Below are 71323 nucleotides of genomic sequence, written 5' to 3' on the forward strand. Positions count from 1 at the left end.
GGCACCTGGGTGGCTCAGTGGGTTAAAGCCTCTGCTTTCAGCTCAGGTTATGATCCCAGGGTCCTGGGATCAAGCCCCACATCAGGCTCTTTGCCCAGCGGGGAGCCTGCTTCCTCCTCTCTTTCTCTCTGCCTCTCTGCGTACTTGTGATCTCTGTCAAATAAATAAATAAAATCGTAAAAAAAAATTTAAAGATTTATTTATCAATTTTAGAGAGAGAGCGTACCTGTGAGCAGGGAGAGGGGCATAGGGAAAGAATCTCCAAGTAGACCCCCTACTTCGGGTAAAGCCCAGTGCAGGGCTCAGTGTCACAACCCATGATATCATGACCTCAGCCAAAACCAAGAGCCTACATTTAACTAACTAAGCCACCCAGGCACCCCCAAAGAAAAGAATTTTTAAATGGGATTTCACCAAAATTAAAAATGTTTGTGCTTCAAAAGACACTACTAAGGAAATGAAAAGATAAGTCATAGATTGGACAAAATGCTTTCAAATCATTTATCTGTGGAAATAAATAAAAAGAAATTTCATTTAGGATGGAGTCAGTAGGCCCGCAGGGGGAGGGCTTATGCCAACCACTCATTGTCAATTGCGTACCAAACCAGGAGATGTACCTTGCAAGTAGATACCACTTTACTACCCGAAAAGGCTTTCCTCCTCCCCCAGAAGGAGCCCAACCAAAGAGGCTGTCACAGCTCAATCAATGAAAAGTTACTATCCTTCAAAATGGCATTTCACCCCAATGGACTTTCTGTTAACAGCATCCCAGCTTCCCCTTTTCCTCTATAAAAAAAGCATTCCTATTCTTTGTTTGGTGCACTAGTCTATGGTTCTGTCCTAGCTTGCTTATCTGGGATTGCAATTCTCTGCTTTTCCTGAATAAACCCATTTTTGCTGGTAAAATAACTGGCAGTTTTATTTTGTAGGTTAACTTATCTATTAAAGAACTTGTATCCAGAATATGAAGTACTCCTACAACCCAACAATAAGAATATAAATAACCCAATTTAAAATGTGCAAAATATTTCAATAGATATTTCACCTAAAAGGTACAGGTACATCCAATAAACACATGAAAAGCATCACTAGTCATTAAGGAAATGCAAATCAAAAGCATGATGAAACACCACTTCTCACCCACTAGGACAGCTATAATTTTTAAAAAGGTGTGTAATGATTGGAAATGTCAAGAAACAATGTGGAAAAAAATTGAAACATTCACTCAATACTGGTGGGAAGTGTAGCCATTTTGAAAAAAGTTTGGCACCTTCTTAAGTTAAAGATAAATTTACCGTATGTCTCAGTGATTTCAATCCTACCTATCTACTTGGGAGAAATGAAAACATAGGTCTACACAAACACTTTACATGGGTATTCACAGCAGCTTTATCTGTAATCATCCAAAAAGGGGGAAATCCCAATTATCCACTAACTGGCGAACCAATAAACCAAATATGGTGTATCCATACAATGAAAGAGTATTCAGCCCCTAAATGGAATGAAATGCGGACACACACTACAACAGAGATGAAACTCGGAAGTAGAGTATGCTAAGCAAAATGAACCAGATACAAAAGACCAAATATAGTTTGACTTCAATCATATGATGTCCTGAAAAGGCAAATTCGCAGAGTCAGAAAGGCAGTTGGAAGTTGCCTAGAGCTGAGGAGTGGAAATGAGGAGTGGCCGCTAATGAGCACAAGAGATCTGGGGATGACAGAAATGTTCCAAAGCAAGATTGTGGTGATGGTTACACAAGCCCATAATTTTACTTAAAATGGTTGAATTACACACTTAAAACAAGTGGATTTTATGGCATGTAAATTATATCTCAATAAATTTATTTGGAAATAAAAGAAATGTGATTTTGTGGTCCCCATCTGCCTTGCCCTTCATTTTTTTCTCATTTTCTATAGAATTTATAGTTATTGGTTCCACTCAGAGACTCTAAACCCTTGTTCTATGGGCTCTTAGGCTGAAACCGATTCCCAGAGGGACACTGGCCGAATTCTATCAGCCTCCAACACTCCTGACAGCTAGGGTAGTGAGTACCCTAGTGCTAAACCGGATGGGGGTTGTGTGTGGTTCACTGACAGCATGACTCTAGCAGGCAAAGCTGTATGAAACACATTGGTGGCCCCAGGTAGGGCTCCACAGGTCTCAGCAAGACCGAGGGCCTTTAGCCAGTGCTGACAGCTTCAAAGAACACGCTCCTACAACTCAGGGACTACAGCCAAAGTTCCCTAGGCAAGTGTGTTGGTAGCACAAGGAGTCAAATTTCAAGTGGGAAGAGGAGAATGTCCACAACACAAGGAAAAGAGAAAGAAAGGCCCAGAGGAGGGTGTCAATCTTTGTAGGGCATTTCTCCCAACAACTGAAGAAAACATTCTTCTTGAGTGCATGTCGTGTTTTTGCCAGGACCATAGGCTAGACTTCAAAACAGGTCTCCATAATTATCTAAGAGTCAAAAGCATACAGAGTGTATGTTCTGACCCCAAGTATTAAGTTAGAAATCAATAACAATAGGATATTTAGAAAATTCCCTATTTTAGAAATTAAACAACATATTTTGGGATAACTCATGTATTAAAAAGGAAATCACAGGTAAATTAGAAAACATTTTTACCTGAATGATGATAAAATCCAATACATCAAAATTGTCTGATGTGGCCAACCCAATGCTGAGAGAGACATTTATAGCTTTACATGTCAATAGCCACAAAAGCAAAGGGATAAAATCAATAATCTAAGCTTTAACCCTAAGAACCTTGAAAAGCAAGACTAAATTGAAGCCAAAGGAAATAAAAGGAAGCAGATAAGTAAAAGAAGCTGATGAAAGAGAAAAGGGACAAACAATAGAGAAATACAACTGTTAACTTTTCTGTAATCCACACAGAAAATTTAATTTCATATGTGTTCTATATTTAAATGTATATCTGGAACCATAAAGACTTTAGGAGGAAAAAAAATCAAAGAGCATCTATTGGGACTAAAAATCAGAAAGTCATTGTTTTTGGGGTAGATTTGTGGGGGGAGGTGGGAATTGCCTGGAAAAGGGCAGGAAAGAGCTTTCTCAGGTGAAGGAAATGTTCCATATGTTGTCCTAGGTGGTAGTTACAATGATTATGTAATTGTAAAGGGTCATTGAACTAACACTTAAGATTTGGATGTCTTCATGCATGTAAATCACACCTCAATTTTTTTAAAGTAGGAAAAAAAGCTTATGAGGTTGGTATTTGGACAGCTCTGGAGCTCCCAAAGCATTCACAGCATCCTCTGAGACTCTGCTGAGAGTGGTTTTGTAACCAAGACGTCCATAAGATCCGCTGTGGCCACAACTCCTTATCCAAGCCATAGAGCTAAACGGTTATCACTAGAGAGCTTCCCTTCAGTGTTGTAATCTTCCTCCCCAGCTCCGGAGGTCTCCAAGGAGAAACGAAAATTGAGATTCTGGATATATGGTATTGGAAGGAAAGTCAATGCCCATAGAATTTCACAGGTGACTGAGGCTGCTGCCAGTGCAGATGTCCACACTTTGCAAGACAGTAATATTTCCAGTGACACTCTGAGAGAGGAGCTAATGGAGTACACAGTGGATTTTCTCCCCAAATGTGTTTACTTCACAAGGCAAACTTTCCCATTGTGCTGGCAGATTTCGTCTTTTCATTTAAATCCGCAGGTCTTGGCCTCCCAGACAGCTGGCACTGACTGCTGGATGTCTTGTTGCGAGGAGAACCAAATCTTTATCACACTGTGGCCCTGAAACTTGTTTCCTGTGCCTCAGAGGAATGAGAGATATATTAAAGGTCACTACTCATGGGGGGAGGAGGGAACCTGGAAAAGGCATGAGCAATGAGTATGTGGTAAGAGTTCAAGGTGAAGAGGCTGAGCCAGAAACAAGAGCGGATAAAACTCCAGGCCTGCCTTTGGGAAATAAGGAGACCAGAACCCAGGCTCTTCCAAGTGGCTTCCAACAGTCTAACAGGTTAGTACTTCTTCATTTTCTTTCAACTATTCCTGGGCATGGGAGTTTTGCAAAAATGGAGTGGAGGGAACAAAATAAGCCTATAACCACTTGACTTCTCTTTCTGGCCATCCCAGGGTCACCCTGTAATCTAATCTGCTCACCAGTTTTTCCATTCCTGGAGAGTGCTTCCATTTGACCATGGCTGGGTGGAGCTGTCTTGTGACAGGTGCAGGAGGGTTTCTGGGTCAGAGGATCGTTCGCTTGTTGGCGGAGGAAAAGGAGCTGCAGGAGATCCGGGCACTGGACAAAGTCTTCAGACCAGAACAGCGGGAGGAATTTTCTAGTAAGTGAACTTGAGTTCATGGGTGGGTTGCTCCATCTTAAGCTCTACACAGGGGGTTCTTGTCTAGCTGATCAAGGAAAGTTGTAGCCAAATCAAGGATGATTCCCTGTCCAAAGTCATCAGAAAGGAAATCAGAGGTGGTGTAACGTAAGACATACAGGGCTGTCAGGAGACGGAATCTGACCCTGATCCAGAACTCGAGATCTGGATTACTGCAGACCCGCCACTCTGGCCTCTCGGTCTCTTTTCTTCTCATTTATAAAATCATGTATCTCTCCCTTGTCAACAACCCTAATGTTCTGAAGATTGTGGACTTGGCAATGGCTGTGCAATACCTCCAAAGGACAGGCAAGCGCCATTACCTGGAGACCCTACAAGTAGGTCCCTGCCCCTCTTAATTGCCCTGGTCTTTCTGTGGCTTCATTTAGCATCTCCAGTGAAGGTGAAGCTGAGTGTGTGTGTGTGTGTGTGTGTGTGCGCGCACATGTGTGTGTGACAGGGTGTGGGGAGGAAGGTGGAGAGGACACACAGCGAACAGCATGGGAGAGAGCCAGAGACAAACTGTGAGGCTCCAGAGCGTGGGTTCCTCATGTGTATTCCCTATACATCTCTTCTTCCATTTGTCCCTGCTTATCACCACAAGAAAAGTGACAGCAGCGGGGCACCTGGGTGGCTCAGTGGGTTAAGCCTCTGCTTTCGGCTCAGGTCATGATCTCAGGGTCCTGGGATCGAGCCCCATATCGGGCTCTTTGCTCAGCAGGGAGCCTGCTTCCCTTCCTCTCTCTGCCTGTCTCTCTGCCTGCTTGTGATCTCTGCCTGTCAAATAAATAAATAAAATCTTTAAAAAAAAAAAAAAGTGACAGCAGACTCTGTTCACCGCTCTGCTGCTTTCCCCAGACTGCTGCCCCGGGTGCAAATGCAAACCTAGATTTCTAAAAACTGTTTCACACTGTTTCACCCCCACAAATCCTCAAAACAGCCCTTTGAGGAAGGTAGAAAGGCACTCTCACCCAACAGGATATTGAGGAAATCAAGGTACATGAAGGTAAAGCAACTTGCCCAGGCACTCTGATTAAGGGACTGCAGGGCTCAGAGTAGAGCCTCATCATGGACGTCCCGGTCATATGGCTGTAAGGCTGCCTCTTGGCAAAGGGAGTCTTCAGTCTCTCCCATTTCCCCACTGTGTGTCCCCCAAAGCAACCCCTCCCCTTCCCAGCCCCTGCAGACTGGGTGTCAACATGCAGGCCCAGGGTGCCCGGAAGACCCTACCTCCCCACACGGAACCTCCCACACCCGCAGCCGTCCTCCAGGACTGCACCCTTCACTCTTCTCTTCCTCATTCCTGTGCTCTGAACATCTCACACATCCTATTTCCTCTACCCTTTGCTTCAACGGGACCTCTGATGAACACACATGAACATAACACCATCAGCATCAATTGTTTGCGATCTTTTCGTCTCAGTAATACTCACAGTCCGACAGCCGATGCGGGGAAAGGCTAGGTTCAGCCCAAAAGACGGTTCCCCGGTGTGACCAGTCAGGCTGCGTCCGGGGCGGGCAGGGGCTCTGTACAGATCCCAGTGGAGAATCCTCACAGCGGTCTGTCTACACTAGGCACTGTGCTCCGTGTTCTACCCCTGTCGATTCATTTGCTCCTGGTACCATCCCTGGAGGATAGGTAATGTTATCCTCCTCTTTTTAAAGACAAGAAAGCAGGTACAGAAGGGTGTCTTAGTCTGCTAAGGCTGCTACAAAAAGATACCCCAGGCTGGGTGGCTCAAACCCATTAGATATTTTATTTCTCACAGCTCTGGGGGCAGAAATCCAAGAGCAAAGCAGAGTCATGTTCTGGTGAGAGCTCCCTTCGGGGTTCAGAGCCTGTGTCTTCTTGCTGTAGAGGGCTCTCTCTGGGATCTCTTCTCTATGACCCCCTCATGAGGTCAAACCCTCGAGACCCGGTCTCCTTCAGAGAAGGAGAGAAGGCCCCATCTCCTGACAGCATCACAGAGGCATTAGGATTTCGACACGTGAATTTGGCCGGACACAAACTCTCAGACCATAGCAAAGGCTAACTTGTTCAAGGTCCCCCCAGCTGAAAAATGGCAACGCTGGAACTGAACCCAGAAGGTCTAAGTGCAGTGGCTGTGCTCTTAGCCACTAATTCGTCTAGGAGCTTCTCTCAGGGCCTCCCTACAAGGCAGCCCAGACCGTGTAAGCAAGGGAGAGTTGGGGCTGCGCAGAATGCAGGAATCCTCAGAGCCTTGGGGAGGGCGGGAGCTGCGCCTCTAATACCGACACATCGGCAGCGCCCTCTTCTGGTCTCTCTGCACCCCTGCAAACTAATAGGTTGATCTGAGCCAGCCTGCGGATGTCAGCGGACTGACCAAGGGACGAACCAAGGGAGGAAGGGACGAAGGGAAGAAGGGAGCGGGGCAGGAGGCGGGGAGGCAGAGATGGGGACACAATCAGAGAAAATCCTACTGATTCCCAGAAGCTTTCCCCCTGCCTTTCTCCCCCTTCTGGGCCTTCTTGGAGCTGCCCAACAACGAGAACTTGCCCAGGACGGAGCAAACTTGGCAGAAGTGTAGGGAGAAGCAGATGGTTCTTCCAAGTGGTAACCCAGGAAGGAAATTTCCCTGCACTGGATTTTTCACTCTGAGTTTCTCTCTCACTGTTCTGGGGCTTCCATTGCCTATTTCAGTTAAACTGTCTTATCCTTTAAATACATACATACATAACATACACAGACTTATCCTTAATCTGCCTCAGGGAAAGGAAAAGAGTCCTGCCCTTGGGTGACAGGGGAAAGAGAACCAGGCTTGAAGGCAGGGGACAGGCCTGAGTCTTCCAGGGAACTGTGACTTAGACCTGCCCCTTAACCTGAATCCGCCTCAGTTTCCTTGTCTGTATAGTGGAAATCGGAATACCTTTGTCATGAGATAGCCGTGAAAGAAAAATCAGGACACTGTGGTGGTGTGGGCAAAGCAGAAAGCACAAAATAAGTGGAGGGTATTTATCCAAACTATCCATAGCGCCATGTTTAGTTCACTGGCCAGTGTGAAGTGAGGACGTTACCTGAAGTGCCCCTTCCTGTGGATTTCCAAGGAGCTGATGTCCCTGAGGTTGAATCCACTGCCCTTGGCTCAGTGGCCAGAATGTTAGTCCCTTGGTGGCTGACTTATTTTCGTCACTGATATCTGCTTTAGATGATATCTAACCAGGTTTTGGTTTTTTGTTTGTTTGTTTGTTTGTTTGTTTGTTTGTTTTTTCAGTTAAACCTCTCATTTGGGCCCATCCTAAATTCCCTGTTACTGGCTCCATTATCCTTCTGGTCACCTAAGCAGGAAATACTTGGGTTAACATGGATTCTACCTTTTTCTCTTGGCCTCCCTCCAGTAAGAACCAAGAGCTGGCTGGATAGGTTCTGAGAAGTCGAGCCTGTGTATCCATCCCCTTCCCTGCAGCTGCTGGGGGAGCCCTGGTTCTGTCCTCCTCCTCTGAACTCTGCTGCAGACATTCTCTCGATTTCTTTCTCAATTAATGTCTCCACTTCATGCCCCACACTGACCCATTTCACATACTGCAGCCCGGGTTGGCTGCACCGACCCCAAAACTGTGTTTATGTTTCTCTTCTTGTTTCAAATCCATGTGTGAGTCCTCATTCCCTACAGAATTAAATTCAATTTCTTTCCTCTTATATCCACCCTCCATAATCACCCTAACTCTCCTTTATGAATTTTATGAACTTCCCATGAATCTCTTAAAGAATTTTCATCCCAGCTGTACTTGACTCCTCACTGCATGAATTCCTTCCTTCCCTCCTTCCTTCCTTCCTTTAGAATAAAATGGGTTGGAAACGGATGTTCACTCTTTCCCAATAAATGCTACACATTGACTCATGTGCCTCTGTTTAACTTGTTCCTTCCATGGATTTGTCCCCCATCCCCACCCTTTCCCCCATGTACCTGTCCTTGAAGACCTGGGAAAATGCCACCTTTAACGGGAAACTTCCAGATCCAGAAAACCTTCCAGTGACCTGACTTGTGTTCACACAGAGCTCCAGAGCAAGACCAATTTGATGATGGTGGAAGGAGACATTCTGGATGAGCAGTGCCTGAAGAGAGCTTGCCAGGGCATCTCGGTTGTCATTCACACTGCCTCTGTCATTGACGTCATGAATGTCCTTCACCGAGAGACCATCATGAATGTCAATCTGAAGGGTATGGTATCCCAGGGAGGCTATGGAGTGAGGTGGGTGAATGAGGCTCAGAAAACAGAACAGGAAGGGAGGAGAGGCTCCCATCCCCAAACACCTGCTGAGTCTGCTCCAGCTGCTTTTTCTTATCACTCCTGAGAGATTCAAGGCTGCTATGCTCAGTTTTTTAGAGGAGGAAACTGGGGCTGAGCAAAGTTAAATAACTTGTTCAAGTAGGAAAGCTGGAATTTAAGCCCACACCTATGTGTCTCCAGAGGCCACAAAAGCTCTTTCTACTGAAGCTCCAATCAAGAGTCGACTCCAATCCAACCTTGAACTCTGGCTATCCAACTCTCTTCTGCTTCTCCTGGGCAAGGACCAGACCTCACGAGTGCCTCCCTGGTCATCATATTAGCCTTTCTGTGCCCCTCTGAGTTGGTAGTCACACAGTAAGGCTGAGAGCTAGGAACTCTGTGATAGGAAGGGTCCCCGTGTCCACTATGAGTGAAGGGCCATAGCTCCCGGCCAGTTTCCTTCCAGCAGGACGCCTGTGCGAGATCCCGCAGCCTAATGAGAACATCTAGCTCCTTCCTGCTCACCCCAAAGAAGGATTCATCTCAAGAGACCTGCAAAGCTAGTTCACAGACGTCTGGCAGGGCAGAATTATCCAGGCCTGGCCTTCCCATGGTATCTTCTTAACAATAATAGCTTCCCCATATCCATAAGAGTACTTCTTCAGTTCGCTGCTGGGTCTTTTGTAAAAGGGTCCTTTCTAGCTAGGTGCCCAAAGTACACCCCCCTAGATCCTCATCAGTAAATGGCTGGTGACTCTTTCTGGTTTGCGACTTTCCAATCTACTTTAAAACGAGACACAGTTGTTTAAGGGATTAGCTTAAATCCCTTACTAGTTTCACATGCAAAGTCATCCTTCTGAGCGCTGGAGGCCAGTCCCTCTAGGACCACAGCTCCCCAACCCCCAGTCCCATCTGGTTTTCATGCCCTGCTCTACAAAGTTGGGAGTTGCTTTAGGGTCTCCAGCCTAAAGTAATACAATCTCAAGAAAGACCCTTTCTAATTTCTACTTAGCCATACTTTCACCACTCCCACACTGCAAGGAGGGTGCTAGATTAACCAAGTTTTCCTTTTTAGCCCCTTCTGCTAATTCCTGCTCTCCAGGATTCCCAACAACAGGGGATTTGAAATCCCTGAGAAGTGGTAGAGGTATCAGTTAATTAAAACAAGGTCAGTTCCAGGTTTAAAAGATACTTCAAATAATGGTCATTTCCTTCTCTGCAGGTTGATTAGCCCCACATTTTCTCAGCCTCTAGATCTGATTTTTTTAATGAGTCTGTCTCTCTGGAAAATCAAATTGCACAAATAAAAGAGAGAGAGAGAGAGAGAAATTAAAACGAAACTTTGCAGGGGGGTATACTTAAGGGGAAGGTGCTCTGCTTGACCTCCCTCAGCTAAAGGGATTCTGCAAGATTATCCCATTATAGGTATCAACCACCAGAGGGCACACTCCCCTTCTGGTTCTCCAGCAAGCTCCGCCTAGAAGGCCAATGTCAGGCTCCAGAATGCTAAGTAAAAGGAAGGTTTCTCACCCCCACTTTTCAGACCTGAGTAAAAGGAGTCACAGTCAGAATTAGGAGTGGCCTTTGTATGGAACACTCAATCAGGACTAGATAAAATTCTAGTCCATATTCTGAGTATGGCCTCCTAATTATATTTTATTTAAAATAAACTGTTTTTAACAAGGTGGTAGGGATAAGTGAAAATTTTCTAATGCCTTCACTCAGCAAAACATAAAATGGCAATCCTCTGTCCTTTTCCAAAATTCAAAGTACACACACAGGTCCAGGAAATCCAAAAAAAAACCTAGAATTCATGCTCTCCAGAACCCAAAGTTCGGTTTCTTCTCACTTTTGCCTTTTTGCGTTTTTCCTATGGCTATAGCATGTTCAGATCTTAGCTGGAGATACAGAGGAATGCACTCCTCCTGATCTGCAGTAACCATCTCACTTGGGGGAGGGGGTGGACATGGTCTGCAGCCATGGTAGGCCCTTTGGGTTATTTGTTGACGCTGATGTTGTACTCCCCATGGGCAGGTACTCAGCTCCTGTTGGAAGCCTGTGCCCAGGCTAGCGTGCCGATCTTCATCTATACCAGCACCATTGAGGTGGCTGGCCCCAACTCCTACAGGGAAATCATCCAGAATGGCCACGAAGAAGAGCATCTCGAATCAAGATGGTCTGTTCCATACCCCTACAGCAAAAAGCTTGCAGAGAAGGCGGTGCTAGCTGCTAATGGGTGGGCCCTTAAAAATGGTGGCACCTTGCACACCTGTGCCTTAAGGCCCATGTATATATATGGGGAAGGAAGTGCATTCCTTTATGACTGTATATACAAGGCCCTGAGGAACGATGGGGTCCTGACACATCAGAGCAAGTTCTCCATCGCCAACCCTGTCTATGTTGGCAATGTGGCCTGGGCTCACATTCTGGCCTTGAGGGCCCTAAGGGACCCCAAGAAAGCCCCAAGCGTCCAAGGACAGTTCTATTACATCTCTGATGACACACCTCACCAAAGCTATGATGACTTCAACTACACTTTGAGCAAGGAATGGGGCTTCTCCCTTGATTCCAGAATGAGCCTTCCCCTATGTCTGAAGTACTGGCTTGCCTTCCTACTGGAAATAGTGAGCTTTCTGCTCCGTCCAATTTACAAATATCCACCCTCCTTCAACCGCCACACAGTGACATTGTTAAATAGTGTATTTACCTTCTCCTATAAGAAAGCTCAGCGGGATCTGGGGTATAAGCCGCTCTTCAGCTGGGAGGAAGCCAAGCAGAAAACCATGGAGTGGATTGGTTCCCTGGTGAAACAGCACAAAGAGACCCTAAAAACAAAGACTCACTGATCTGGGGGTGACAAGTAGATACAGAGATTGTTGGGAGACGTCTATCGAGCTCTCTCCCTCTGGCTTCATACAGGAAGAAACAAGTCCACAGGCCCAGGTCCTACTGTCTCCCTTTTACAAGATGGCTGCCTTACTGTTTTCCTCCTACCACCGGAAACCTTCCTAGTCCCTGGCCCAACAGGAAGCTTTCTGTCCTGCCCACACTGCAGAGGACAGACAGTGAGATTTGCTGTAGCTGCTCATACGAAAGCCTCCACTCCTGGCTCTGAGCTATTCGGGCCTCTTCCGTGTAGAATGTTGCCTATTAGTTCCATTTCCTTTGTTACATGCAAAGTATTTCTTATCTTTTACAAATTCCTAGTCCCACGCACAGCTCAGTGGAAAGAGTAATAAATGTTTTAATGCCTAATCTGGAAGACGCTGTGGTTGACGTGAATACATACCTTCCTCCTTCCCCCTCCATCTCTAGGGATCATTATCTCCTATTTAGAAAAGCAGCATGGAATGGAGGTGGGCAGAAGGGTTGCGGGGGGCGGGGATTAAGATCAACGAAGTATTTGCTGTGTTTCAGGCAAATATCACTTCATTTAACCCTCTCTAGAAACCTCTGAGAGGTTTAGAAACCTTACTAAGGTTTCTAGTAAGGTTTAGAAAGTAGTAAGTTCTTCCAGTAAGGTCTAGAAACCTTACTGCCTTTTATGGCTAAGGAAACTTGATCATCAGATACCACTCACTAACTGCTAAGTGACCAGGACATTTAGACTGACTAGAAAGCCCCTATCTGTCCACTGAATCTTGCAATCTGAACTGCCTAAATTTATAGCACAATGGGGGTGGGGTGGAGGGCTTGGTTAGCGGTGCAACAGAGCACAGACAGGTGGAGTGTGCCCATGCTGCTCCTTGGGAGAGGCCGGTTCCTTTGGGTCACCTCCTTCTTGCTCAGCCCTGCGTAGGAGACCCAGGAGAACCCCTGAGGGGTAGCTGGGAGGTCTTCAAGCCCTTGCCAGATGGCCTGGGCAGGGAAAGGAGAGGCAGAGATGCCACAAGCCTCTATCACCAATATCAATGTACTTGAAGACCCCTAGGACATAGGACGCACTGGGGCCACCTTGGCAGTTCACAACCTGTATCTAAACTTTCAAATCACATCATGAAACCACACCATGGAAACCACACCAGGAAAGTAAAGGGAACAGGTGTGAAGGCCCCTAAAACTTTGTCTCCTACCTGGTTCAAGAGGTAGAGAAGTCTACTACCCCCCACTTCCCCTGCAGAATCAACTCATCCCTACTCTTTTCTCCTCTCCCCATCTATCTCTCACACTCCCTGCTGGAATGAGGCTTTATCCCTCTACCTCCTTAGCCTCTGTCCTTTCCCTCCATCTTCCCCTTCATCACTGGCCTTTGCAACCAGCATCCTTCTCTGTTGCCTTGAGGAGAGGAGGCCAACCAAGGCAAGTTTGGGGACTTGAATGACAACACGGTCCTCAGTTGAGTAGAGGACCAACAGTTGAAAGAAACACAGTCAGGGCCAGCAGAAACTGAGTGGCCTGAAGCTGGTAAGGAGGTGGCTGTTGGGCTCAGAGTATGGGAGGTGAGAGCTGCCTATCTCCAGACTGGGCTGTTGCCTGTCTCTACGAACCAGAGCCACGGAAGGGTCACACCACGCATCCAGATGGCTTCTTTCTCACCCAGGGAATGTACGGATTATGAATTCAGTTGAGTTTGATTACCCTGAAGGAGATAGTTTATGCTTTCATTCTAAGGAGATAGTTTATGCTTTCATTCTAAGGAGAAAGGGAAAAAATATTCTGGTGGGGACAAGGGTTTCTATCACTTTTAAAACCCCAAGGGCCAGAGGACCAACAGTGGGCATCGGGTATCAGAGCAGGGTGGCCCCATCCTGTGGGGGTAGGGGAGAATGACACATTCCCTCCTGCCTCCCTCCAGGGCACAGAACACAAGGAGCAGCACCTGTCCCCTCCTGGGCTATGCACACACCTTGACACGTGCATGCCAGGAGCCAGGAAAGGGAAGAAGGGTGGCGAAATCTGGGACAAGGGCCCTTCAGCTGGGTTTTTAACCTGGTGAGATTCCTTATCTATGAACCTGCCAGGGATTCTCACAAGGAAGAGAAGGAGCTCTGTGGCCAGAGGGCAAGGGAGGGCAGTGGGAGCAGAGACAGAGGAGAGGGGAAGGGATGAACTGGTTGGTCTAGCTGAATAAGCCTAAAAGCCTTGGAATGTTTGGGCCCATGAAACTGGCCCTTCTTACTTACACTGGGCACAGAACTGAGGGCTCCTGACCTTTAGAGCTAATGCACAGAAGCCCTCTTCCCTCCTCTCCTCTCCTCCCTCCCTCTCTCCCCCTCCATTTTCTCCCCTTTCCTTCCATCTCCATCTCTGTCCCCTTCTCCCCCATTTCCTGGCCCCTCCCCTACCTGGAGCAGGGTGAATGAGTGAATGAAAATGCAGGTAAGGGCTCGGTCACCTGGTTAAGCCCTAAGGGTGAGTCCGGGGAACAGAGCTCACCGGATGTTGGGAGGGCAGTGAGGAAGCCCCACAGAGTAGTGGGGCCTCAGCGAGGCCTTTAGGGGGTGATGGGACTTGGGTAGAAGAGGGAGATATTCCAGACAGGTGAGGAGCCTGAGCAGCGGTGCCAAGGAGAGGGTGAAGTGTGGAGGTGGGAGGGAAGGAGGGTGAAGGGGAATGAGGAGGCTGGCCTGCCAGGTGGGAAGGGTTTAGCCCAGGGGAGATTAGATAGTTTAGGGTGTCAGAGGGGACAATGAGGCTGGCCTTGAGAGCAGAGGCGGGTGAATGGCTGGGTGAAGGGCCCACAGGAAGGTGGCAGGGGGCCTGAAGGAGTGAGAGGGGGTGAGGCAGACCGGAAGGCCAGCCAGACAAGCTGTTGTAGAAACCCAGAGACCCTGTCTTTCACTCCACGTATAAAATTCTCAATTCATTAACATGCAAAGAGCAATACTGACCTCTCATTAGTAAGTCCAAATGTCCAAGAAAGAGCTGAATATAGTCTGGGATGAGGGCAGGGCAGCTCTGGGGTTAGGATGGGCCCCCTCATCCCTGGCACCCCGACAGCTCCAGGCAGTCTGGCCCACCCTGAAACGGATGATGCTATCAGGGAAGGTCATCCAAGAGATGTGACCCCCGATTGACCCTCAGGCTGGACCAGGGCTCTCAGAAGCTCCCGAGCCCCTCCCCTGTCCTTGGAATGCGAGCCCTCACTGGCCTTTTCCATTCCCAAAGGCCACTCCAAAGACAGGTCTTGAGATAATGAAGTGGTGTTGAGAACACCCACCCAGTATCCCTGACATAACCCAGGGAAGGCCTCTATGTAAACTTTTTAAGAACTGGCAGATGGGCACAAGGATCCATTCATCTCAGGGCCACCCAAGATAAGCCTCGTTAGTAAGGTCCCTTTGCTTGTAACAGCGTAGCTGCCGCCTACCAACCCGGAACAGCCCCTTAAGTCTCTCCCTGACCTCTGATTGTAGGAACCGGGTGCAGATTACACCTGGACACCCAGGAAGCTTCCATGAGGACAGCGAGCCAAGTCTGTATCACAGGTCATGTGAATATCCATGCTTTTGTCCTGGAGATATTTCAATGTGTTGCAATTACAAGGTGCTGGCGCAGAGCCTCCTCGGGGTGTTATTTAATATATGATATTACCTTATTACCTCATGAAAATCTGAAAGAAATCCGAATTTCAAAACACAGCTAGCCCCGAGAGTTTCAGACAAAAGTTCACGGACCACGGGAGGCAGAATTGTGTACCAGGTATTCCCTTCCACATTTCATACAATGGTCCTAATTGGACTTCGGACGAAGGGGCGGCACAGAGAGGTAAGTAATTTGCTCGAGGTCATCCAGTGAGTTCGTGGCTCAGGTCAAGTAATCAAAGGGCTTCCAAGGGTCTACACGAAGATGTGAAACTCACACACCTGCGGGAGCCAGCCACCCAGACTGTAAGTGAGGCGGGCTAATGCCGAGAGGCCTGGCGGGGAGTGATGGGGGTCTGTGGTGTCCGGGAGACCACACACTCTGCTCCTGGGAGCTGGCGGCCACCAAGCACCCCCGGTTCAGGCCTGGGATGTACCCCAAGTTCCCAGATCTTCGGACTCTCCGAGGAAAGTAAAACCTTCCCAAATTTTATATGAAATCTCTCGATTTCTAAATATTGGCACCTAATTCAAAATTTCGAAAACTGTGTGAGGATCAGCTCTGGGAACGTGTGGGTGGGTGCTGCAATCGTATGTGTAATATTTTATCTCTTAAAGAGTGGGCAGCCCGCCGTGTTCATTCTTGGTGGTAGGTCCTGGGTAAAGGTTACAGCATATTCTGTACTTTTGTATGTTTGATATTGGTTGTAATTTTGTGAATACATTAATTTTGGTTTAAGAAAAAAAAAGAGTAAAAACTAATGAAACACATCTGCCGGCCGACCCACAGCTAGGGCTTCCAGGGTTCCATCTCTGTTCCCAGGCGGCAGGTACCGTACACAGGAAAACGTACGAAGGCCGTTAGAAAGATGATCCCATCGGGGTAGGGGACTCAATAAAGCGCTGGCATTTGGGCTGAATACTGACAGATGGGTAGGATTTCAACAGGCAGATGTGGCAGGGGGGTGTATCCCAGGCAAAGGCAAGGAAGTCTGCCAAGAAACAGAGGTGGGAGAAGGGAGTCCTTTTTAGGTGGTGTAGACAGACCAGAGAGCATAGGTGTCAGGGAGAATGGAAGACACACCTGGAAAGACACGATGGGAAAAAACCAGGGTCACCTGGGGTCACCACTAGGAGATACTCTGCCTCCTTCCTTCTTTCCCCTCAGAGCACAACTCAGTTGCCCTTCTAAAGACCTTTTGACATTTAACTACTTTACATGTAATATGCCTTAGTGGAAAATTATACTTGTTAAGGGCAAAGAGCACGTCTCCATGCCCCCACTAGCAACGAATCTTAACAGTCAGGCTAAAGAACCTGGAGATTATTCAATATGCAGTCAGCAACCTGTTCAGCTGTCCCTGGAAGGTTACTTTGGCACCGGTGTGTAGGATGGATTAGAAGAGATTAAGAGGATACTTCAAGAATCCCAGCAAGGAATAAAGGCCTCATTTATGTAGTGTTAGCAAAATGGGACACAGAGAGCAACTGGGGCCAGCCTGAGGCAGAACGGACACTACTACGTCAGGAAATGCCCCAATAGGGTCACAGCACCCCCATACACCCATTCTCCCAAGCCAGAAACCTGGGAAGTCCTTTGCCCACTCTCCCTCCAGCCTATCAGTCAGTCCCACCCATTTCCCCTCCAAAGTGCCTGCTGTGGGTGTCCCTCCCTCCCTAGGAACACAGCCTTGTTCAGGCCATCATTGTCTCTTGCCCGGCCTCCCTGCCTCAGAGAGTCACCACGAAATCCCCTTGCATCCTTGTTGCCGGAATTGTCGACCCAACGTCAAATCTGACCACGTCTGCGCCCTACCGAGAAACCATCCAGGATCCTTAGGAGAGCCCGGAGTGTCTTAGGATACCAGATAAGGCCTTTGGAGAGTTAGTCCCTGCCCACCTCTCTGGACTACTTTGCCACCAGTTCCTACCCTATCTCTGGATTCCCCAACTTTACACTCTGCTCCAGGGATAGGCCAGGGTTTGGCACTTCCTGCAAACATTATGCTTTTACATACGCCCGCGCTTAAGTACTGTGTCCCTCCTGCTCAGGCCTTGCTAGCCGCTCCTGTCAGCACATCCCTCCCAAGCGCTTATCCACCATCCAAAGCTTCCATCTGATCATCTGCGTGCCATGTGCACGTCTAATTGCAGTGATTATTCTGCCCTCCCCCGCCATGCTGCCTTGTTCTTGAGGGTAGCAATTAGCCGTCTCATCTCTGTGTCCCTAGTACCTGGGCTGGTGCCTGACACAAAGCAGGCACACAGATGGACAGTGGACTGACAGGCAGACGGATGGATGGGTGGTTGGTTGGACAGAAGACTGGATGGATAGATAGGCAGACAAAACGCAAACAAATGGAATTGCTGAGATGGGGAGGGAAGGGAGTCGGGGAGGCTGAAGGAATGACAAAGCAAGAAGGAATTTAGAGATAAGGTCAGGAAATTAATGAACCTGAAGAAGGGGGGGCAGGAGCAATCCATCTGCACTGTATGAAGAGTGAGCGCTTGAAGGAAATGTGAGAGGGAAAGACATTTATGAAGGCAGAATGCAACTGGTAAGATTTTTAAGGGGATTGGAAATTAGATGTACAGTCTGAAACAATGTAATGCCCAGAGAGTTTTCAAAATGCAAAAATAAGGACGTTCCAGGTTTAAAAACTGAATTCAGAGAAAATCTCATCAGAAGAAAAAGAAGATGCTTCTTAAAGCATCAAGGACTCTGAAGGAAGTTTGTAGGGAGTCCTCCTTTATCATGGGATCCCACACAAGGGTATTGAGTGGGGGGAATGGGAGCTGGTGTTTCCAGGCATGAAAGAGACTCATTATGATGGAGTGGAGGGGGAGGGGAGGGCTAACAAAAAGTGGATTGGCCACTCTGTCCCCAAGGGCAGGCGACCCTGGGGTCAGTTGCAAACTCTGGAACAGTCACCAGTCTGTTCTAGAAACCTGAAGCTCCCCACTAATTAAGAGTGCAGTCTTTCCTCAAGAAACAAAAGAACTTGCACGAGCAAAGTCAGTCCTTCTCTCAAAATAGGGGCCGGCCACAGATAGGGCTGGCACGTGGGCTCCTGGCTCTGTCATCATCTGAGCATGGTCTCTGCCCTTACCAAGGCAGGAATATCCTTTACACGCGGCAGGGCGAAACTCCCCCTTGCACCAGCTGGAATCTGTAAAGTGATGGGCTCGGTTACAAAGAAGCAGGGAGGATGCGTGGGTATGGGGATTGGTGTAGTCCTGGCGGGTCCCCACATTTGATTTTGCCCTAAGCTTTGGAAACTAAGTGGCTAGTCTTGATTATGAGCATTTCTTTCATCAGTAGGTAAAACAACTCCCTCCTAATCACAGGTAAACCAGGGAGTCTCCCTATCCCCTTCAGGACAGATCAAATTGTTTGCGGGGTTCACATTTTAGAGTTAAAATGAACCCTAAAGTAAACTCTAAATTTTTAGACTTAAAATAAGCTGATCTAGAGCCATAGGCCCATAGCCCATTTAGCTATGGGTTCCTTCCCTTCCTCCTTTCACAAACAAGGAAACTGAGGCCTGAGATGTAAATTGATTTTCCCAAGGTCACCCACAAATCAGGAGCAGAGCTGGCCTAGGGTGCAGTCTCTTGAGAACACACTAGAATCCCCGTGGTGAAGGAAAGAGGAATGTTTATAGTAGGGGCACCTGGGGCCAGGCAACATAGGGTTTGAGCAGCATAGGATATGGGGGGGGGGATTATTATAGCTTCTGACACCTCTCATCCCCCCACCTGAACACACTCCAGCCACACACACCATGCTCCCACCATGGCCTCTCCTGCCTGCAACACATGCCTGTTTCCTGGCTCCCGTCCCTCAGCTAACTTGTCCTCATGCTTCAGGCTGTGCCTCCCCTAGAGAGTCTCCAGCCTTCGAGGGAACGGTGAAGCGTGTCTCTCCACTAGGCACTAGTCACAGTCCAGGTGGCTGCTTATGAACTCGTCTGTCTCCCTAACTAGACTGTGGACTCTGGAAGGCACTGCGAGGAGCCTGTGCTGGCAACCTGTGCACAGCTGTATTCCCACATCTGGCCCCAAGTGAGCACCCACTGAATATGTAAGGAGTGAAGGAAGGAAGATGATGTTCTTAAAGAAGGAGATTCTGGGAGTGCCTGAGTAGCTCAGTTGGTTAAGCTACTGGCTCTTGATTTTGGCTCAGGTCATGAGCGCTGGGTCCTGGGATCAAGGATCCCCCCACTTCACCATCCCCCACCCCTGGCCATGTCTGGCTCCATGCATGGAATCTGCTTGGGATCTCTCTCCCTCTCCCTCTGTCCCTCCTCCTGCTCGCACACTCTCTCTCTCTCTCTCTCTAAAATAAATAAAGAAATCTTTAGGGACGCCTGAGTGACTCAGTCATTAAGTGTCTGCCTTCAGCTCAGGTCATGATCCCAGGGTCCTGGGATCGAGCCCCGCATTGGGCTTTCTGATCAGTGGGAAGCCTGCTTCTCCCTCTCCCACTCCCCCTGCCTGTGTTCCCTCTCTCGCTGTGTCTCTCTCTGTCAAATAAATAAACAAAATCTTTAAATAAATAAATAAATAAATACATCTTTAAAGAAAAGCAAATAAGTGAAAGGTAAAGAAAGGGGAAGGGAAAGAGAAAGGGAAGAGGGAAGGCAAGGGGGAAAGGAAGGGGAAGGAGGAAGAGGAGGGGAAGGAGAAGGGAAGAAGAAAGAGGAGAGGAAAGGGAGGGGAGAGGGGGAAGGGAAGGAAAGGAAAGAAAATAGAACAGAAAAGGAATGGAAAAAGACCAGAATAAACGGGATTGGAGGGAGTAGAGTGAATATTGTCCAAGACAAGTCTAGAGACTATACCCACCCATACTGGTGACTTGTATTTGCTGCCCTGAGTTTGGCCTGAGAGTACAGTGCTCAGAATAGGCAGGAGAGGCACAGCTTCCTGGAGGCCAAGAAGGCACAAGGCCAGCATATTTGCTAAAGAAAAAGAGATAGGGATAAGAGAGACTATTTGGAAAGAGGGCAGGGGGCAGGCTTAACCAGCACCCCAGCTGCGTGATCCTTCTGTGGAGCCCATGCAGCCCGACCCAGCTTGTGGAATGCTGGTCTGGCAAGAACAGAGACAAGCAGGGGCTCCCCGGGACAGGAACAAAAGTAGCCAGGGCCAGGGAGGGCTGGGGAAGACGAGTGCAAAAGAGAAGAGACTCTCCCGTCTCTGCAAACAAGAGTGAACACCTGGGCTCTCTTTCAATTTGGCCCTTTTCAGAGTGACTCAACTCTCTTTATTCTCCTGGGTCTGTGCCCTTACCGGCACACTGGAGCCGGTGGCCCACTTCTAGGTCCAGTCCCAATGATACTGGACACTGGTGAGTGGTCGCCCCCCGACCCCCCCAGCACCACTGTGCTTCTGCAGCGACCAGCCACCATAACACCATTCACCAGCCGTACGTTTGCGCAGAGCCGAAGCTGACCGAGTGGCTCCCTAGCCCTTCCCCAGCTCTGTTGGGGTCTGGCTTCTCATCTGTACAGGGCACAACACCCCTCCCGATTGTGGACGAACAAGGCCAGACAGAGCAGGAGCCCAACAGAGCGTTCCCTCCCTCCTCAGCAGTGCGGTCACAGCTGAGCCCCAGAAACTAAGGCGGACTTAGACGAGCTTTCGTGTCATTCTTGTATTGAGACATGGATGCCTCCCAAGTTTTAAGCTCTCTGACCACCACCAGACACTAGAGTGGGGAGGGTCCATAGAGATGGTGTCACTTGAAGAGGAAAACAGGCCCAGAGAAATCGGAGCCTTGCTCAAGAACACAGCCAGTGAATGCCGGAGCTCTGTCCTGCACTCTTCCCTCCAAGGATGGCAGGACCGACTCCTCCATTCTCCCTCTGTTCCCAGGAAAGGAGTGAAGGCCATGGTCTCTCATCCCCTCATTCCCCACTGTCCTCCCCACCCCCCTGCCTCAGGAGCTGGAAGTTGGAAAGGATGCAGTCCCACAGGCAAGCAACTGCTTTTCTTCTCCTTCTAGGCCCCCAGGAGCCAGGCTATGAGATAACGGTGTGCAACTGCCTTGTTTCCTAATATTTGCACAGCCCCTAAACCTTCCGGAAGCTTCACATTTGTGATTCTGTTCGATCTTCTCCCCACACGTCACACCGACATCTTTCCATTGGACCGACAAGGCCAAGACTGAGCCCCCCTGAGGTGCCCAGCCTAGGCTGAGGCAGCACTAGGCAGTGGCTCCCTCGGTCCAGCAGCTGTCTGGCTGTGAAGTCATGTCCATGACCTCTACTGTGTCCATCGATGTTAACCCAGAGAGCAGTAGAGCTGCTTCAGTGGAAACCTTGAGGTGGTCCTTGTGCATCGAAGTCCTGGCTTTATTCAGTCACCTTCAAACACTAGACCTGACGAAGTGTCTAGCCGGGTCCCTAAGCAGCCCCTTGCTTCATTAACTCCTCCAAGATCACACTGCCTCTTTCCCCTACCCTCCAAAGCCAGATAAAACGGACACTGCCTGATTTGCTGCAGCAGTGACCCTGGCACACGTCCTCCAGAGTCTGCTTTACCCCGAGCCTTTGCTGGAGGCCCCATCTCACCCAGGCATTAACACCTGCCACCTTGGTATTATGGAGTTCTTCCTTCTCCCACCAGGGGCCAAATCCAAAAAGTCACACTTGCAGTTTGCAAAATGGTTTACCACCAGGAACCTGGGTTTGATGTTAGGCAGAGAGCAAAACCAGCCTTCCCCTGTCCTGTTCTGGAGCGTTTGAATATGTGAACATCTCTCTCTCTCTAACTAACCCCCAGCAGCAAGCTGGGGCACTCCATGTGACCTTCTCTGGGTATCTGCTTTTAATGAGCCAGCACCTCAGGGCACCTGCTCATACACAGGAGATGTGTCTGGGACGTTCTGGGAACATCTCGGCAGAAGAACCCTTCCAGTCCTCGTGGGTCAGGGGAGGCATCTCTGGGGAGACTCTTCTGTGAATAAATGACATCAAACCACTTCCAGGGAGTCCCTAGTTTCCAGCAGCTGTGGGGCCTGGGACCGTTCAGTCCTTCCACTTAGCATGAAACCCCTGGAAATATAGACGTGTGGAAGCCAGCTAGGTACATGAAACACCTTGCCATCCAACTCTTTGGTTGCGGTGATGAAGCAGGTCACCAACGGGATGCAGATGAGTCTGGGAACAGTCACCTGGATCCCACTGGAGCGGCTAGAGACTGAAAACCATGGGAATGGGGTTTGGGTGAGCCGGGGTGACCTTGGAAACACAGGCGGGCAGCAGGGAACTGTAATCTGCAGACATTTGAGGCTCTGGCCAGGAAAGAGTGGAACCCAGGGCTAGTGTGTTCAAGCTGGAGACCTGAAGCGTGAGCTCCTCCCCTTTCCCTCCAGGAGCAAAATTCAGAAAACAATTCTATTGCCAAGGGCAGCTCCGAAAGGGAGAAATGCATGGAATTTCGCTTTGTTAAGTGAGCTGAGTTGGAATGAAGATCAGAAAGAAGGGAAGGCAGGAAGTCTGATTGGCAAAGACAAAGGCAGGCCAGCAGCAGCCCATGACGCCCATCTGGCACTATCTGATGAATGGCGAAAACAGGCACTTCTCCTGGCCCTTACTTATTATCTACCTGGGGAAGGTGTACGTGAAAAGTAGGCCTAGCAGGCGTGGGCAGGCAGCAAAGCCTGCCTTGCTGCAGCAGTGACCCTGGCATTGTCAGGCTTTGCTGTCTGCCCACGCCCTTTGCCTCTATACTCTTAGCAGGGGAGAGGATGTGAGGCTTATTAGTTTTACTTACTGTAATCCCCAAGAGAGCACGAAGGCGCCTGATTGGTCCTATAGAATTCTCATTCCGGGTTGCACATAAAAGTTGCCTAGGATGTCTATGTAAAATTACCGGTACTTGGACTTCACCCCAAACCAACCAACCACCATTTGGTACAATTTTTTGGTTGTTGTCAGATTTTGTTGGTGGTGGTGGTGGTGGTGGGGTGGTGTTTAGGGGCAGAAAGGGGAAGAGGGGGAGAGAGAGAATCTCAAGCAGGCTTCACTCCCACCATGGAACTGATGTGGGGCCTAATCTCACCACCCTGAGACCATGACCTGTGCTGAAATCAAGAGTTGGATGCTTGGGGAGCCTGGGTGGCTCAGTGGGTTGAGCCTCTGCCTTCAGCTCAGGTCATGATCACAGGGTCCTGGGATTGGGCCCACATCGGGCTCTCTGCCCGGCGGGGAGTCTGTTTCCCCCTCTCTCTGCCTACTTGTGATCTGTCAAGTGGATAAATAAAATCTTTTAAAAAAGGGGGGGGGTTGGATGCTTAACTGACTGAGACACCCAGGTGCCCCGGGTTTTTTTTTGGGGGGGGGGCTTGTTTGTTTTTAAAGCTCTCCAGAGGGGCACCTGAGTGGCTCAGTTGGTTGGGCAACTGCCTTCGGCTCAGGTCACGACCTCAGAGTCCCAGGATCGAGTCCCGCATCAGGCTCCCAGCTCCATGGGGAGTCCACTTCTCCCTCTGACCTTCTCAGCTCTCATGCTCTTTCTCACTCTCAATAAATAAATAAAATCTTTAGAAAAAAAAAAAAAGCTCTCCAGGTAATTCTACTATATATATAGTTAAGTTAGATTAACGAAATCTTGATCTCAAACTAATTCAGCCCCCAAAATTCCAAGTTGACCAGATACATCCTCTCTACCTGGAAGGCAGACAGAGCCCTGCTCCAACAGCATGTTCAGGACCAGCATCCCCTCATGGCATAGCCCAGAAGCCCAGGTTCACTGCCATGTCCCCACAGAGCACTGAACAAATACTTCAATTACCTGATTCAGTAGTTTTCCTAGGGACCAGGAGATAGACTGGTGGTTGCTTCAGACCTGAATAGTTGAGCTTAGGGAGGAATGTTGATAAATCCTGGACTGAGTGCCTCTTTCCATGACTGGGACCCAAAATCCACCAGCCCTGCCAGGCAAGACAGGGTGGGTGGACACTCGCACAAGGAGGTGGTTGTGATCATCACAAGAACATAAAGTGCCTTTCACACTAAGTTTTTTTCTATTTCTTGTGAATCCCTTCCTTACAAACTGCCTGTCTCGTTGTTTCCCTGAGGTTGGGCACAGAGCAGCTAAAAAACATCTTAAGTAAAAGGCCAGTCTAGCTGGTAAGTTCCATCCAGTATTACCAACAGCCATTAAGTTACCTTTCTGAGAGCTGAGGTAAAGAAAATACTTTGTGATGTGATTCAGGAATACATTTTTTTTTTTAATAGATTAGGGGTGAGACCTAAGACTGCCTCCCTTCCCCATATCAGCTTTCCCCACTTCCTGTCAAAATGCCCCACAGAAAGGTTCCTCCAAGGAAGGAAGAAATCGATACCAGTGGCATAGCATTCACACATTTCCCAACATCCCAAAGCTACAAGAACACGGAAGTGCCCTGCTGAATTACTGGTTAAAATAGGCAGAGTATGTAGACATCAGCCAGTTCCAGGATGATCTAGGATCCACCAGAACACTCGAACACAGGAGTCAGCAACCTTTGTTTGTAAATATCCAGAGAGTAAACATTTTAGGACTGTGGGCCATGTAGCCTCTGTCACAAAGACTCAGCCTTGCTGTGGTAGAGCAAAACCAACCACAGACAACATGTAAGCAAGGTTGTATGGAGAGGACCACAGTCCAGAACATTTTACTTGCAAAGGGAGGTAGGCTAGACTCAGTAGTTTGCTGACCCCTGTTCTACCAGACAGTAAGCTTCTGTATACGGATCTCAGTGCCATTTAATGGATGACAAAGAAGAAAGAATGACATGGAAAAAGACTGATATGGATTTAATGACAAATGTTCCATATGGGTTGCTGAACACCAGAACGCTGTCCGAGGAACCATCATTAAATAAAACAACCTGAAAATAAGGCAATTCTCACATATACAAGCACACACTCACACAAAACCTGTTACTTTTAGGATCATTAAATTATTCACTATTTTAACAAACAGCTGTAAAATAACATTATACTGAAGGGAAATGTGCACAAACTTCAGAAACACAGTCCAGATTGTCTATGAACACAGGTTCTTCATCTGTACTTTCTCACATATGTACAGCCTCCTGATCCTGAAGAAACCACATGGCTCAAGGGGTTAACTTCTCATCTTCTCTTTCCAACTCAGAGCTCAAGATCTAATCAAGCCATTTAACCTACTGAAACTGCTCCAGCTTTTGCTAAGCCAAGAGCAGCCTGCACTTGACCAAACTCCCCGGGAAACAAATGATACACTTGCCTCCACCAGCATGAATGAGTTGACGGAAGGAGTCTTCAAATTAGCATTTTTAAGGGTGTATCACAGTTAGTGGGGTTTGCTGAAGAAAAACTATTATTCTTGAACTAGATACAAGAACCAGCATCCTGACTGCATTTAAATTCACTTAATGCAGCTATGTTCCCTGAAGAAGTTTAGGAAAAATGGAATCACATTTTAAATGCACCACAAGAGTGGGGATTTTGGTGGTTGGGCTGTTTTCTTCTGCTGAGGGATCTGCTCCTCAAAGGGATACTGAAGTGGTAGCTGACTCTCTTACCTATGGTACTTGAAAGAAGAGAGGTCAATGAAACCCAAACATTTCCACTGCCACCAAATTATTTCATATGAGCTTCAATCTCCCTTCCCTCTTGAACCTTCTTGAAAGCTGCCCATATATAGCATAGCTGATGCAGACAAGACCGTACAGAGTACAATGGCAGTCAAAGGCCAAATAACCCATAAAGTGGATAATCAGAAGTTGCATGAGATTTCATAGGCACAGACTTGAGAGAACATAAAATGGCTGGAAGAGGTAGATGTGCATAAAAAAACACACAAAGGAATAAGGTTACCTACAAATTGGCTATATTATTTTCAAAGGAGTCCTATACACTTAGTATTCAGGGTAAAGAGTCAATAAATAATGGACATTGATTTTGCTCAGATTACTCAACTAAAAGAAAATAAAGAATTAGTGTCTTGCAAAATTATCTATCTTTTGAAAATTGATTTGCATTTGTAAATAACAATAAACTGATTAAGAGGGCAAGATCAACAGGCATTGTACAAGCCCAGAATTCTCAGGATTTTTTTTTTTTTGGAAGGTGTTTTTATAAGGACAAAAACATGCTTCCCTACAGTCCCCAAGGAGGATCTTTGTTAAAATACAATTGATCAAGTATAAATTACCAGCATCCACAGAAAGTTTGCTAAAACCGTAAAAACAATCTTGCAGTTTTTCTTCTTTGCTTTCAAGTGTGTCCAACAGTTTGTGAAGATGCTTCCATGAAAAGTACAGAACAACTAACAATCACTAGTGAAGAAAACAAGACTGGTTTCCACAACTCTAATTTCTAAAGGCTAACCTGGGGGAGGAATTTTCAGTACAGGTAACCGAAATCTGTACAAGAGTCATCTAACTACAACCCCCTACTAGAAATGGAATAATCCTAAGATACCCTAATTATGTGACAAAGACCAGCTTTGTCAATAAGGACATCTTTGGCCCTTCTAGACTAGCCTTAAATTTTCCATGAAGCATTAAGAATTTTCAGTGTCTTCATTTTATTATATAAATCATGACAGGTTAAGTCTTTCTAGCAGCTGACAGGAGAACACAAAAGGTTTGACCGTACCTATCCCCACGGTCATCAGCCTGTCTTCCAAATAGCCTGCTGTACTCCTGTCCTCAGTCTTCCCTACGACAGGGGTCATAATACTGATCTACCTCACAAAGGTGTGAGAAACAATTAACGATCGTTAAAAAGCATAAAGCACTTTGAAATATAAAAGTGCTATTTTGGCATTTATATAACAACCAGAAAACATTCATTGCTTGTGCTATTTGGCAATTTTGCACTTAACACCTTTCCCTGCTTGGGCCTTCCTTGTGTAAACCCTTGAGCTTTCTACTGTGCCTCCTGTGTACATAAAAGATATCTCTATTCAGACCAAAAGTCTCTATCAATATGGATGGAGGTGGCTGTTCGATTATCTCCCCCATTACTACCAAGAGGGAGGGGGGCACTGGATACAGAGCAAAGGCAAATGAGACAAAGAAGCTTTGCACTCCAACATGTGAACATTTGCTCTCCTGGATTTCTCACATAAGGCCAGCAAAACTCTGAGCTAGATGACTTTTGTAGTAGGTCACTGGGGCAATGGTTGCTGATCTGAGATTCACTTCAAACAAGCAACATGCTGACCTGGAAAAGGGAAAGCCACACATAGCTGGGACTGTTTCATTCCCCTGCACTTAGAAGATCACAACTGAGACATGAAATACCGGGCTTGGCACACACCTAACACCTCCCATCCACACAGACCACCCTGACCCAGCATGAAGCTAGACCACTTTAAAGGAAGTAGCAAAGAACCAGGGGAGCAGAACCAAGATTTCCCAGGTGATCTTAAAGCCAGTTATGAACGGATTTCCAAACTTCAATTTTGCCCTTGGAATCCGAGTGCGTAAGCTTTCCTGCCCAGTTTCCCCTGGATGCCTCAAAATAGCAGCTAACTGTGGCTCAGAGAAATGAAGGGGAAAATATACTACATATCTTCTTCAATAGCATCGACAAGGTTCCTCTACTTTTCATGAGACTACAGCTGATGTGGGGCGACAGAGCAAACAGTGTTAACGTAACACCTGGTGAGACCAGGACAGAATGATTCATACCCGCCTTTTATTTTACCCCATAAGCCTCTCCTGACGCCCACAGGCCCCCACAGCCCGACCTACTCTATTGCCTGCCATCCTGTTCACTCACCTAACCCCCTAACTCCCCTTCTTCAAGGTCCTCAAAGTGCCTGCACTTCCTTGCTCTTCAACCCCTACTGCGTGTATCTGAAGATGTCATGGCTCAAGCACATCTCCCAAACACGTCCCTTTGGGGAGGCAGGCAAAATAGAACACCCCAAAAGAACCACACTTACTCGACCCTCCCCTTCAAGACCCCCTAACACCAAGACTCCCCGGTCACTCAGATTGTCCCTCCCGCCCCTTCCCCATTTCTCTCCACAAGCTCTATCCCCAGAACAGCTCCTCCCCACATGCTCCCCACCAGGGCAGCCTCCCCACGGCCCGGCCCCTAGCACAGGTGCAGCTTCTGGTGCTGCGCCAGGTGTGTTTTGTAGCGGAAGCCCTTGCCACAGCCCGCACACTTGTGCGGCTTGTTGCCGGTGTGGATGCGGCGGTGGCGGATCAGGTGCGAGCTCTGGATGAAGCTCTTGCCGCACTCGATGCACGTGTAGGGCTTCTCGCCCGTGTGCGTGCGCTGGTGCTGCGTGAGCGTGGAGAAGTCGCTGAAGCGCTTCTCGCACTGGCCGCAGCAGAAGGGCTTCTCGCCCGTGTGCACGCGCAGGTGGTTCACCAGGTGCGAGTTGCGCCCAAAGCCCTTGCCGCACTCGCGACACACGTAGGGCCGCTCGCCCGAGTGCGTGCGCTTGTGCGTGAAGAGGTGCGAGCTGACGCTGAAGGTCTCGCCGCACTCGGAGCACATGTAGGGCTTCTCGCCCGTGTGCACGCGCTGGTGCTTCACTAGGTCCGAGCGCCAGCTGAAGCGCTTGCCACACTCGCCGCAGCCATGCGGCTTCTCGCCCGTGTGGATGCGCTGGTGGTTGGCCAGGTGCGAGCGGCGCACAAAACCCTTGCCGCACTCGCCGCAGGCGAAGGGCCGCAGCGCCGCCACCCCCGCGCCGCTGGCCGCCGCGTGCGCCCTCCGGTGGCTCAGCAGGTGCGAGCTGAGGCTGAAGGCCTCGCCGCACTCGGGGCACGGGTAGGGCTTTTCGCCCGTGTGCAGGCGCCGGTGCTTAAGCAGGTCCGCGCGCCAGCTGAAGCTCTTGCCGCAGTCAGCGCACAGGTTGGGCCGCTCGCCCGTGTGCAAGCGCAAGTGGTTGGTCAGGTAGGTGTTGCGGCTGAAGCCCTTGCCGCACTCCCCACAGCGGAAAGGCTTCTCGCGTGGGGGCCGGGCCAGCGCGGGCCCCGCCCCGAAGCCCCCCGCCACGCCCACCATGGCGCCGCACTCGCCAGAGAAGCCGAAGGGCTCCAGGCTGGCGGCGGCGGCTGCCACCGCCAAGCGGTGGATGCGCTGGTGCTGCAGGAAGGCGGCGCCCGGGCTGAAGCTCTCCCCGCAGTCCGGGCAGATAGTGGGCGCGTCCATGATGCTGGCCATCAGGCTGTCGAGCTCCCCGAGGTCCATGGCCATGGGGTGATGGAGCCGACGGAAGCGGTGGTGGGCGGGCTTGTCGCCCCGGTGCCGACTCCCCAGGGAGAGATGCCGCCTCCAGGGGAGCATGGGAGGGGGCGGCTGCTCCTCTTCGTCCAGCCGGTTCTCCCCAGCGCTCTCCTCTTCCTCCTCTTCCCGGGGACTCCGGGAAATGCTGTCGGACTCCGACAGTCCCGGGAACATGGCCATCTCGGCTACGCCAGATTGGTAATCATCATCTTCGCGGAGAGCAGCCCCTTCTTCCTCACTCAGCAGTTCCTCTGCAACAGAAAAGGTGGCAGTAGTCGTGACTATACTTGGCGCTCGAGAGGCAAACCCGGAGGACACCAGTCTCAGTAAAAGTGCAGGCCACCCTCCCGGGAGTATTCTCAACCCCTCCCCCAAGACCCCCGCGATTCCAGCCTTCTTCCCACCTGGTACCTCCTGAGGAAGGCCTGCAGGAGAGTGAGCTCTGAAACCCAGGCAAAGATCACTCAACCGCCCCTTGGCTGGCCAGTTCTTACACCAACTGTCTCTGGGGCCCAGACCCCACCCAGGGTACCCGAGGCTCCACTCAGCAGAGTCATCTGAAGGCTTGACAGTCTGCTTGAAATGGGCTGGGTGGGACTCTGTGGGATCTCAGGAGACGTTAGCTTACTCTCACAGCTCCTAATGCCTTTCAGGACCCTGGCCTCAAAAGATAAGGCCACTCCAGCCAACCACAAGAAAAGGTCACCCGTCCTAACGAGGTAATGGGCTGATTTTTTTTTTTTTCAAATTTTTATTTATTTATTTGACAGAGAGAGATCACAGTAGACAGAGGCAGGCAGAGAGAGAGAGAGAGAGGGAAGCAGGCTCCCCCGCTGAGCAGAGAGCCCGATGCAGGACTCCATCCCAGGACCCCGAGATCATGACCTGAGCCGAAAGCAGCGGCTTAACCCACTGAGCCACCCAGGCGCCCTTGGGCTGATTTTTTTAAAATAAAACTTGTTAGGGGTGGAACAACAAACCCAAACACACCCCAACTTAAGGGCTTTACTATGTAAGCCAGGCAGGAAGAATGAGCACAGGACCTAGGGCTGGGGATCCCAGCTTAGAGACTTCCAGAACACACACCTGTCTCTGGCTGCTTAACACGGAACAGAGGGCACTCCAGAAAGTTACTAAGATATTAAAGACTAGGTGTTGTGTACACTGCAGGGGAGAGCAGGAGGAAGTCTGGGATGTGTCACCGGGGAGGGAATGTAACCTCATTAGTCTTGACCGCAAGGTATTTCAGTTCATTTCTGTCCTCAAGGCATGCACAGAGCAGTATAAAGCAACAAATGCCCAGAGATAGGACCAAGGAGGTGGATGGAGGCGGAGGGCTAGAGCTTCCTCTTTCCAGGTCAGGAATACCAAGGAATTTGGCAGAGGCCTTGAGCACTATGGGCGTTGCCACATAAGCCTGGGCAGGTCACTTACCACTGAGTTTACTTATCTGCGAACAAAGATGATGATGACTATAACTGCAAACACCTGGACACTTTATGAGCTCAATGCTGTGATAAGTCTTCAAATGCAGCAACTCATCTAAACTCCCCCAACAACCTGATGAGGTAGGTTCTGATATTAGCTGTGCTCCCTCTCATGTTATTGCAAGTGTTAATTTATAGCAGTGTTCTGTACACTGTAGTGCGACACCAGTGAGTTACCCTCTTCATCCACGTTTACCAGAACAGCCCACCTCAGACTGGATTGAAGAAAAGGATGTTCCTCAGGCTTACAGTTCTGTGTAATGGTCTCTGCTAGAGGGCTCTCCCACAAAGAATGCTGCGCTGGGTTCTAACTCTAGAGGAGCTAGAAATAACTGTGAGTGGGGGCAACTTCCACGGAAATGCCAGCTTTTCCTCACCTGGGCAGATGTCAGATACCAGTTCCCTCTCCTCTGGGTCCCCTCCCAGAGCTTCATCATGTGGGTTGGAGTCCAGCTCCTGCTCTGGGGGGTCTTCTCTCTTGTCGGCATCCTGTGGGTGAGAGCCCATTCCTCTTTCTTCTGGGTCCCGTTCTCTGTCTTCAGAGTTCTCAAAATCAGAGCCCATCCCTTTGTCTGCTGAGTCCTGGGCTTCACACACACCCTGTTTATTTTCTCGTTCCATCCAGGAAGAACAGCACAAAGGAGGTGACCGGGGACCCCTGTTCCAGACAAAACACAGATATAGGTCAGGTCAGTCTGGCCTCACCCCCTCACCATATCTGGCTTTGATTTCCACGAAAATCAGTGGCTCAGTCCAAGAAAATGTGTAGAGGTTCAAGACCCAGATGACAAATTTCTGCTCCACGTCACATTTTCAGATGCAGAGAACCAAGCACAAAAGATGCTGGTCTGGGTGGCATGGGAACAGTGACAACTCCATCTGAGATCACGTGCCAGCTCCCACTGGACTGGATGCAGATTCATCTCCTCCCATCTCTGAAGTGGATTCTCCATTAACCTGGCTTTTTAGCCTTAACAGTGGTTGTTCCCATTTTTTGGCTGAGAAAACGTAAAACTCAAAAAGAAGGACCCCGTCAGCCTTAGACTAACCTATAAGCAGTAAGTAGGGATTAAACCAGCGAGGGCCTGCTGCTTTCCTGCACCCAGTGAGTCAAGAGATTGAAGCTCTAGCAAGTCTGCTGGGGTGTGGAAGAGGAGGCAGCGGCCTTCTGTGTTAGAAGCCATCTTTACAGGGAGCCCCAAACAGGAACGTGACCCTCACATAACAGGTAACCCCATCTACAGCACAGGCCAACATGTGAATTGTAGGAAGAAAATGACATCAGATTCCAAAACCCTTTGTAGATGTCGGGTTTACATGTAAAGGCCCCTTGCCAGGACGGAGCAGCCGAGCCAAAAATAATCGACTTCTGCCATCCATCAATCTTAGGGCTTAGCTCAAGGCAGCAAAGCAGATTAATGGTCAAGGATCTTGAACTATGACTTTGAAGTGTCCAGCACTCTCTGGCTCAGCAGCCCCCAGACAGGAATTACATGAATACCGCTGAGTAAAATGCTCTTTCTTTGGCTGGGAGCTTTTCCTGCCTCTGCAAGCTCTTGCCAGCCTAATTTCAGGATCCAAAGCAAGGAAATTCACCTGTCCTTGTCTCCACCTTCTCTTCAATAGTGCAAGGAGGACAATGCTACTTAACCTTTCTCCCAGGGAGGATATCAGAAGAAAACATTAAAATGGGCTTTAGAAAACACTGCGAGGAACTGATACTTGGAGCATTACAAACGTGGAATACACAGGCCATTTCTCCGTCCAATATGGAATATGAATTATTTCTCTTTTTAAGTCCTGATGCCATTCCAGCACACCTCAGACATACAATCACCACCATAATTTTCACAGACCCATTGCCCTAACTAGCATATTCTGAGATTCTACCCTCTCTCGGAGATGAGGATGTACTCCCCCTAGATTACAGTGAAAAGCCAAGCCTTGCCCTTAACCATCATCAGAAAATGGCCGTGTCGGGATGCCTGCGTGGCTCAGTGGGTTAAGCCTCTGCCTTCAGCTCAGGTCATGATCTCAGTGTCCTGGGATCGAGCTCCACATCAGGCTCCCTGCTTGGTGGGGAGCCTGCTCCCCCCTCCTCTTTCTGCCTGCCTCTCTGTCTACTTGTGATTTCTGTCAAATAAACAAATAAAATCTTTAAAAAAAAAAGAAAGAAAGAAAAGCAAAAAAAGAAAATGGCCATGTCTGAGGCTGTTAAGTCAACAGTGTCCTGGAATGTAGCTAAGTTTCTTTAGACTCAATACAGTTTAAAATGACAGGTTCCAAACACTCAGGATTAGGCTCCAGGAGAAAATCTCAGCAAAGCCATAAACTTTTTAAGAGGAATATTACATGAGATAATAGTGACCCCAAGTCACTTCCACCCATAACTCTCTTTGTCTTCTGGAGCTCAGACTCTACAGACAAATACATCCGTAGAGTCTGCATATATGACACACCCCGAAGGCTAGGGGTGGAGAGCACAGAGCAGGGTTTTCAAAACATGTGACTTATTGGTTTGCTAGAGGCTAAAAGCAGAGAAGGGGTGGGGCCACTTCCAGGGAAACAATCTCAGACCAGCAAGTAGAATTCAATAAAATCATCAAATAAGCATGTCGCCAGAAATGCATAAAACCAAAACAGCAGGGACGCCTGAGTGGCTCAGTCAGTTAAGTGGCTACCTACGGTTCAGGTCATGATCCCAGGGTCCTGGGATTGAGGCCCACATCCGGCTCCTTGCTCAGCAGGGAGCCTACTTCTTCCTCTACCTCCACCTGCCACTCCCCTGCTTGTTCTTTCCATCTCTGACAAATAAAGTTTTAATAAAATAAAATAAAATAAAATAAACACTAAAATGGCAGGGCATGGTGCCTGAAATGGTACAGAAATGACTACAGCTCACCCAGAAGGGTGGGCATTGGGAGTCCACCCTGGAAAACAGAGATGCTTAGGGTTTCTCCTTTTTTCCTTTTAAAAAGGACACCACACCTTCTTCATACCTCAGGTACAGAGAAACAGAATGAGAGTACTTTCTGATTTGTGATTTCTCAGGAACCAAGAGATACCAGATACCAGAAATATTAAACAAAGAAACATAGCTTTTATAGATTTAAGGGAGAGGAAGGAAAAGAGGCAGAGCCCGAGTTCCCCGGATGGGGCTGGAATATAGAAGTTCACAGGTGCCACACTCAGAAGCTTCTGAGCTCCCAAAGGGAAATGCTCAGATCCTCATTCACACCAGGAGAGGGAAGATTAGGTACGCTCTACAAAGAGTGGGGAGCTCCTGTCACCTAGAGGAACACCATTCATGGTGCAACATCTACTGAGATTTCTTTAAGAGTGTACTATGTTAGAGCAGATCTGGAAACCTTCAAGACCCACAATAATGGATTCAGTTCCATTCACACCAACCCATCAGTAGGTTCCAGGCAGCTACCAAGTACTAGAGAAGACTATTTAGAAGTAAGGAAAGGCGGTCATGATATATCGTTAGATGAAAACTAGCTGGCTTAAAAAAAAAAATCTCATTTATTAGTATATGCATACAATATAATATACATACACACACATATATATTTACACATGTATATACATATTCAGAGAGGAAAATTAGAACATTACTGATGTATTAATCAAACATCTCTTGGTCACATCTAAGGGTTTTGTACCACTTAATCTAAACAACTCAATGATGCAGGGTCTAATTTTCAACTTCAGAGACACATGAAGGAATAGGCAAAGAAGCCGTGACTAGCTCAAGGTCACACATATTGCCGGTGGCACAGCAGGGATTCAAACCCCTACAGGATAGTTCCAGTGCTCACAGTCTTAGCCAAAAGCTGGTGTATTGCTTGGGATCACTTTTCCTTTTTGTGAACATCTCTATTTTCTACAATAAAGATATATATATTTTTTATCAGCAGAAAAGCCAACTTTGTTTTTAATGCGATAAAGTACACTGAAGGAATAGCTACATTATTTTAGAAACAACAAGAAGACAAGGGCAGACGTGCTTATCTCAATCTATGGAAGACAATTTTCAGAAACGTTATCTAAACACTGTGGTATAACTGACATGTCAGTCAGTAGATCTGTAAGCACATTTTGTTCCAACTCCTCTCCCATTCATTCTCAAAACAAAAACTAGCAACATGCCTTCTTGGGCAAGGCCAGGGGTGGATAATGAATGGGTGGCCAGGCACTGTGGTAGATGTGCAGCTACACTGACCTAGGTTCAAATCCTGTCAGCTACGTGACCTTGTGCAAGTTACTTAAACTTGCTCATCTTCAGAGCGTGCATGGAAAAAAACAACTATACTGCCACCTATGAGATTTGTTGCTTATATCCTATAAGATTAGGAAAAGCAGTAGGCATAGTGACACGGTAAACAGTAGTTATAATGTTAGGAAACTTACGCGAACTTCTTGATTTAAAAAATTATATACACACACATATCCCTCCTAAACTGAAGGTCATGGCTATTCACCAAGAATGGCCTTTGCCAAGTACATCGCAGTTTCCTGTGGCCTTACTACTAAAGACTTTATAATGAACAGCCCACCCTGCGGACACAAGAGCCAGCAAAGGGTGAGGGAAGAAGGTGCAGTTCCATAGTGGTTTGGAGATGTGGATAATACAGCCTGCATTCAGAAAGTACAAGCAAGCTGAATGAGGTGTTCAATAAACCCGGACTCCACTGTAGGGGATATCCCCTGCCCACCCCTGCAGAAGAGACAGAAATTTAAGGGGGTGGGGGCAGAAAACCAAACAGGTAATGGTGGAGGCAGGGAGGCAGACCTGATGAATCCTGCATCTAACTCTAATCATTGAACTAGCAGCAATGGGGAGGAAGGAGGCCCTGTTTCTGACGAGCGCAGCCCTTGGGCTGTGTGACTTTGAGTATTTGCCCCCTCTGGGCTTCTGTTCCATGAGGAGGTTCAGTCTGAATGGACCCGAGGCCTCTTCTGGCTTGTCATATGACATGCAGGAGAGAGGTAATCCAAGGGGACATCACTGTCCGTGTCATTAGACATCTTCATGTTTACTCAACTAGCACAGCAAAGCTATTAACGCCCCAAGTGTCCACCCCCATTTCCCTGCCCCCCCCCCCACCACACCTTTCTCCTTGGGTGCAGATCACTCCAGGGTAGGATCAGTTATCTCTGTGAAGACTGCTTAAATCCTAGTTTCTAGAATTTGCAATATTTTCATGTCCCCTCTTTCTACCCCATGCCCCTCAACTCAAAGAAGAGTCATGTTCATTACCTAAAAAGTCACTAGGAAAATGCTCAAGTGCCTTCTAGACAAATTCAACCCCACTGGAACAATGCCATAGAAGTAAATGGGATAAAGTATGCTGGAAGGAGGTACTGAGGCAATGAGGTGGGGGAAAAGGAAGTGAAGCCAGGAGCAGGGCCAGAATTAGCATTTAACCACAGTGTACCAGTACATTTTCACAGTGGCCCCCTTTGCAGCTATGTGCAAAACCTAGCTCTTTTCCAAACGCAAGAGCCCCACCAATTTATGGAGTCAACCGCACTTCTGGGAGCAGGCTGGGGCAGACAAACCCAGGTCACTCTCCCACCTTCTTGAAAGAGAGAGCACTGGCCATGGTTCTCCAGGGCATCTGGCGCAGGACCCCACATGGTCATTCCACCTCTGGCCAGGGTAGGTGGAGTAGCACGAGGTGCTCCCAGGCCCCTGCTGTGAGACGGTCTCCCCCTGGGCGCTGCAGCTCATTTGACTCCAATAATCCAGTAATTCGGGGAGGTAAACACGGAGTGCCATCTACCCAGGTCTACACATAACGAACACCACAGCTCACAGGGCTCGGCAGATGAGCTCCCAGCGACATAGCTCCTAGGTATCCTAAGGATTCCGGCCAGCGTGTCCGGGCCCCTTGCCTTGGCACTGCTGCCCGGGAAGGGCACGCTGAGCTCTGGAAGCCGGGGGAGCGGAGCATGGCCCACCCAGGGCCCTGGCAGGTGGAGGGGTTGGCCTGCGCACAGCCCTCCGCCGACAGACTCCTGGCCGGCCTAGTGGGGAGTCACGTGCCACAGCCACTGCCAGGTGGCCAGGAGCCAGGCCGACGGGGCTGTCATGTCACGGGAAGGAAGCGGCTGGGCAGAGGGCCAGGAGCAGCTCCCACTCCGCCTCCTCCAGGCTGCAGTGCCTTTCCTGTCTCCCTGTCCTCTCCAGAGTGCCTTCCTTACCTCAGCTAGGGCCAGCCGGCCTCCCCGCCTCCCCCGCAGCAGCCGACTGAGGCCTCCAGCCTTCACTTCCCACGCCCCCCGGGCGCACCATTTGCTCCCTGGGGAGGGTTTCCATAGCAGAGGCTGGGCAGGAACCAGCAGGGACGCCAACTGGGGAGAATGCTAGAAAAACAATTTCAGTCTGCAGTTCAAAAGGCTGAACTCATGACCATAACTGGGGTCTAACCAGGGATTCCATGGGGTTAATCATTTGTCAGTCCTCAGCACCAACTGAGTAAACAGTCAACCAGCACTAGCCTCTCTGGGGAGATGCCCATCAGGGTCCCGCCTCTTCACGATGAGCCTGTGGTCGGAAAGAACCCCAGAGGCAAAGAAATCCACCTCACCATTATTTGCCTGGATGCCTCCAATGATCAAGGAGAGTGTGTCCACATCCAAAGGGGGCAGCTGATTTCCCCAGTCACACACCCAGACTGTCCAACCCAAAATGCCAACCTGACCAGTGGCAGGCTGCCACACGAGGTGAACATTAATTTCTTACAGAAAGCCAAAAGATTACTGCAGCTAAATACTGAGTACTCACCAGACAGGAGAAGCTAAAATAATACAGTTTCCTCCTTGTGGTTACCGCTTTTTTACCTGGAGGGGAAAGCCCAAGTTGAAAAAAAGAGACAGGCTCAAACCAAGGCAACAGAGAAATCAATATATAATCCCACTGGCCAGAGCTAGTCTGAGACGCCTTCCAATCTCTTGGGTCAAGAATAGCACAGATGTCCTTGGGGTCAGGCATTTCCTGTCTGTTGATTGTGCTAGGGGCCCTCAGTTTGGCGGGAGGGTCTCAGCTTGTCACAGCTGTCAAGCCTTCACCACCACCCTACTCTGCTGCAAAAAAAAAAAAAAGCATTCCTCCAATTCAGAGACAGATTCTGGGTGCCCTCAAAGTGAGACCATCTGCCCTTCGAGGAGAAGGCACAGAAGCTACAGGTTCTCATGCAGACATTTACTCATCCATGTTTTACACTGAACCAACTGGAATGTCCTACTTGATGTGCAGAGCATCCCTTCTTTTCATGATTTTTTTCGTCACTGTGCTTGGCCTTGTACCACCACCACTACTGTATACATCCTCGGCTTTTTTCACTGATGTAGCCCTTGGGCAGTCCTCGGGAGAACTGCCCTCAGATACCTCCTTGGTAGCTCGCTCAAATGTTCAACATTTGTTATTTCATGGAATCATCGAGCTGGAAATCCCTTAGCTCAAACTCCTACAGATGAGAAAGTGAGGCTCGGAAAGGGAAAATGACAGGGTCAGGAACCGAAAGACAGCTTGCTAGAAGACGTCGGGTCAAAATCTCAATTTTCTCATGGCCTCTCCAATGATCTTTCAATCTCTTTAATAGAAAACACCACTTCAAAAACAGGCAGCCAGGGCACCTGGGTGGCTCAGTTGGTTAAGCGACTGCCTTCAGCTCAGGTCATGATCCTGGAATCCCTTGATCGAGTCCCATATTCAGCTCCCTGCTCGGCGGGGAGACTGCTTTTCCCTCTGACCTTCTCCCCTCTCATGCTCTCTCTCTTTCTCTCTCTCACATAAATAAAATCTTAAAAAGCAAAACAAACAAACAAAAAACAGCCAGCCAGATAAATCCAGGGCATATACTGACTTGCTTTTTTTTCCCCTCCACACCATTTGTCAGCATTCTCCAGAGAAACAAAACCAACAGGATGTGCATATAGAAAGAGAGTCACTATTAAGCAACTGGCCCATGTGATTATGGGGACTGACAAGACCAAAATCTACACAGTGGGCCAGTAGGCTGGAGATCCATAAAAGCTAATACGTTGAGGTCCTTCTGCTGGAGAATTCCTCCTTACTTAGGGAAATCAATCTTCTTGTTCTAGTCAGGCCTTCAACTGATTGGATGAGGCCCACCCATATTATGGAGAGCAATCTGCTTTACTCAAAACCTACCAATTTTAATGTTAATGTCATCCCAAAACTCTGTTGCAGGAACACCCAGAATGTTAGATCAAGTATCTGTGTACCTAGTGGCTCAGCATAAAATTGCTGATGTATAAAATTAATCATTACACACAATAAATCTACAATAATGCCATCATAAGTCAAAATTTACTCACTAAAAACGTCTTCCTTTTTATAAAAACTATTCCTATATATAGTTGAACTGGGTGTGTATGCACTGTACAAACAGTAGTAAAGAATCAAAATTAATCTTACCCAAAGAGCCACAATGACACATATATGGGTACAAACACACACTCCCACTGCAGAGACACACACAATCTAATGATCTGTTTCACTGGAGGACAAGGCAGAGAGCCCACTTAGAATGTACATCAGCTGTATGTGGGATAAGGAAGTTGTTAACAAACAGCCTCCTTCTGGAGAGTTGATACTAGAATTCTTGTTAAGGTTACCAGATGGGGCCAGGTGACCTCAGCAAGTCTTTTCCACCCCAAAGGATTCTGTGATCATATTTCCTTTGGAATGAACAGTCCTCAAGGGAATGCTTACCACACCCTCAAAGGGAGAGAGGAGGGTTGGGATCAAAGGGTTTGATGCATACATTCGATCACCCCCGTTTTCCTCTACAGATCCAACAGGCAAAACTGCTCTTCCATTTCTCTGCCCAAAATAACTGTTTGGCGTTGTTGATGAAGGATGGGTGGTGTTCCCGCCCAGTTCATTTCAGCAGTGGGTAAGTAACACCTCTGCATATAATCGGCCAAGGTGTCTTCCAACAGAGAGAAAGCAAAAATAAAAATGTAGAGACATCTCCTGATGCTTCCATTTCCCTGCCTAGTTAAATTGTAAACTCTAGAGCTAGGCTGTTTTTCAGCACAAGGTGAAACATTTATATACACGAAAAACCACCTTTTTAAAAATTACATATTTGTGTTATTCTTATTTCCTTGAAAATAACATTATCAGCAAAACCCAGATCACAGGAACTACAGGAGAACCATAGGAGACACATCAACAGCGATGAGAAAAGTAGCAAGAAAGATAAAGGAAGGAAAACTGTATGTCAAAAAAACTTGAGATGTATCCACCAACATCAACACATAGTATTTGAATCCCAGTTCAACTGAAGTACAAAAACAAAGTATAAGGCAGTCAGGAAATTGTAAATGTTGATTAGATATTGGATAGTAAGAAAGTTGTTCATTTTTTTAAGGTGTTGGTGTTGGGAATCAATTTACAAAGGTAAAGGTATACGTAATGAAATTTACAGGTGAAATGGCATGTCTGGAACTTGCCTTATTTGAAACGAAATGTCTGGAATTCTAGGACAAAGGAGAGTGAGCAGGGATGCGGAAGAAACAAGATGGCCAGCCACTGATTACTGTTGAAGCTGACTGGTGTTCGTGGTTGTCCTCTACTCCTGCGATTGCTAGAAAAGTTACTAATAAAAAAATTTTAAATAGAAAACATACACTCCTGTTTCTGAAACTGAGGTTGATTAGATTCACTTAAATTCTGAACATGGTGTGATCGATGGTCAGTGACTTCCACCAAAGAACTAGCTCGCTTTTAGAGCACACCAGATCAGAACTGACGACAATGCTCAATACTGAATAGAGCCCATGAGAACGGGGGGCAGAGACAGTGGGGTGAAGAGATTAAAGACCTTAACTTCAACGCTTTTGAGACATTTTTTTCTTTTTATGAAACAGAACAATAGCTGTTACATGCAAAAAAAGAATCAGAAAACAGTTTCCACTTTCATCTACTTTTGTATTCCCAAAGAACTCAAAAAAGGATCGTGCCAGAGCTGGTGCTTATTTATTTCCACCATTAGTTCGGCAACTTTATACCCAAGACAAAGGGGAAAATAAACCTGGCTAGGGGTTGAGGTCCTGACCAGTCTGTGAGAGGAATGCTTTATCCCCAGGAGTCACGCCGACGAAATAACGTGAGGTATCCAACAGACTGAATACACTGATAATCAGTCATCCCCAGAATGATCTTCTAAAGGCATGAAAAATGTTAGGGTGTGTGTTGGTGAACAGGAAGTTAATACAGTAACTAGTGATTTATGAAAACTAGTGGTTTATGAAAACAGTAATTAGTGATCTCCATGTGATGAACATGAATTACTTTACTAGCCCAAACTGAACTTTTAAATTTAGAGAGTGTCCTTCTCAGAGAAATGCCACCCAAATCTACTCACCCCACATTACAAAGAGAGCAGCAAGAAGGTAGCATGTTTCCACTTTAGGTTGGAAACCGGAAGCTCACAGATACCATCTGTTTTAGCAAAGGACGCAGAGAACTCGTCATGGGTCACAGCTTCATCCAGGAAGTGGCGCACTTGTCTCAAGGAGACTCTGGTGTCCAGGCCTCATTCGCTGCTCGAATACCATAGTTCCTAAGTCATTCGTGAGGCTCAGGCCCTTTGGGTTCCTTACGTCCCCTTTACCTCCAGCTCCTAGGATTCCCTGGAGAGAGCGGAAGTCCTGTACAAGCTCAGAAACAAAATAATGGTATCTTCCTTGTGCATGGGTTCTTAGCCTGAGGGCGTTCAGAGTCCACTAACGTTCTGAAACCTTACGTGAAGGTGTCTGCAGAAACTGTCTTCTGATGAGAAGACCCACAGCTTTCTTTCCCTTGGACTCTGAAAGGATTCACGGCATACAAACAAAACAAAATCCCGGCAATTCCCCCGCTGCTACAGAGGACTCACAATACATTCCCTAGCACAGTATTTCAGAAATCCACAGTGGCTTTCGGGAAGAGGGATAAGAGCCACTGCACCACTATATGCTACGAAATCTTCTGGTGGGTTGGTAGAGAAGATACTGACAGTAGATCCAAAACGAGGTGGTAGCAGAGACAAAAACAGCAGTTAATGTCAAATCGGGGCTAGAGCAGAATGAGGGGTGCAGCAACCTGCCTGATTGGTCTGTCTTATCCAGGACCCTATTTCACAGATGCATCAGGCAACAGATACTCAGAAAGGTTCAGTGAATTACCCATGAAAGTGCCAGTTAAGGGCAGACTCGAGCTGAAATCACTGACATCGAGAAACTTCTGTCCCAATCCCCTTTCTATTCAACCCCACGCAGTCTCTGGTGCTTGGCTGAAGCACTCCTGCTCGCCTCCACCGCCGATCATTCCCTCACCTGCTTTTCACTTCCTAATCACCTGCATCAAACGGCAGGGGCACTGAGAGGGCCTTAAGTAGCTCTTCAAGCTTCTAACACACGGCGTCTCTGGGATGAAGCTAGTTTATACAAGTTTGACCCTGGGTTTATGGCTCCCATCAGCTGCTTACTTGGGCAGTGAGTCAAAGCACATTAATCAAGCCATTACCTTCCCAGGACACAAAATGCTTTGTTAGCTAATCCTCCTTTTCTCAAAGGAAAAAGAACTAAAATCTGGCCGAAGTCACCAACTCATTCCTAACCAATCTTCAAAGTGTTCGCATAGTCATCCAACCTACAAATAATAACTTGGAAATTCCCAGGTGAGAAAGGGGATTCTGGGAGTATCCAAAAAACCCACAACGTAAAGAGCCCTGGATCACACCTAATGGCAAGTAAAAAAAACCCACCCCGCCATCCACCTTCAACATGACCCATTACAATGAATACAGTCTCTCCGATTCACCCTTTTCTCTACTGCATCTTTTTGCTTCTGCATAGCTCTGCATTCCCTGTGTGGGAGGTGAGCAGAAGCAGGCCAGGTGGTAGAAGCAGGCCAGCCACAAGCTAAATTTTGCTGAAGAGACAATATCCACAGATCCTGAGACAATCTCACGGTATTTTTTCGTTGTTGAAAATGTCTTTAAAGGATCCCTCAGTTTCTGTTTTATTTTTAAAGATTTTTTTTTTTACTTATTTATTTGACAGAGAGACCAAGAGAGCACAAGCAGGGGGAGCGGGAGAGGGAGAAGCAGGCTGGGAGCCCAATGTGGGGCTCAATCCCAGGATCCTGAGATAGTAACCTGAGTGAAAGGCAGAGCCCAACCAACTGAGCCACTCAGACATCCCCCACCTGTTTTTAAGATCTTACTTATTTATTCAACAGCAGGGGCGGGGAGGGAATAAGCAGGGGAATGGCAGGCAGAGGAAGAAGGAGAAGCAGGGTCCCCACCAAGCAAGGAGGCCGATGCAGAGCTCGATCCCAGGACCCTGGGATCATGACCTGGACCAAAGGCAGACACTCAACTGACTGAGCCACCCAGGCGCTCCAAAGGATCCCTCATTTCACCAGTAAGGAAAATGAGGACTAGGGGAAAATCAGTAGCTTGTTTGAATTCACAAAGGTAGTCAGCTGGTGGTAGAACTGTGACTACCATCCAGGTTATGTGATTCCTTGGAAGTTCAATCTCCCCCGCACGGAACTCTCCCAGCCAGCGCTGTCATATTTATGGGTTTAGTGCTCTGGATTTACTGATAAAACATTTCAAGGACGCTACCCTCTTTCTTCCTATTTTCCTTGTTCCCTCCCAGGCTCCTATTTTTTCTTTCTATTTTAATTATCTTTCCTCTTAAAAAACACAGAAAATGTTCTTCAAACTTATCTTCATGGGATGCTTTGAAATGGTCTCAGATTTAACTGTTTTTCTTAGACAAAACAGACATCTTGTTGGCCAGAACAAAGCAGTCGTTTGAATTAGCTTTGACTTAATGGAGTTAAGTTATGGTAAACAGTAAGTCCAAGTCCTTGGTACGGCATCTGAAAGGAAAGTCTTCATAAGAGAGAGAGAGGGTTAGAGAGAAAAGAAAGCCCAGGGAGCCATCAACCTGAAGAATTAGTATTGATTATACCATTTTAAAAGAATTTTAAAAGACATTTTTCTATCAAACTATGAAACTCTAAGAAGGGACACTTTTCCCTCACATTATCATCTTTTAAACACCCCAAACCAATGATCAAACTATATTACATTCCCTTCTGCAGTGCCATTTTTTGGCCAACAAGTCTCACAGACTCCTGGGAAAAGGAGGGATCAATGCCACTGAGCGCTGATTAACTGCTTCATCATCACCTATCAAAACCTATCAGTTTTCCAGTTAACTGTGGGCTTCCCAGGTGTTCGCCGTCTCAGCACACAGTACTCATCGCTAACATTTCCGAAGTCTGGCTCACATCAGTACCGGCTATAATTTTCAAACTTTCAAATCCACCCAGTCTCTTCTCCTCTGATCTTGCCATTGTGAAAATTAGTAAAGGGAAACCTCGCTAAAGTCGAGTCTGGAGGGCAGAAGGGCAGGCTCAAAGAGACAGCCATGCTACTCAGGTCAGTCAAAGGAAGCACTGTCAATTTCAGACCTGGACAGAGAAAGACGTACATTGCATCTCCTGCAAGAAATCAACTACCCTGTAACTCAGCCAATAAGAAACAGTCATCACCCTAGACTTGGGCTTTTCTGCTCCTGACGGCATTCAAAACAACCTTTCTCCACTTCCTTTTTCTCCATAAAATAATGTTCCTCTCCCTTGTTGCTTGGACTTGCCTATGGTTTTGCCATAACTTTCAGGTCTCAAATTACAGTTCTCTACTTTTCCCAAATAAACCCATTTTGCTAGTGAAATAAGTGACTTTCATTTTTAAAGTTAACACCATCAACACCGTAAAGTGCTTGGCATACAAAACAGGGGATTCGGTAAGTGACAGCAGAAATCCTGTTGAAACACTCTTCTTGGAAATTCTCTCCTTTCTGAGCATCCATGTTATTACACTGTGCCAGTCCTTCTTGTGATCACCTACCACTTTGCCTTCTCTTAACTCCTAACAAGTCAAGCCCCAAGATTCTTATTTACATTTTCTTCTTTCTCACCCTACAATCATCCAGCCACTTTCTCTAGTTTTGAATAAACACCTCTATCCAGAGACCTCGATAATTTGAACCTCTTGCCCCCAGCCCCGATATGCACCCCACGTCCCTGTTTCTAATGATGCACCAAGCACCACAATGAGGAGCTTTAATACCTCTCCTCATCCTGACGTATTGCCCTGCACATCACATGGGACACAGGACAGGAGGCATCAACAGACCCGGGTTCAAGCAGAAGTTTACCACCTACATGTCATATGCCCCAGGACAGTTATTTAGCTCTTTAGCTAGTTTTAGCTAAATTAATAGCTAATTTAGCTCTTTAGGCATAGTTTTCTCATCTATGCAATGAGAAAAACAAGTGACCTTCAAAGGCCATTGTGAAGACTAAATGAATTTCCCTTTGTCATTTCCAATTGTAATCTGACCCGTATCACACCAAAAAACCCAGTAGTTCTTTTCTGAATCTTTATTACAAATCAGCTCCTCACGGTGCCCATTTCTGTTAATGTCTCTTTGTCCTTACTTGTGGGGAGGCTCAAAACCCTTGAGTCTGACTGACCTTTCCTCACCCCTTTCAATCAAATCAACTGCCCAGGCCTTCCTTTTACTTCCTTTTTCTGTAGCCACTATCACTGCCACAGACCCTCTTGCCAGTTACAGGCATCTACTCACCACTGTTGGATCCATGTTAAAACACAGCTGCCCCTCCATTAATTCCTCTTGTTCAGAAACCTCTGACTGACAGCCAGAGCCTTCAAGGAAGCACAAACTCCCAAGTCCTCAACAATGTAGCCCAAGACTCTCTTACCTCTCCCTAACCTCTAATCAGCTAACCTCAGGGCCAAAGGGACTGCTTTATGACCCCCAAGAAGGTACCCAGGGTTTTTCCTCTCTAGCCATGCTCTTCCTCCTCAGAACGGCAATGAGGCAGTCGGTCCTTTCCTGGAGGGAAGCAACACCTAGAGTGGTAAAAACTTGGATTCTGGAGCCACACCACCTGCATGAATCCAGCCTCTAACTCTATAATCTTAAGCAAGTTCCTCAATCTCTTTGAGCCTTGGTGGTTTTTTTTCATCTGTAAAATGGGTCACAACTGTATGTACTCTATAGGATTACTGTTAGGTGCTCAGAGAGAATTATTACTGTTTCACTTCATATGGCTTCTTTGAGGTACTTTTCCTTATCTTGTTCTGTCTGATATTAGTTTTTAAAATATAATCAGAGTTACAATAATTTGTATCTTGTTTGTCCTCTCTCTGTCCCACCTCCCAACCGTCAGCTCCTGTTGGGAACATACTGATTTACTCACTTTGGTCATCCCCCACATAATGAGCCCTCAAATATTCCTTGAAATGGGTAAAATTAGGTGTACTTACTTCTCTCCCTCAGTCTCAACAGGAAGAGCTAATAAGATCAGGAAATGTAGTGATGTGGCCAAGATCACACCAGGTAAGGCAGAGCCCTGGAAACAACCTAGCTCTCCTAAAAGGATCCAATAACCTGTCAGCACCAAGAGCCAAGCATGCTTAATTATCCTGCTAAATAAGTAGACATGATAGAAAGTGGTGATTAGCTTCAGAAGTTAGACAGAATGTTCTCAAAAAAGAATCCTGCATCCCTTGGCCCAACGCCAGCACCCCTTATTTGCATCCAATTGTCCTGTTGGAATCCTCCCCTCCACTGGAAGATTTTAACATTCAGTTCAGCTCTGCAAAGAACAGAGGTGGCGCGGAGCTGTGTTTGTATTTAAGGTAGGAAACGCCACTAGACTCTGCCAGCCTGACAGGACAGCTGCTTCTCTCTCATCCCTGGAGGAAAGACAGGACTAGAACTAACAGAAATTAAACCATGAGCGAAAAAGAGACTAATAACTTCAGAAGTTGTGTGTTTGGGGAGGGGGTGGGTGGGGAGGTAGAACAGGAAGCACAATCAAACATAGGAAAAACTGATACTCAACACTGAAAGTGTCCACTCAGACCAAAGCTTATCCTCTGGCAGTTTTTAAGAGTTTTGTGTTTTGGCTTGGTTTTCTTACTAGTATAATAGGAAGGGCATGCATGTCTTGATTTCTCTTCTCACCTACACGCAATCAGCCTAACAAACCCTTTTCCTAAGGGTCCAGAATTAAGCTATGAGACACACATAGGCTCTTGAAGGAATCTGTAAAAAGGGTACATGCTCTACAGAAAGTAGGTGACCAGAAATAGTCACCAAACCACCAATTCAATCAATACACACAATACCTAGTAGCGAGTAGGGAAACAGAAATTAAAGAGTTCCTATAGCAAGTGCCCCCAAGCTAATCCAGACTGAGGCCACAGTCTGGTAGAATTCAACTGACATTTACCTTATTTTAAAAAAAGAAAAAAAGCAGGGGAGCATTTCTTCAGGTTTATTTCACATGTGATTTCTCATTTCTGGGGTAGGTTGGTTTTACATTAAAATAGATCTGGCAGGGGCGCCTGGGTGGCTCAGTGGGTTAAGGCCTCTGCCTTCGGCTCAGGTCATGATCCCGGTGTCCTGGGATCAAGCCCCGAATCGGGCTCTCTGCTCAGCAGGAGCCTGCTTCCCTCTCTCTCTCTGCCTGCCTCTCTGCCTACTTGTGATCTCTGTCTGTCAAATAAATGAATGAAAATCTTAAAAAAAAAAAAAATTAGAACTGGCATACGTACACTCACCAAAAAGAAAAAAAAAAGTAAAAGTTCATATATATATTTTAAAAAAAAAGTATCAAGAGAATGAGAAGACAAACCACAGACTGTGAGAAAATATTTACAAAGACACATCTGATACAGAACTGTTATCCAAAATATGTTAAGAACCCTTAACATTTAACCGTAAGAAAATAAACGACTTGACTTAAAAAAGGGCAACAGATCTAAACAGACAGCTCACCAAAGATCGATAGATGGCAAATAAGCCCTATGAAAAGATGTTCAATGTGATATGTCATTAGGGATCTATGCATTAAAACAACAATGACATACCACCATGCAGTTATCAGAATAGCAAAAAAATGTAGAACACTGACAATACCAAATGCTGGTGAGGATGTGAAGGAACAGGAACTCTCTCTTACTGCTGTTGAGAATGCAAAATGGGACAGCCGCTTCGGAAGACAGACTGGCAGTTTCTTACAAAACTAAATAAGCATTTTACCCCCTATAATCCAATATTCTCACTCCTTGATATTTATAGAAATGAGTTGAAAACTTCTGTCTACACTTAAAACCAGCATGTGCACATTTACAGCAGTTTGATGCATCATCACCAATATTTGGAAGCAACCCAGATGTCCTTCAACAGATCAATGGACAAATTGCTGTACCTCTAGAAAACAGAGTATTATTCAGAGCTAATTAATAAGAGATGAGCTAGCAAGTCATGACAAGCCATGGGGGGACCTTCATGGCTCTTACTAAGTGAAAGAAGCCAATCTGAAAAGGCTATATACACTATGATTCCAACCATATGACCTTCTGGAAAAGGCCAACTATGGAGATGGTAAAAAAGAACAGTATTTGCCAGGAGTCAGAGGGGAGAGAAGGATGAACAGGTGGAGCACAGGGGATGTTTTAGGGCCATGAAAGTATTCTGTATGATACTAGGGTGGTGGGCGCATGTCATTACACATTTGTCAAAACCGTCATGGAATGTACAACCCCAAAATGCACTAAAATGCACTACGGACTTTCGGTGATAATGATGTGTCAATACGGGTTCATGGATTTAACACACCACTCTGATATGGGAGGTTGATAAAGGGGCAGGCTGTGCATTTGTAGGGCCATAGGCCACACTGGGACTCTCTGTACTTTGTGCCCAACCTTGCTATGAACCTAAAACTGCTCTACTAATAAAGGCTACCTTTTACAAAATTATATCTATTTCCTCTGCTTATAGAGCACATAAGCACGCACCCTGCGCCACACCTCACTGTAGAAAACTGGCAATGCCACACTATTGGGAAAAAAATCAAAATGAAATATTTTAAAAATATAACATTCATTCACTCAACAGTTACTGAACATTTACCATGTGCTACTACTACCCATTATTCTGGGCTCTGTTCTGTGGAGGTTACGTTCTAATGAAATAATCTTAAAAATCCACTTCTTAAAAAACATATTATTTATTTATTTGAAAGAGAGAGAGCATGAGCAGGTGAAGGAACAAAGAGAGAGGGAGAAGCAGGCTCCCCGCCCCCGCTGGGGGCTTGATCCCGGGACTCTGAGAGCATGACCTGAGCCAAAGGCTGACGCTTAACTGAGCCACCCAGGTACCACCAAAATCTACTGCTCTCAAAACCACCTACTGCTAACAGAAATCACTGCCGATACTTGCCTAAGAGATTTATCAAAAAAAGAGAAAAAAAGACTACGAAAGTAAGTAACAGTGATTCTTTGAAATATCAAAGGTTCCCAGGTGTGTGTGTGGGGTGGGGGGACAAAAAGGGCAGTATGTTCTTCCAGTGGTGCCCCGCCTGTTATCAAGCATCAAAGGTGTGCTAACCACTTGAATATGCACAGCACTGAAATGATAAAAGTGACACATTTATTATTAATAAGACCCAGGTAGAATGGTTCCTAACTTAGGATATGACCCTAAGAAAAGTTCTCAGAAGGCAATACATATCTAAAATGCCTCTCAGGGGGCGCCTGGATGGCTCAGTGGGTTAGAGCCTCTGCCTTGGGCTCAGGTCATGATCCCAGGGTCCTGGGATAGAGCCCCGCATAGGGCTTTCTGCTCAGCAGGGAACCTGCTTTTTCCTCTCTCTCTGTGGCTGCCTCTCTGCCTACTTGTGATTTCTGTCAAATAAATAAATAAAATCTTTAAAATGCCCCTCAGAATACAAGTACAGCCTTCCCCCCTAACTACATACATTTTAGCAAATTAAAGCTGCACCTATATGGCTATATATAAGATGCATACTTCACCCTTTGCAGGAGGGGACACGAAGACTTGCACATGTCCTTCCCTACACCTAGCTGGAACACTGTTGCCAGGCTATGGATACGCAGTGAATGGCTGAACAAATGCAGGAATGGCAACAACTATCCTATTTGCCTTTAAAATGACTCCTGTGCAGGGTACCTGGGTGGCTCAGTGGGTTAAAGCCTCTGCTTTCGGCTCAGCTCATGATCCCAGGGTCCTGGGATCCAGCCCCGCATCGGGCTCTCTGCTCAGCAGGGAGCCTGCTTCTTCCTCTCTCTCTGCCTGCCTCTCTGCCTACCTGTGATCTCTGTCAAATAAATAAATAAAATCTTTTAAAAAAAAATTCTTTAAAATGACTCCTGTGCTTAACAACAACCCACAGCACACTGTGTTTGTATGCAGGCTTCCAAAGTGCTGTGTTGCCCTGAGGTTAGGGGAAAAGGTGGCACAGTCAGCCTCTGGAGTTGGATTCAGTCTTGTGGAGGGTAAGCACCTTTTCCACCGGAAACGGAGAAGCCGGTTGACCTTTCTACCATCCCCATTAATACATGATACAATAAAGCCCAAACCCATATCCCACCCAAGTGATGCTACTCCCCCAGAGGTAAAAAAAGGAATGAATTCCTTCCTCACCTTAGCCTTACCTCTTGCCTCCCCAAACTGTTTCTGCAGAAGCAAGGAAACTTCTGATTTTCTCAGATGTGCAACAAAAGGCCCTTCCTACAATATTATGGAGAGGTGGGCACGACTTCAAGGGGGCAGGCACTGAGGCCAGAGCACCCCCCCAATACTACCTAATATCAATAAAACACCGTAATCACTTAACAGTGATGTCTGAGTCAACCTCAAGCTCGTGAAACTCAGCAACACACAGGTCTGCTTTGGCATATTTCCAGAAGGTGCTTTTTACTTTTTTATTTTTTTAAATTTTTAAATTGGGCATGGAGTCGAACATGGGGCTTGAACCTCGACCCCAAGATCAAGACCTGAGCTGAGATCAAGAGTTGGACGCTCAACTGACTGAGCCACCCAGGCTCCCAGAAGGTGCTTATTTCTTGTGGCAGTCACATGAAAAGGATGAAAATTAACTAAGAAAACGATCCCTCTGACCTGTCTCCCAAACTGTCAACATGCAAATGATGTTTCATGTCTACATTTCTGCACTGTCAGTCATTACCAATTTATGGTCAATTCAACTCAGTTCCCGAAGGTCCACTGTATGCCAGGCTGTGTTCTGGACATATGGTTCCTGCCATGAGCAGGGAATATGCAAGTGTTCCCACATGGGTGGTGGCTTACTCAGGTTTGCATTCATTGGGAAGACATTGAGCTCCAGGTATTTCAGACAACACAAAAAATTAGAGAGGCTGCATGTGACCTGGAGTGTCAAGAAAGGCGGCTTAGAAAGGGTAAGAGGTGGCCGGGAGGGAGGAACAGAAAGAATTCAGATAGGCTGGGAGAGAGGAAAAGGATTCCAGGCAAACAGTTCTGTGCTCAAAGATCTTATTAGGGGTTCTGAACCCGAGCTTTCGAACTGACACCCGTGGGAGCTTAAGGGCATAAGAATAACAAATTTATGAAAAACCAGTGCCTCTAAGAATGGGATCTAGTAGGATGAATTTAAAAACCCAACAATGTTCCCGGTAGGAAATTTGGAAAGTGAGGGATCTCAGAGGAAGAAGGAAGGGAGACCTGGCAATATTCTCCCAGGGTAAGCAAAGATCCACCTATTCTGAACAGACCCAAATTTCCAGCCTATTTCCAGATCAGAAACTGGGACTTACAGCAAGTTTCTTAACTTCCCTCTGACCCTCAATTTTTGAATGGAGAGAATAATACATAAGTTATCGGATTAGGGCAATGTATGGAAATTACCCAGTTCAATAGTCGATACATAGATGTTCAATAAACAGTTAACTGGTGCTGTCATCACGTGCAAAAAGCAGCACAAAAAGCTGTCCAGTTAGGGTTAAGTGAGGGACTACAAAACGGCAGCACCTTTGGGGAAAATCTGAGAGTCTGATCTGCCTTGCACTTTTACATACAACATTTTAATCCTGGTAGATGGCTTGGACTATAAAAATCAAAGCAACATGACAGATGTCAGTGGCTTCACAGCCAAATACCAGGACGGCCTTTGTTCGTGCTGCTTTCTAGAAAGTACATCTCACCTGCACAACTGAGAGAGAACAGTCACCTTCTTCAGTCCAGGAGCCAGGAGGAAACTCACTAATTACCCACCTGGGATTAATTGATTCCATACCTTGTCTATAAGAGTTCGAAAACATAGGCTGGCAAAGAACCTATTCAACAAACTTTTAATGAGTGTCTTTGTATTAGACATTGTGATGGATTCTTTTAGGGCCTCTTAATCCAGGAGCACACGGAAAAGCACCAGAGATTCTCATGACCCAGATGACTTCGATTCACAACTGCGAGGAATCCTCACAGGTCTGAGAAAGGCTTCACCCCTTTTATAGAAAAGGAAAGAGATAAATTAAGACATATGCATTCTTTCACTCATTCCTCATTTACTCATGCATTTCAAAGAAACATCTGCTCTGCACTGCTAGGTATAAAGCACCAGGTAGTGAAAGCCATTGCCCTCAAGGGGTTTACAGTCCCAAGGGCATAAAATTAACATCTAGCTATCACAAGGCCGACCAGAAGTAGGAGTCATCCCAAGCATACAAAGTACCATGGCGATGGGATGAACTCTCACTGGGAGGTCTGGGAAGCCTTCTAGACTGGTGCTACATCAGATAGGCAAGAATTTGCAGAAACTAATCAGAGGCCATGCAGGGATGCCAAACAAGCATGGAATTCAACGTGGTGGAGACACTGGGGGAAATCTATCTGTGGCGTCTGGAAATGGGGAGCTGTTTGTTGCAAGAATGGGTAGGTATTTTGGGGTGCCCTGGATCCAATGGAGGTAGGTGGGCCCAGAACCGTGAAAGGTTTTGTATGCCCAGCTAAGGAGGTAATTATACTGAGTACATTACATAGTGCTAAGAAACCTGTTCAGGAGGGGTGGGGGGGGGGGAGAAGGAAAAGAAATCAGATCTTAGATCCAAAGAAAAGCCAACATAGCACTGGCATAGCTTCAGGCTCCAGACCTCTTAAAACGGCACTGCAGTTTTGGGGGAAAGGGTTCCCACCCTCCATGAGCAGGCAATATCTTTCTTGTCTTAATTTACCCTCTTTATCATCAATTTTTGCCCTTTCTCTTTCCCTTAGCCGGATGCTAGAAATGAGGCAAACATGTAGATTCTGAGGAAATCCAAGGAGCTTTTTTGGGGGTGGGGTGGGGGAGGAAATGTGGTGCAACTCCATAGGCCTTAGTCATACAACCTTCGGTGAGGTCAGCTTCTTACCACCACCTCCCTCCAGCTGCACCAGCTCGTTTACCCCAGTCTGATTTGTTTCCATTCACCTCCTTAATCCCAATGGTTTTTGAAGGCCATCAATGTTTTCCTTTGTATGTAATGTAAAGGGTGGCCTGACTTTCCCTTTATGGCTCTGCTTCACTCTGGTGCCATCTTATTCTCTTCGGGGGCCCAGCTGGAAATCTGACATCAAATTCTCCCCCAACAACAACCTCCACCTTCAACATTTGCACACGCACATGCACGCGCACACACAGCCAAAATGTTCCAACTCCAAATCATCTTCCAAACTGACAGAGCTTTCCCCCTTTATTTTGCCATCTTCATGCCCTCAGCCTGGACACCTGGGTTTCTCCCCCAACCCCCCCATTCTTACCTTACCTTCAGATGCTTCATTTCTCCTACAGAAATCAGTGTAAATAGTGTGTTTCTCCCTACAAACCCTTTATACAAGGTGCAGGGCTCTGTGCCCTACCACATCCTCCTTAACCATGAGCCTTAGGTGCTCCTGCCTCACCACCCAAGTGTCATTTTTAAAGGTCCATTTGGCTCTTAAAATATATTCCACATTAACTAATATCCATTTATTGTCTTGTTAAGAGAAAGAGGTAACCATCTGGGTACAGCATTAAAAAAAAAAAAAAAGACAGGGGAAGGGGAAAAGGAGAACCAGAGGCCCCTTGGTCAAGTGAGTTCAGATACAGCAATAACACTTGGGCCGTGTTCAAAGTTGCCCACTCATCCATCACAGCTCCTCAAAGACTATTAACTTGCTAGTCATTATCCAACCACCTTCACCACACCCTCAGTCCCCCAGAGAAGAGCATAAGGCCAGAGGAGATGCAGCGTATTCATTTCACCCCCAACCCCAGGTAAAAGACAAATAAGTCCGCTATAAAAGCGGGGATGCAACAAGCCCAAATTGAACTGTAGCAAGGGGTGGGTGATTCACTCCTGGCGGGGGGGGGGGGGGGGACAGTTAGGAAAAAGGAAAATCGTGGAAAGTCCCAGAGGAAGTGGTAACCCTATTCTCGAAGCCTGGCCAGAGTGTACACTGGCTCATAGGTACACTCAGCGCCCCTGCTGCCGCTGCTCTCCCACCTCAACCTCTTCTTACTCGCCCTCTCCTCCCAACACGCGTCTCACCCCCATGCCTCCACTCACAGCATTATCCTTGGGTGAATGTATCAGCTTTGCCCCGCTACCCAACCACCTGCAGACCTGGACTTCTGGGGTTGGGAAGTCTACCACAGCTAAACGGGGTGACGAGCTGCTGCCCATCTTCCCACCCACTCATCCTTATTCTGCCATTTGCCCAGTCTGATGGCAGCCCAAGCCGCTGATGTGAGTCGGCTAGAATGCAGCGGAGAGGGCAAAGGAGGAACACACAGCACAGGGACCCAAGAGGACCCGCTGCCCCTCCTTGAAGTGCCCCACCCCCACCCCTCCAGCCTCGAGTCGGGCTGGGGGAGCAGACAGACAAGGGAAGGAAGCATACTCGGTCCCTGTCCGCAGCTGCACACAAAGCCCTTCACCTTCTCCTTGCCTTCCAAGCTCCTCCCTGGGCTCCGTTTTTCCGAGGGTCTCGGATGCCCCCTTCGGTGGTCGGCGGGACGGTCCCACCCGCTTTCGCCGCTCTGCCTCCTCCTCCCTAGCGTCTCAGCCGCCTCCTCCCCGCCCCTCGCCACAGACCCCGGAGGGAGCGCAGCCCGGGTTCGGGGGCCGCCAAGAGCACCCCACCCGCGCTGGGCCCCTGCGCCCCGGGAGAGCGGACAGCGGTCCAGCGCGCGCCGCACAACTTCGCCCAGCCGCTCCGCCACCCGCTCGCAGGCGTACAGCCCATCCCCGCAGCGGTCGGGTCGGGTGCCCGACCAACCCCAGCCGGTCGAGAGCCCCGCCGCAGCCACGCTCCTACCTGAGAGGCGGCGAGAAGCGAGGGCAGCGCGCGCCCCGGCCGGAGCCCCGCGCGGCGTCTACCCTTGTGCTGCTGCGGCGGCGGCGGCGGCGTCTGCAGCGGCCGCGGGCTGGCTGACTGGCTGGCTGACTGGCTGGCTGGCTGGCTGGCTGGCTGGCTGGCTGGCTGGCTGGCTGGCTGACTGGCTGGCTGCCCGGCTGACTCCTCACTGGGGCTTCCTGTAGGGCTGGACAAAGGACATTTCCTGGGAGGAGCAGGGGAATGTTCCCAGCATGCCTCGATTTGTAGTTCCCGGGGACTTCCTGCTACCAGGGCCCGGGGCGCGGAGGCTTCCCCCTCCAGACGCGCACCCCGCACGCGAGGACACGCGCTCGCTCCTTCCCTCGCGCTCCAGGGCTGGGAGCGGCAGGGGCGTCTAGCCCGGGGTCCTGCTCCGCCCCACGGCCCCGCCCCGCAGCCCCGCCCCGCCCCGCCCCGCGGCCCCGCCGAGAGTGACTCCGCGCTCCCGAACGCGGCGGCCCCCGCAGCTGGTGGCCTGTCGCTGAGCTATCGCGGGGTGCGGGAGGACTCTGCGGTGAGAGCTGCCATTTCTTCGGATAGGGGGAAGTTTGGGGTGGGTTCTTTTTGAGTTGACTTGTTTTTTCAATAGATTTTTCTTTTTCCTTGTCTTTTTTAAACCGCCGGAATCCTGCTGGGGGCGGTATAAAGAACTTGACTGCTCACCAGGAATTCAGGTTCCTTAAGATTTGGGCGCTTCATCCTTAAAACCGTAACCCTGTTTTGTTTCCAGATCCTGACCCCTTGACATTGCTCTCTCCCATGTTGGCCTTGTCCCAGGCGTGTTTTCAAGAAAAGTAATTAAATTAAGAGATTGAAGACAAATTGCATGAATTAACTCCAAGACACGTAAAACAACAACAACAAAACAACCTGTGCTGCAGACTTAGGAGCATGGTGGAATTTCTGTTTCTCTTTCTCTTGTTCGCGTTTAGGATTTGGTTTCGTCCGCCTTACAAACAGACGCGATGGCCACTGTATGGCCATCTGTATCAGGGGTTTAGGAACATTGGGCATTGGCTATAAGAGAGAACTCCACTTCCAGCCCAGCCTATCAGCAGTCCTCCACAAATTCCTGTCTAATTCTGGAATTGCATACCCAGGACACTCCTGGGAAAAATCAGGGAGGGGCCACATGGAGACTTAAGAAAAGCAGTGCTCTCTTCCCTTAAGGAGGGTGATCAGAATGTAATGAACTGAGCTAGGAAAGGAAGAGTTCCAACATGCTCTAAAATGTGTTTGAAAAGTAACCAGAGAGAGGGTCGTAATGACCACGCCTATCCATTTGGCCTTTCACATTTCAAATGCGCATGTGTACATTCAATGTGCATTTAAGAAAAGTACATCCATGTTGCGGCTCTAGTTCTTTCTCTTGAGATACTTAACCACAGGGATAAGATGGGCTGGATCCATTTAAGGTGTAGCGATGGTGAGAAGTGTGCAGATGTCATCAGCTACCTCCCCAAAGTTCCTATTGCATGTCTCCCTGTTGACTGTCCACCTAAATTAATTTTGGTGTCATCTTTGCATTTGGGGGACCCTGCAAATCACAGCTTCCTAAGGGTTTGCAGTCTGGTAACGTTCTAATAAAACTGTCCCTCCTCCACCATCACCAAGAAAAAAAAAAAAAGATAATTGATAATCATTTGGCAAACCTAGCGGCCTCTTGTAGTGTTCAGCTTGAAAAAATGAAACACTTGCTGTAGCATTTAACATGGCCTGCTATGCCCTCAGCAGAGCTATTTTCTGCCTTCCTATATAGCGCACTCTCCTCATTCTCCTCCTACGTTTCTAAGTTAGCTCAAGATGCCTAAAATTTCACTCACCTCCCTCCCATACCAAAACCGTCTCTCTCTTTTGTTGCCAACCCCGGTTAACTGGTGACTTCAGTAGGGATCTGTTTAACACTTACTACACATTAGTCACCATGCCCAGAGTAGACATATGTTAACATTCCACTGTAAGACATTTACTGAGTAAGTGCTGTCTTAACCCTCAAGAAGTTCATACTCCTGGGCTCCATGCTGGGTGTAGAGCCTACTTAAAAAAAAAAGTTCAGGGGCGCCTGGGTGGCTCAGTGGGTTAAAGCCTCTGCTTTCGGCTCGGGTCATGATCCCAGGGTCCTGGGATCAAGCCCCGCATCGGGCTCTCTGCTCAGCGGGGAGCCTGCTTCCTCCTCTCTCTCTCTGCCTACTTGTGATCTCTGTCTGTCAAATAAATAAAATCTTTAAAAAAAAATAAAATAAAAAAAATTTAAAAAAAGTTCATACTCCAGCTGACATCACACAGACAATTACCACATAACATTTAAGTGCTATAACAGAGCCGTACATAGAGGTTTGTGTTCTCAGAGGGTCTCACTCTTCCCATAAACTCTTTTGTTCAGGCGAAATTAGGAATGGGAACAAGAGAGGCCAGGAAACGCAAGTAGTAAATAGGGACACTCCGTGTGTAAAATTTGGTTGTGAAGGGGGTGGTAACTGGGAAGGAAATAGGGTCTAAGGGGAAGACGATTTCTGTTTGTGGGCTTTCTGTTTGTTTAGTTTTTAAGATGAGAGCTCCTTAGGGATGCTTGGAAGCTGATGGGAAAGGTCTAGGCGAGAGGCAGGAGGTGAAGACAGGAGAGAGAAAGGAGAAGAGATCAGGCATTCAACAAATACTTGTTGAATTAACTAATTCCTGTTACATATCATTGCTGAAGATGCTCAGATCGACATTAATAAATTGCACATTCCCAGCTAATATCGGCAGAGCCTGAGACCAGACAGAAATGACATTCCTTTCTCCCTCGTCATGCATCCTCCCCCACCCTTCAAGCCCTCAGGGGAGGGAGTAGGGAGTGAGGGGAGAGACACAAGGGCTCCCTGATGTTACAGGATGGAGGTCAAGTTTTCCAATTCTACAGCAGATTCCAAAGGCACACAGCAACTTCAGAAAAGTCTTAACTTCCCAGCCTATGTTTTTAATTTTTTAATTAAGTGAATATTTGGGATGCCTGGGTAGCTCAGTCAGTTAAGCAGCTGCCTTTGGCTCAGGTCATGATCCCAGGGTCCTGGGATCCAGCCCCACACTGGGCTCCCTGCTCAATGGGAAGCCCGCTTCTCCCTCTCTTGAGGCTCCCACTGCTTGTGCACGCTCTCTCTTTCTCTCTCTGTTAAATAAATAAATAAAATCTTTAAAAAAAAATAAGCAAATGTTTTACCCTTGCCTTTTTTCCCCTTCACTTTGAGATAGAATAGGTAACTATACTCATCATTACTTTTCAAAATGGGAATTGAACCTGGAGAGATTTGCCTCCATGTTTTAACAAGCATGAGGTGGACACCTGTTGCTTCCTTACCCTCACAAGCATCCATCCTCCCCGCCTTTTGTGGTAACAACGCCTTTGGGGAAACAATCCCCTTTCCAGCTTAGCCCTTACCGTTTTGAGAGGGGCTCTGCTTCAGTGGTGGGTATATAATCATCACCTACCAACTACCTTGTTCCATTGCTGTACAAAGGATCAGCTACTAAAAGAAGCAAAGATGAGAAAGGTGGGCGAGTGCGCACACACATGCACACATGCACACATGTGCAACATACAGACATACAGAGATGGAGATGGAGAACCCACGCACCAGCAAATCCTTATGATATTGTTTGATCAAGGTAACCCTAGATTTTTTTGTTAGATGAGCCAGAACATTCCCTTTTGGGCTTAAGCTATTTTGACTTCAGTTCCATCTCTTGCAGCCAAGAGAGTTCTCTACAGCTGAGTATGGGGTGTTACAGTACAGATCCTTCAATGGGCAGCTAGTTTAGCTGAAGAAGGGTGAGAGGTGAAAGGATCCCTCTGTCCCAGGCTGGGGAATTGGAAATCTTTGTGATACAGGTCATCAAAAACACCGAATAAAAGGTCTCCAGGTCCCAGCATTTCAAAGGTGGAGTTTTAGAGGTCTTGATTGACAAATGTCAGCATTTGGACTGCTTGCGGTTTTTATAAATATTCAAAAGAAAGAGACATGCTAATGTTGAAACCAGCCTCTTCAGAAGCAGGAAGGAAGAAATTACAGCCTGGCTAAAAGATGCTCCTTTTTGACTCTAGCCAGCCAACCCAAATGGTCAAGAGTCAGATATATTGAGCCATGCCAGGATGAAAAAAGGAAATTCTTTGCCCTTTCCAGAGTAACAGCAAAGGCAGGAAGGTTAAAAAAAAAAAAAAAAAACTTATCATGGAAAGACCGTCTCCAGGGTCTGCATCAGACTCCTGCTGTATCATCCCTGTCCGAGAAAGGGAAGAATTAACCCCATTTTAAGTAGGGTGACCATATAATTTATAATCCAAAGTGGGACAATTTGGAGTGTGGGGAGGAGTGCTATTAATAATTACACCTGAATGACAGCTCTAAAGCAGGTCACCCTAATTAAAAGAGCTCACCACTAGGATATAGCCTTGCATCAAGAGGCCAATCTGTCTGTCCTCCTCCATCCCAGTTCATTGTTCCAGTTGCCCCTAGGCAGAGGTCAGGATGGTGGCCATTAAACTGAAGACTGGAAAGTGAATCAACCACAAGGCTTTTCTTTAACAGACAGAAAGTTCCGGGCCAGGGTCTAGAGTGTAGATGAACCCCAACACTGCTGAGTTACAAGAGCAAGTGGGTGGGAAAGCAGTTCAGTCCTGAGAACAGAAACCCTCCCCAATTCCCACTGACGTTGTGCTCAGCAATGAAAATAATGAATAAGAATCTTTCTCAAGAGTTCAAGTGGAAACAGCTCCATTGGCTGTCATTGACAACTCAGTTCTTTTCCTGGCGGGTAATTCTTGCTATTTCTAATTAGCAGAGTTGAACGCATCTTATAGGACAGCCTCGCGGCTGATTATTTTCCCTTTCCTTTGCTACAAGCGGATTTGCCCTATTTTTCCTTCTACCACTTTACACGGACTGTGTGGGGGCATCACCAGATCTGTAGTTTCGCCATGAGCTACCAGAACAGAAATCACTTAAAGGTCAAGGACCAGGAACTAGACCCAAAGTAAAGTTCTCTCCCTTTGGAGTGTGCGTGAGTACCTTTTCATGTATGCATAGAATCATCACAGGCTATTAGGTGGGGACATTTTTTAAATCAAGTGTATGGAAGAAAGCAAGCCAAGAGATGGACTGTAGGACCCAGCTCTTATTTTTGGCTGGCTCAGCTTGCATTTCCCTTCTTAGAATAAATGCCCTAATTTTCCTTCAGAGAAACTGTCTGTCTCTCAGCTTTAGTCTTGTCTAGAAGAGCCTTTCACCTTCCTCACCTCTACCTCTTAATCATGCAGCTCCAGGGCTAGGTCTGTAAACCACCCCCCCCCACCCCCACCCCCGGCCAGTCGGCACTCCCACAGACCAAGGAGGGATCCAGAAGGGGCAACTGACCCAGAAGCTAAGGTTAAAGAAACCCTCTTTCTCTGTTGGAGCTGCTATTGGAAAAGACCGCAAAAACCTGAAGATGCTGGAGAAGGGAGGTTAGAGGTTGGAACCTGAATGTGGCATCAAAACAGAAAAGAGTGGAGAAGAGGGAAAGACAGAGAAAGAAAAAGAAGTTTATTTGAGGTCTTCAATTCACCCTATTCCTGTACTTGTCAGTTACGTGAACGATTAAATATCCCTAACCATTACAGTGTTTATTTATCTAATTGAATTGGATGTCTACCCACTTCAACAGAAATAGTTCTAACTCAGGTCCTCTGAGAATGTGTTTTGGTGTTTCTCATGGTGAAAATTCTCAGGCAAGAGGGAGGAGAGTGGGAGGCAAGAATGAGCTCACCTGGGCAGCTTATCAGTGAAATGTTTTTTTTCTCAGTAGACACCTGTACCGGCTCCCTAATTCCATCATCCAGGCTGGTTAGGACTGTGTGTGGGAAACTGACCACCTTTTAGGGTTGGATTGACACAGAACACAAGGATCAGTCAGTGCCCAACTTGGAAGAGACATGTTCTCATCCTTGTATTGGTATGTTTGCTGAAAAATAAATAACAAAAACAAAAGATTTTCAACCCTTACAGTTATTGTGTAACTTGGTTTATTATTAGATAACATACAGCTCTGTTTTGTTTTATTTTGTTTTCTGGTGGCATTTATCTTCTTCTCAAGCCCTAACTAAAACTTGTATTCCCACAGCCAGGCCTTTCTTTCTCCTCTGCCCAAAGCTGGCTAGCTCTCTACTGTCAGTCCAAATCTTTTGTGGATAACTACTTCCCACCCTAAACCTAACTGTCCCTTCCTTATAGAGACCTTCTCAGACCACTCTGTCTGTAGTAGATTCCCCTTCTTTCTCTCAGTCCTTTGTTTTCTTCATGTTTGAAACACTTTAATAAACTTTGTTTTCCTGTGTTTTGTCTCTCTCCTGCAGCTAGCATGGAAACTCCCAGAGTGTGGTCTGTGTCTCTCTGATTCATACTTTTGTCCCAAGAGCCTAGCACAGTGCTCAGCTCCTACAATAGGAACTCAAAAGGTATTTGGTGAATGCATTTAATGAAGAAATATTTTTTTAAGCACTTGTGAGCAGCATTACTGTTCACTGTGGGCAACTTCTCTTAGATCCATTTATTTATTTATTTATTTAAAAGATTTTATCCATTTATTTGTCAGAGAGAGGGAGAGAGAGCACAAGCAGTGGGAGCAGCAGACAGAGGAAGAAGCAGGCTCCCCAGTGAATAGGGAGCTCAATGTGGGACTCGATCCCAGTACCCCAGGATCGTGACCTGAGCTGAAGGCAGGTTCTTTTTTTTTTTTTTTTTAAAGATTTTTATTTATTTATTTGACAGACAGAGATCACAAGTAGGCAGAGAGGCAGGCAGAGACAGAAAGAGTGGGAAGCAGGCTCCCCGCCAAGCAGAGAGCCCGACGCGGGGCTCGATCCCAGGACCCTGGGACCACGACCTGAGCTGAAGGCAGAGGCTTTAACCCACTGAGCCACCCAGGTGCCCCTGAAGGCAGGTTCTTAACCAACTGAGTCACCCAGGCATTCCCGGATCCACTTTTTTAAAGTAAACTTTTTATTAAAGTATAATGTATAAAAAAATGAAGAGTTCATTAAAGTAAAGGATGCAGATGTCAAAGACTATCTTATTTCCTAGAGCAGAATTTGGGGATGGGATAAGCGAAAGTATTTTCCATCTGATCAGAGGAAATAGAGGGAGGAGAAGGGGATGTTTTTGCTGGGATTTACTTGGCTGAGGGTTAGGTCTTGAACAATCTGCTTCCTACATATGTTTCTCCCAGCATGAGCCCAAGACATTGTTTCCTTGCTGGACTCCAAATAGCCTAGAACCTCTTTTCCCTCAAGGATGGGGAGGTGAGGAAAATAAATGGTGAGTACTGGGAAAAATTAGGTTAAGGTAGGCCAAGGTATATCTTTCAGTCACCTCTGTACTTCAGAAACTAGAAAGATATATAGTTCACTACTAAGTTTTTAAAGATTTTTTTTTAATTTATTTATTTGACAGACAGAGATCACAAGTAGGTAGAGAGGCGGGCAGAAGGCTCCCTACTGAACAGAGACTCCGATGTGGGGCTCGATCCCAGGGTCCTGGGATCATGACCTGAGCTGAAGGCAGAGGCTTTAACCCACTGAGCCACCCAGGCACCCCAAGTTCACTAAGTTCTTAAAACAAATCTGTATTTGATTTAATGGAGAAATTTTAAACGCCCCCTCCCTAAGATTAGAAGCAGGATAAGAATGGCCAGTATCACTGCTACTCTTCAAAATGGTACTGAAAATCTATGCCAACGCAAATGACAAGAAAATCAAAGGCATAAACGTTAAAGAAGCAGCAGCAAAGCTGTTATTTGCAGATGATCTGATCATCTACATGGAATTCATCATAAACAAGGAACCATCTATTTATTTAACATTCACAAATAGGCTCTATTTCACAAATAAGGAGGCTCTGGGTGGCTACATTAGACCGAGGTTATTCAGAAGTAAGCCTCAGAGGCTGAATTTAAGCCCACGAGGCAAGCATGTGAACATCCAGTGTGGGATTGTAAAGGGCAGAGCCGGGAAGCTCCACCCAGCAGAACTCCAGCCATGCCTGCGCCCTCTGTGCACAGTGCTCAGCATCAGGGACACCAAAATGGCAGCCACAGGTAGTAATGGCGAATCTGGTGAAAGAACAATAACCACACGGGGAGAGAACTCTGTGACTGGGCTTACGTGGCAAGCAATCAGGGCCAGAGAAAACTGGGCTTGTCAGAGGTTGCTTTCCCAGGGGTGACACCACAGCTGAGTCTTGGAGAAGAGAAGTAGGTTTTTTGGGGCGCTCCCAGTGAGGACAAACACCGAGGTGCCATACTGGAGAGAGTGGGGCAGAATGGTCCTGCAGGGAGTCAGAGGCTAGAGAATCAGGCACGGGCCAGGCTCCTGAATGTCACTGTGAGTCATGTGGAAGAGTGTGGACAGTGGATGCAGCACTGGGGTAATGAGACAGACTAAAAAAAGAAGCATCTATAAGGGTAGACAGACTGGAAAGAACATGGCTCAGCCCTCACAGATTGAAGGAGGAAGTGGGGTTACTGTCTTTGTGTCTGCCAACTCCACAGCCAGCAATGATCACTTCCATTGTCATGCTCTTTTTCTGGTCCTTTACCACCAGTCACAGCTTTTTAAAGGGTGTTACCAAAACTTTATCCTATGCTGAATAAGGTTGCGTTAAGCCTCCCGCCCACTTGGCTAGTAGCCCCCACCCACTCATCGTCTTTTCTCTTTGATCCTTGTGGCTTCATCTCCAGTCAAGCAAGAGGGTCCCCCAATATAGCTTCAATGAAACAGAAAAGAAAAATCCATTCACTCAACAAATGTTTACGGAGTGTTTATGGTGCTGGGATACCACAGTAAATAAAATATGGTCTCTGCTCTGAAGGAGCTTATGGGCTTGAGTTGACCAAACAGATAATAACACCAGAATCGGAAAACATTATATGATACTCTGTGCCAAGCTGTGTTCTCCCACACAGGAATCTGTCAGTCATTTAATTCTCTGGACAACCCTATGAGGCAGGTTGTATGAGGCATCCCTGCCATCTTACCTGACTAGTGGGCTTGGGACACCCAACAGCATAGCTCTAGTGTCTATGACTTCTCCCCTTCACTTTAACAGCTTAACAACAATCTAATGTGATAAATGACATGATGTAGACACGTTGCATTAGAGAAACATTCAGGGTACTACTGGTACCTAACCCGGCCTTCGGGATCAGGAGCCATTTTCTGGAAAACTTTCAAACCAAACCTAAAAGGGACAGTAGGAGCTAGCTAGGTGACGGAGAAAAGGAGGGAGGTGACTCTGGGTCAAAGAAATCCTAAGTGTAAAGTCTCAGGGCCCAGAAACAGCTTGGCACCCATCACAAAGCGTCCTGAAAGGCCAAATGAGGCCTGGATGAGGGAGAGACAGTGGGGGTGGGGAGGAATAAAAGTTCAGTTGATTGACTTAGATCTTAACATTTGGTGCTAGAAGAAAACATGTAGGCAAGACATCGGAACAGATTCTGGACAAGGTCCAGAAAATCCCGAGTTCAAATATCATATCCCCTTCAAGACAGGATGACTTTTTTTTGAAGCCAAAATTCGAATCATGTTTTTGGATTTGTGGATTCATTTAATGTCTTAGAAAAATATTTCTTACTGACCACATGGAGTTACGTATTTAACCTTTCATCTTTGTTGAGAGGAACAGAATTGCATTAAAATACATGTAAAATTACCCCCTACAATTCAGTTACTACCGTGACTGAACCATCATTCTTAAATTCAACATAAATTTATTGAGCACCTACTAGATGTCAGGCCTAGTATATAACACCAGAGGACACCTCAGTAAAGAAGACAGGTCCATGACCTTACACTATGCATACTTCAGCATATCCTGAGTATCTTAGAAGTCTGGAACCATGGTTTTCATATTTGTAGAATATATAAAGTTTTTGGTCCAGGCATCTCATCTTACAGACAAAGAAACTAAAGAGGTTAAGTGATTGACACACATTCATACAACTCAGTATAGTGCAGTGTTGGGGACTTGACCCAGAATCAATACTTCCCAGTCAGTGCTCTTTCCAGTAGCACCCCACTTGCTTAGATCTCCTGAATCACGGGTTCAAGTGGAGTGTTTGTCGAGAAGCCAAGCAGAGCTGTAAGTCAGGATTCTCACTGGACTATTTCACGAGCAATCTAACATTCTCCCCCTCTCACGAGATAACAGCCTAGAAAAAGCCAACACTGTCCAATTTACAAAAATGTTTTCATGTTCATTATCTCATCCAAGCTTCAAGTGACCCTATGAGGTAAACTCTGTAGATATTAATCTCCACACAGATGAGGAAATGGAGCTTTAGCATTTCAGGGACATGAACATGGTGACCAACAGCCAGGAGGGCGTGGCCAGTGGCCCCAGCCACAATCCATAGAGGCACTGAAACTACCTGGGAATTAATCAGAGATTCCATGCCATTTAACTCAGATTTCCACCAACACTCTCAACACAAGTGATGAGATGTGAATTGTTTCTATTCTCACTCAAGGAGTAAGTGTCCTTGGATAAAAATATAAAAACACTCTCAGGTCTGTGGATATACCTTAGTGGAGATTTTCTGTGCTACACACATGCATATTTCTTGGTGTAACTAGAGTCTTGTCCCAATCCCAAGAAAACCTGAAGCTGGCAGCTAAATTCTAAAGCCAGTGTATGACAAAGCATAGAGAATGAGAGCTTTTTTTAAGTGTAAATTTTAATCCCTTCCTTATACCTCCCATAGAGTCATGTAATTGGAAATGGAAATGGAAGAGAAAACAAAGATTGCAGAAATGTGGTAAGTGTTTCATGAGTGTCAAAGCCAATGAATAAGTAATAGAAAGGAAATGTACAAAAATATGTTTGGGTTATAGATGATACAAGAGAAGTGTGAATCCATCCTTGCTATTAAGGAATTAGAACAATAAGGTATTCAGATGAAAAATGAAAAGTCACTCTTCACATACCAAAGGCGGTCTTGCTACTCCTACAGTGATTTGAGAAAAATATTTTTTTAGGAAATATATCTTGAACAAGACTGTGCAGTTATATCCAAGTAAGTTATCTCTGCCTTTGGTGAGTGTGAGTGACTAATGCTTTCCAGTTACGGGTGCTGGGAAAACTGCGCCACAAAAGATAATTCCAAACAAGTAAAATAGTCTGCTGTAGTTTGCACATATAATAAATCCCTTTATTTGATCATAAAGAGAGATTTGATTTTTCTTAACGTAACTAATCATCAGGGTTCACCAGCCCTCCCTATTAAAGACTACAAATATGAAGGGATGCCAAATAATCCAGGGTCTAGATCTGCCTTCCGGGCCTCAAGTCTGTAGGCTGAGGCTGCATTCTTTAACCCTTAACGTCTGTTTTTTCCTTGAAATTCTTTGCTCCTTCCCTTCCCGTATTTCCCACCCCAGATGCCCAGAGACCTGATAGACTGAGCCACAGAACACTCGCACTCTATGGCATTCAGATTTTTTAAGTTGAAATACAATCAATATACAATGTTATGTTAGTTTCAGGTGTACAACATGTTGGTTCGACAATTCTGTACGTTACTCAATGTCCACCTCGATGAGTGTTGTCACCGTCTGTCACCATATGACACTATTACAAATTTTAGACTATGTTCCCAGGGCTGTACTCTTCATCCCTTCTTTATTTACAACTGAAAGTTTGTACCTCTCAATCCACCTCACCCATTTTGCCTATCAGCCCACCCACTTCCCCTCCGGTAACAACCAGTTTGTTCTCTGTGTTTTAGACTCTGGGTTTTTGTTGTTGTTGTTGTTTTTCATTTGTTTCGCATCTTAGATGCCACGTATAAGTGAAATTATATGGTATTTGTCTTTCTCCGGCTGACGTACTTCACTGAGCCCAATACCCTCTAAGTCCATCCACGTTGTTGCCGACTGCAAGCTCTCATTCCTTTTATGGCTGAGTGACATTCCATCGTGTGCACACATGCCCATCTTGGTTATCCATTCATCTACTGATAGATTGCAGTCTATTTCACGCTGTTTCCATTGGTTCATGAGATGTTTCATGCAAGTTCTTGATTCTGTCTCCCCAGCTAGCCTCGAAGCTTCTTGGGGCAGGAATCTCGCCTCGTGCTTATCCTCAGCTGCTCCCCCACTGAGTGCCAGCGCTGCCCTGTGCACAGAGTGGGTTCCAAAGCTCAAGGAGTTGTGTAACCGCCCCCCCTCCCTTCCACAGTACTCAGAGTAACTGGTCAGCTGCGACATGGACACTGCCCAGAGCAGATGGAGAGCTCATGTCTTCCCTGCATGGCAGTCAGTCTGGGTCGGCCCTCTGCCCTGTGGGCTCTCTTCTGTAAACTCACTCATCTTTCCTGGTGCTGTTTCCCTAAGTAGACTTTCCTTGGTCCGATAGTCAGTCCTCCAGCTGTACTTAGTTCCTGGCTTAACTTTCTGGTCACTCTCAAGCCAGAAATCCTTTGTGCAGGACTTCAAAGACACTCTTCTCTCTTATTTTGCTAACTTTGTTTCCTCTTCCTACTTCAGGATTCGCTGTATGACCTTCTGTTTCTTCTGGCTGCTTCCGGAGGCCCTTAATCTGTTACGAATGGACTCTTGAATAGTTGTTTTAATCATTAACACTTAACAATTATTTATACCAATTACCCACACCAGCCCACGGGGAAGAATGGGAAATTCTTTCCTGGCATGGTTGTGCCTTATGTGTTTTGATTACACCTGCGTGTTCTCCTGCCTGGAAGAGAATCTGTAACTCTAGAGTTAAAATAGTGCACTCCCCCCCCCCCCGTGAGATTTTTACTCATGGTCGTTTGCTCTAGCTGTTGAATATAAACAAACCAGTTTAACAGCTCTAAAAGGTCAGCTGAAAAAGGGCACAGCCCATCTGTGGACTCATTAAAAACGAATGGAAGAGTTATGGAGAGTTATTATATCTTGTGTCAAGATTTTTTTTTTTTTTTGGAGGGTGAGTGGAAGGCAGTGCCAGGTGGGAAGTGGATAGTTCATTGGGATTGTGCCCTGAGACACATCTGTTGGGATATTGGGTTGATTCCATTTAGAGATGCCAGAAAATCAGAACAAGGGTGTGTGCCAGGCTGGGGTCTCAAAGTTAAGGATTATGTGAAAGATTTTGAAGGCACAGAAACCAGGGGAATAACTATTCTTTTTCTTTTTTAAAAGATTTTATTTATTTATTTATTTATTTATTTATTTATTTGAAAGAGGGACAGAGACATCGGGAGAGGGAATACAAACAGGGGGAGTGGGAGAGGAAGAAGCAGGCTTCCCGCTGAGCAGGGAGCCGGATGTGGGGCTCGATTCCAGGACCCCAGGATCATGACCTGAAACAAGGCAGACACACTTAACGACTGAGCCACCCAGGCGCCCCGGGAATAACTATCTAAGAATTCAGACAGCTCCCTATAGAACGCAGTCTTAACTAGAAGCCAGGGATAAAACCTCACAGTCACCAGAAAACACCAGATGGTTCCAAGGGCCATATTGAATTGTCTCACCAAATACAGAGGGAAAAGAGACAGGAGCTGTGAACCCAGAGTTCAGCGAACCAGCCTGGATTAAATGCCCATGGTTAATACCAATAACTTCTCTATCTGTATGTTGCTCACATCAACCCAGTTCCTCATTCTACAGTAGAGTCAGTTTTTAAATCTGAAATCTCAAGTGTGTTCTGGACGGATAAAGAGCTGCGGAAGTATGGAGAAGAAAGGAATAGCTGGGAGGGGACTAACCTCCAGCCTCAAGGTAACCATAGATTAAAAATGAGTTGCGGATTCTCTTGGAGATGGCAGATGAAGGAGCCTATTGTTACCCAAGAGAGTTACCCACCCAAGAGACCCTGAGGCATTACACCCGCAGACTAGGACTCAGGATTGTTTCTCAACTCTGTCTCCAGTTTGAAACCACATGTCTGCTGTAAATGATGTTTGGAGAGAAGGGGATGAGAAGAAATATCTGTTTTTCTGCTTCATGCGTCGCTATTAAAATACAGGTGCTGCGGGCGGGGTATCCATCATCTACTTTCTTGGTTACCCCTCAAATCACCGTGGGCCACTTTGTGGTATTGATGGCACAGTCAGGAAGGATGGTTCATGCACAGCAGTGGGAGGACAGGATCCAGTCAGTCCTAAATGTTTAGAGCTGGTGCCCACCTAGGGACAGAGCTTTGGAAAAATAATAGCTGGTGATTATCATGAGCTTCATATGCGCCAGAGACTGAGCTAAGATGTATCTTTAAATGTATCTCCTCATTTACTCCTCACAACAAACCAACTAGGCATGACTACTTTTTCTATTATAAATTTGAGGACACAGAAGCTCAGAGAGGCTCAGTAACTTGCCCAAGGTCACAGAGCTGGTAAGTGATAGATTTCGAATCTGGGTCTGACTCTAGATCTCAGGCTGTTAATCATTGTATTGTCCTAAGGAAAGCACCTGAAGGGAAATCTAATAACACAGTCCTCGATTTAAAAAATAGGGGAAGGATGCTTATTTCTTTGCAACTTTTCCCCAGTTTTCTTCATCTGATCCCATTTTACACCTCATATCCAGATGGGCCAGGATTGTGCTTTCAGTGACGTGCTGAGTTGTGGAGAAGGGTGAACAGAGTTTGTTTCCATGCAAGAATGCTCATCAGCCAAATGGACCTGCCATTACATAGTACCAACGTGGATGACACAGTCTTCCCCCTACCCTCCCTGGTGTGGAGCGGGGCGTGGACAGTCCTCGAGCTCTGAGTTCAGGAAGTTTATAACCTCCCATAGAAGATAAGACGTGCATATCTAAAAGATCGTCCAAGGCAGTATATGATAAATGCTAAATCAACATGAAGGAGAACTGCTCTCCAGGATGGAGGAGGAAGAGATCATGCCGGAATATGCAGTCCAGCCAGGATTCCCGGAGACAGGAGCTGAAGGCAGAGGAGGGTATTTACCTGGAGGCAGTTGAATCAAAAAAGGGAGGCCTGGAGTGAAGAAGCGATGGGTGTGTTTGGAAGCAGTGGAGCACCTGCTCCACTCTCGTAACACTCACCAGGGAGGAGCAGGAGGGAGACAGGAATGACAAGCTGAAATTAGATTGTGCAGTCCCAGAAACACTGCAAAGTAGTCTGGGTCTATGATAAGAAATGAGATCCACAAGATAAAACACCAAGCCCATGTGGGCACTGGATAAACTGGGAGGTTGTTGTACACTTTAGGGCAATAAAAGCAAGGGATCTGGAAAGAAAGTTGCCTCTGAGCCAAGGTCTAGGTGTGCCATTTACTAACAGGAGACTTTGGCTAGTTACTTAATTCTTCTGAGTTTCCATTTATTCATCAGTGAAATGCAAATAGTTCCTATCTCACATGGTTATAGAGCAGGAGTCAGCAAACCCTTCCTGTTGTGAGCCAGAATGTAAATCCCATAGACAACATACGCCATGTGGTCACCACTGTTGTTTGGTGAAGGCACATAGCAATACGTAGACAAATGAGTGTGGCCATATTCCAATAAAATTTTACTTACAAAGACAGTCAGTCAAATCTGACATGTGGGTCATAGTTTGCCAGCCTGTGATCGAGGACTAAGTGAAGTAATATCTGTAAAACATCTAGAACAAGATAGACTTTAAATAACCGTTCCCAGGGCGCCTGGGTGGCTCAGTGGGTTAAGGCCTCTGCCTTCGGCTCAGGTCATGATCCCAGAGTCCTGGGATCGAGCCCCGCATCGGGCTCTCTGCTCAGCGGGGAGCCTGCTTTCTCCTCTCTCTCCCTCTGCCTGCCTCTCTGCCTACTTGTGATCTCTGTCTGTCAAATAAATTAAAAGAAAAAAAAAATCTAAAATAAATAAATAAATAAATAACCATTCCCGCATCTGCCAATGACTTTGCCCCCCAAAGTGTCTCTCCCCGCATTACCACACTCTGATGTAGTTGATACATATGCATATATTCTTTATCATTTCTTTTTCTGCAGTGCTGACCATAAAATTTTCCCATAAAAATGGACTTCAGGGGCGCCTGGGTGGCTCGGTGGGTTAAGCCTCTGCCTTCGGCTCAGGTCATGATCCCAGGGTCCTTGGATCGAGCCCCGCATGGGGCTCCCTGCTCGGCGGGGAGCCTGCTTCCTCCTCTCTCTCTCTCTGCCTACTG

The 71323-nt window shown here is 46.9% G+C and overlaps 2 protein-coding genes across 2 annotated transcripts; one reads left to right on the forward strand and one right to left on the reverse strand.

Moving 5' to 3' along the window:
- Positions 1-3886: 3886 nt before the first annotated feature.
- On the forward strand, positions 3887-11835 carry LOC111143436 (3 beta-hydroxysteroid dehydrogenase/Delta 5-->4-isomerase). The gene is made up of 4 exons (XM_022497177.1): positions 3887-3988; positions 4105-4313; positions 8369-8533; positions 10617-11835. The coding sequence occupies exons 2-4, from the start codon at positions 4169-4171 to the stop codon at positions 11426-11428; spliced, it is 1122 nt and encodes a 373-aa protein (XP_022352885.1). The 5' UTR covers positions 3887-3988; positions 4105-4168; the 3' UTR covers positions 11429-11835.
- Positions 11836-26203: 14368 nt separating this feature from the next.
- LOC111143269 (zinc finger protein 697) lies at positions 26204-55131 on the reverse strand. Its single transcript, XM_022496895.1, has 3 exons — positions 55089-55131; positions 31205-31485; positions 26204-29591 (listed from the first exon to the last, which is right to left on the reverse strand). The coding sequence occupies exons 2-3, from the start codon at positions 31446-31448 to the stop codon at positions 28195-28197; spliced, it is 1641 nt and encodes a 546-aa protein (XP_022352603.1). The 5' UTR covers positions 31449-31485; positions 55089-55131; the 3' UTR covers positions 26204-28194.
- Positions 55132-71323: the final 16192 nt, after the last annotated feature.

This window comes from Enhydra lutris, unplaced genomic scaffold (assembly GCF_002288905.1).
Source record: "Enhydra lutris kenyoni isolate GAN:26980312 unplaced genomic scaffold, ASM228890v2 scaffoldscaffold9, whole genome shotgun sequence".
In the NCBI taxonomy this organism is placed as follows: Eukaryota; Metazoa; Chordata; class Mammalia; order Carnivora; family Mustelidae; genus Enhydra; species Enhydra lutris.

Bases quoted from the DNA above. Each gene is read 5' to 3' on its own strand.
- LOC111143269 (XM_022496895.1), bottom strand. From the start codon at position 31,448: ATGGAACGAGAAAATAAACAGGGTGTGTGTGAAGCCCAGGACTCAGCA. The intron at 29,592-31,204 runs GTGAGGAAAAGC...TTTCTGTTGCAG, and splicing joins GGTATCTGACATCTGCCCAG to AGGAACTGCTGAGTGAGGAA.
- LOC111143436 (XM_022497177.1), top strand. From the start codon at position 4,169: ATGGCTGGGTGGAGCTGTCTTGTGACAGGTGCAGGAGGGTTTCTGGGT. The intron at 4,314-8,368 runs GTAAGTGAACTT...GTGTTCACACAG, and splicing joins ACAGCGGGAGGAATTTTCTA to AGCTCCAGAGCAAGACCAAT. The intron at 8,534-10,616 runs GTATGGTATCCC...CCCCATGGGCAG, and splicing joins CATGAATGTCAATCTGAAGG to GTACTCAGCTCCTGTTGGAA.